This window comes from Papaver somniferum, chromosome 2 (genome assembly GCF_003573695.1).
Source record: "Papaver somniferum cultivar HN1 chromosome 2, ASM357369v1, whole genome shotgun sequence".
NCBI lineage: Eukaryota > Viridiplantae > Streptophyta > Magnoliopsida > Ranunculales > Papaveraceae > Papaver > Papaver somniferum.
In genome coordinates, this window is record NC_039359.1 from 124,316,261 (window position 1) to 124,388,349 (window position 72,089).

Here is a 72,089-nt window from a genome sequence, read left to right on the forward strand (position 1 = left end):
ATAAATCCGTATCCTACGAATATACCTACGAGTTTTGTTCCGTCTTTTGATAAATCAAGGTGAACAGGAACCAATTGATAAATCGGACTTATATTCCCGAAGAACAGCCTAGTATTATCAATCACCTCACAATAATCCTAATCGACGCAGCGAAAAAAGATATTGTGGAATCACAAACGATGAGACGAAGTGTTTGTGATTACTTTTCTATCTTGCCTAACGGAGATATAAATATCAAGCCAATTATTACAATTGTACTCTTAATGATAGAAGATGCAAGATCAGATCACACAACTACAAGAAAAGTAGTATCGGTCTGGCTTCACAATCCCAATGAAGTCTTTAAGTCGTTAACCTGGTTTTAGAAGAAGAAACCAAAGGTTACAGGAGAATCGACTCTAGCTATGCAACTAGTATCACACGTAAGTTGTGGAGATTAGGTTTCCCAGTTGCTAGAGTTCTCCTTTATATAGTCTTTCAAATCAGGGTTTGCAATCAATGTTAGCTTGGTAACAAAGCATTCAATATTCACCATTAGATGAAAACCTGATTAGATTCAAGCTAATATTTCTCAACCGTTGGATCGAAAACTTAGCTTGTTACACACAAACGAAATGTCCAATTTTGGGTTTATGTAGCCGTTCCCAAACATTAACATTTGTTGGTTCAACAATAGTTAACCAAATGGTTAGCCATATGATCATTTTCATATCCACCATATTCTTCTTCACCATAACTAGGTCAAATGACTCAAATGAACTAGTTAGAGAGTTTTTCAATTGCTTAGATCTTATGTAACTACACAAGACACAATCGAAGCAAAAACGGTTTGATTCACTCGAATCGGTTCATGAACTTTATAGCCACGGTTTGCAAAAGCATTCCTTACTTTATATAAACATTAGTTCAAGAACAACCGATTTTAGATATAACCTGCTCAACTTCGCGGACTGGGTTCGCGGACTTAAGCTCACAGAAGGAGTTCACAAACTCCAGCAGAAATTCTCGGGTCGAGAATTGCGGACTGAGTTCGCGGACTTGGCTCACGCCACATTACGTTTCTCTTGATCAACAAAGTTCGCAAACTTTGGTTCAAGGAATAAGGACTTATACATATATGTGTTTCCACAACAATGCTTATATCCTACCAATGGTTGTGTAATCTAAACTCTCATTTCAATCATTGAAACATTCTCAGAGGACATTATATAACCGTTATTCAAAGACCATTTTTCGTCAGAGCAATTTCCAAAGTGATTGAAACATAACATGACATTCGTCACTAGGTAAAGATGAATTTGGCTAAAATGAAAGCTTACCAACACATATTTCGAGAAATAGATAGGCGAGTTACACTCGGCTCGAAATAGCAAATGTGTATAATGAAAGTCTATATATCAAAACGACTTTTATCTCAAGAATAGGAGATATAGTAGATAGACTTTTGAGTGACAGATAAGTTCAAGTCTCCACATACCTTTTAGTCGATGAAGATCCACCAGTTCCTTGAGTGGTCCTTCGTCTTGTATGATGATTTCCATGGAGTCTTGAGATCAACTACACTTTCTATCCTAGTCCGAGACCTTTAGCTATATAGGCTAGAAATCAAGACTTATAGTTTTGATCACTAACATTGAGAAACATGCTTGAGATAGCAACGCATGCGAGTTCGACCGAGCAATGCTTTAATACTTTTCATTTTTCTTGCTCAGATTTGGTCCTTTTGGACCAGATCTGAGCAAGGATTTCCTTTTCATTTCTAGTTTTTGGTAATATTTTATCGAATAAGATGTTTTTACATCATTTTTTGTGTCTTTTGACATGTTTCTTCGCCGTTTCGGGGTGATTTTTCTTCGTCGTTGTGGGGCGAGTTCTTCGATCTTTGATGGCTGGTTCGTGGCTTGCTATTCTTGATTCAAAAACATCAACGTTTTGATCTACAAGTTTATCGGCAAAATACTCCTTCCTTCCAGGAGCAACTCTTTTCAAGGATGAATACAATCAAATCAAATGGTCGGAATTATTTACGGAATATACCATCATTTCTCCCTTATACATAATCAAACATTGGGTATCTCTGCGGTTTATTTCTCTTTCTCTTCGTGATCTACCTGTAGTTGATATCCTTATTTGTATTAGGGTATTGATTATCTTGATATTTTTTTATGTATTTGATGTTTTTGTTAATCTCGTAAGGAACATGTATTCATTATTTTGATTTGAATGAATTGAAATTTGTCGATTGACCCAAAAGAAAAGACATTGTGGACAAATTATTGTATCTCAAAATTGCATCCAACACTTTCATAAAAAAAGTATAGTAATAAATAACATAAAGATCACCCAAAATAATTGGCAGACTAATAGATTCACAAATGCTAAACATTATGGACAAATTATTGTATCGCAAAATTGCATCCAACACTTTCATAAAAAAAAAAGTAGTAATAAATAAAATAAAGATCACCCAAAATAATTGGCAGACTAATAGATTCACAAATAATATGTCTTTGCCCAAGTCAGCAAATTACTTTTAAACACCCATCAGCAAATAATGTACATCTGAAAACATCGGTGATATGCATGATTCCTGATTGTTTAAACAAATATTAGAAAAGACGAATTAAAATTAAGAACCTAGAATGAGTAAATTCTGACTTCCTTGGGTTCTCCACGAACAAGTTTTTCAATACTAACAGTAACCAAACCCTTCCAGTTAGACGCTATGATTTCCTCCGCGTTCGCGTTGGAGGGTAACTGATACCTCGCATGAATAACCCCAACTGATCTCCTACTGTCCTCCATCAAATATGTCCCCCTGACTCCACTTTTCTTACTACGCTTTCCCGTTATCACAAGCATATTATTTTCCTCCACCTCTACTTCAACAGAGCTAAATCCTGCCATGTTTACTACGCATTCGTACTTACCACTGTTTTGTTTGAAATCTGTTGGCGGATTATCTGTATGCGCCATATTAATTTTGTTTCGAGGAGGAGTTGAAGTATCAGAATCGTTATTCGGAGAAACATCTTGACATTCTTTCCAAGTTGATAATAGATGACATAGCATTGCCTTCTGTTTGGAATCTAAGATCTCTTTTGTTCCTGATGTAGATTCATGACTTGGTGGTGTTACCTTCTGCTTGGAATCTAAGAGCGGATCTAAGAGCGGAGTATTGGCTGTTTGTGTTGTAGATACTTTAGCATCTTCTTTTTCCTTCGAATCGTTTGAGCCGAAAAACCACTTGGAAGCGCTTGAACCAAAAATCCACTTTGAAGCGTCCATGGTTTTTTTTTTACTAATAACTTGCTTTCTCTATGAGTAGAAGATAATAAAAGCACGTCCATGTACATATACAAACGCGTATGTATGTTTCTTGGTAAACAAGAATTAACGTAATACTTGACAAACAAGAATTAACGTAATACTTGACAAACAAGACCTGCCGATAAAGTCATTACGGGGGGTGAAGTACTTAGATTTTCTCGTGGGCTCTGGCAGTCGCAGACTTTGAGGAATTCTCTTAGTATAATAATATCATGGTTAACTGGAAGAAAGTCTATATTTCAAGCCTCCTGAAGTGTTTTTTGTTTTTATTTTTTCGCTGTTTGGTCAGTGCTTGTACAGTCTTCTCTCTTTTGGGTGGTTCTTTTGTTTGTAACGTTTATTTTGATCAATGAATCCTCTTAGGTCTTAGCCAACAAGAGATATTAAGATACAAAAAAACTGTCCCCGACGAGATTTCACCATGTCAAGAGATATACCATTAAGAGGATCAGTGTTTGCACCAGAAATAAACTTGCTTCACTTTAACTTTGAAAAAGAAAGGGTGATGCTAAACATCGATAATTCATGCTATACTGCAAACCGTAGTTGCTCTTGCTCAAGTTAAATCCTTTTGAGGGTTGGTATTTGCAAGTTATACCCGGATAAGATCATCAAGGCATTTGTTTAGCTCAAGTGTAACTGTTTGAGGCGTCCCGTTGTATTTTTTTTGGCAAATTTCAATGACAATCAAGAAGTCACAATGAAGTGACAACAAGATACAAGAGGAAAAGAAAAAACCATCTGTTTAGCTGTGTAATTATTTCTGCATTAATTCTCAAAATAAGTAAAAAATAAATAAATTCTGATTAGAAAAAACAGTGCTCAATAAAACAGAAAAGAGAACAGCTAACAGTACAAGGTCACCAATAAAAAAAAAATTATAATGAAGGAACATATATAGGAAACAGAGCCTAGCTGTAAATATCTAGTTAACATATAAACTGAATTAATAATTCTGCCTACATAGCTAGTAAATTTCAGCAAGTATCTTAGGTTTGTTCGCTTCAATTCTATGAGGGAACCTCTTAACAGTAATAATAAGTTCACCATAATTACTAATTCAGTTTCAATCGCATTAAAGTTTGCATCAGGGAGTTCAACTCTTGCCTCAAACAACATAACCTTATCCAGCTCTTTCGTCAAATACGTCACATCTTCCGGAACTCCCACAGGCCCGTCATGGTTTCTCGATCTACTAATTACAAGCTCGTTATGATTCTCTTTCCGGATTTTGATATTATCATAATCGTAGTTGATTTTTCTGGGGACGTCGAGTATGACTTCGTACTTATCGTCATACCTTCCAACTTCCATCGGAGGCTGATATGTTGAATCCTTTCGGATGTTTTTAGCATTGTTATAAACTGTTCTTGAATTATTATACAATCCTGTTAAAGGGGCGGGTGGTTTCATTGGAGTGGCGGCATGGGTGATAGCAATATCCCTATTATTGGTTAGAGGTATCTTATAGGGGTTATTAATTGACTAGATTACCCTTTTCACCTCAAATGGACTAATTTATCCTTGCTTTTTTGGTTGAAAAGACTGAATTATCCTTCCCATTATTAACCCAATTGAATCTGAAAATCAAAACAGTTTTTTTTTCAACTTTACTTCTTCTCTTCTCCTCCTCTCCACCATTAAAGCTGATTTTTCATCGTCCTCTTCGATTACTCGGCGATTTGAAAAATTGATAGTCGTTGATTTGAAACTATATTAGAGATGCCGAAGAAGAAGGTTGACGAAGATTGTAGCCGTTCTAATGAACCAAATCCTCCATTAGGTCAAGAACATCAATTTGAAACTCCTCAACCGTCAAAATCAAGCTCAATGACTTATTTGAGGTATGTTTCGAAAAACCCAGTTAAGGTTTAGTCTATTGTTTGATTTAACTTAGTTTTGTATAAAAAAATAGGATTTTGGGTCGAAATTGAAACTGAAATTCGTGTATTGGATGTGAGTTACGGTTGATAATTACTCCAATTTCAACCGTAACTATGGTTTTTGTTGATGATACGGTTCGTAATAACTGAAATACCAACCGTAAGTTCTTGAATTTATGAGAAATTGTTCAGTTACGTTTTTTTTTTTTTGCAACCGTAAGTAGCTTACGGTTGGTCTCGTGTGTTGAGTTACGAACCGTACATTGTTCTGTAAGTTCATTTGGTTTCTACGGTTTGTAATTCCATCAATGTTATCAACCGTATTTGAGTTACGACTTGTAACTCAACATCCATTACCAACCGTAGAACTTTCTGTATGTTAGTATCTGGCCAAAGAAAACTTACGGTTGAAAACTAAGATAAAATACAAACCGTATTTTAGTTACGGTTGTTCTCGATACATCAGTTACCAACCGTATCGTTGATACTGTTGGTCTCGATTCACTATTTACCAACCGTGTGAGTGGTATGGTTGGTCTTTGTTCATTGGTTACAAACCGTAACTATGCAGGCTCACCATTTTGTTTTGTTTTTTGTTGTCTATATTATTTGTTTTACCCTTAGTGTAGGAAGAAAAAGAGAGGAAATGACTTAACCCCGATTGATCATACGCCTACCCCTCGCGGTGACAAGCATTTAGGTGAAGATAATAGAGGCATCCACAAGAATGAGAGAAGAAGAAGAATAGGTTTGAAATTAAGTTGAGGGAACAACCTGTGGCTGAATCTGGAGTTGAGCTAGAAGGAGTGGAACATAATGATCAAGAAGAGGTCGGAGTCGAAACTAACCGTGAAGGCAACGAAAATGAAATTGTGGAGGAAGAAACTAATAATGATGAAGATGAAGAAGAATTTAAAGGAACCGATGATGATGGAGGGGAGGAAGAGGAAGCAAATGATGAAGAGGAGGAAGATGAAGAAAATGATGAAGAGGAGGCCGATGAAGAAAAAGAAGAGGAAGAAAATGATGAAGAGGTAGAAAATGATGAAGAGGTAGAAAATACCAAGGGAAAATAGGTAGTTGTAGCTGCACCTCCAAGGCAAAAGAAAGAAAAGAAGCCGAGAAAGGAGCCCGCACCGAAAGGGATGCATATTCCTAAAGGAAAAGATTTGTTGTTGCCACCGAAGAAGAATAAAAGACCTTGAGGCGAGGCCCCAGATAAGTCTTCAATCTTATTTGGTTATACCGGTTCCTGGTCCGCAAAAGTCTGTCAGACAAGGGTATTATCTTGTTACTTTTCTTAAAACATTCATTATTTTGATACATTTTGTTTGTTTATTTCAGTTCACCATAATATGCTTATATTTTTGTATATTTGTTTTCTTAGGACCACGCAAGATCCATTAAATTGCTCATGCGTCAAAGGGGTAAACATTGGCCATTAAGTCAAGAATGTGCTTTGGTTCGCAATCTAGTGGCTAGTACAGGACTAGGGCCTCGAATTCTTCACCTTCAATCGGAGTATGATAGTGTTGTGGTCTCTTCCTTTAGGGAACGATATTGGCTTGAAACCGATATGTTTCATCTTCCATTTGGAGAGATGACAATAACACCGGACGATGTGAATCAAATTATTGACCTTGAAGTTGAAGGACAATCTGTGTTTGAAGGTTTCGACAACAACATGTCTTGGACTGACCTTTATATCCTTGTTCAAGAAACACTTGGGTGGGAGAAAGATGAAACTGAGATGGAGTTTCAGTTGGCTGGTGGTTATGACCCTGCTGAACCACATAAACCAAAAATCATCAAAAAGCTATTGTTGAAGAATCTGAGGACCAAGTTTGAAGGAACAGCATCAAAGGAAAGGGAAGGTCAGGTGATGGATGAAACAACAGTTAGGCGTACAGCCACAGCGTATTTGTTGTATTCTCTTGGGACCGTATTCTTTCCCGATAACTCGGGAAATAGGGTAAATGTTCATTACCTACAACTGTTGAAGAATTTGGACAACATCAAAAACTATTCGTGGGCCATTGCAACCCTTGCATATTTACTTGACAGCCTAAGAAAGGCCTCTAGGGTTGGAGCTACTGAAATTGCCGGGAATGTTGCGCTTCTAATGGTAAGTTTGGTTACATTTTTCTTTGTGTGTTATATTTTTAGTCATGTGTCAATTGTTTATACTTAATTTATTCTTTAGGCATGGTATGACCACTTTCCGAGCCTGAGACCTCCTACTGAGTGGGAAGAACATGATTATGGTCCTACGGGAAAGAAGTTCAAGTTCACTGGCATACAACTAAGGAACAAAGAGGAGAAGCTCATTCAAATGAGGGAGAAAATAGATGCTTTCTCTGTTGAAGATGTTATCTTTGACCCTTATTTGAGGATTGAAAATGGAGTTGATGTTCGTAGGTTCACAGAGACCGCAGGTTATAATGGACCATTGTATCATCCCACAAGTTACGTTATGACCAATCCTCGTCCAACTCTACGCCAAATTGCTCATATTAAACAAAGGGTTGTAGAGGAAAACTTCAAATTATCCAAGCAAGGATCCGAGACAAAAGTCCCCACCATTGTGCTCAACTACAGGCCAACTCCAACGGTTGATGCTTGGAACAACCGCCATGAAGAAAGATACCAACTCGCAGCGGGAGAGGCAATTCCTTGTAACAACACGAAAGAAGCCACTGCTGATTACATGGGTTGGTATTCTCGTTTTGGTCATCCATATGTGATCAATAATGATCCGGAGGCCCAACCATATATTCAAGAGGCTATGGCTCAAAGGAAGGCGGTCGACGAGACTAAAGAGAAAAAAGGTCTATTTGGTTTGACTTAGAAGAAGTTATATTTCATGTCGGTACATAATTTTTTTATCCTCATGACTTTGGATTTTAATATTAATGATTATTATGAAATAATCTCTTAACACTCTTTTTAATATTCATAGCGAATGTGATAGTTCCGTCTATATCGGCCATTTTCATCTCTAGGTGGTGGTTTAGGCACTCCTTTTATATATATCGTATCCTTATCCTTCTCACCGCTTGACCGATTTTTTTCAACCATCGGACTCTTTCCATTGTTCCTTGCTAATTGTTTAACACCAACTTTACCAACAAGTCTTTTTATTGAACTATCTTGGGAGGAAACCTCGGGACCGACATAGGAACCTTTACCTTTAACTCCATCATTTGTTTTCCCACTTTGTTGTTGTTTAGAGCGAAATACCGGACCTTTTTCTTTAACATCAATTTTGCTTGTTGCACTTTCTTGAGTAGGAATCTCGATACATTTTTGTTGTACATTTAGAAGGCTTGGTTCTCCTTTATCCGCTTGACCTCTTTTTCGTTTGTTTCTACCTTGAACATCATCTTCTTCCATCTCATCCTCCGCTTCATATTCCTTTCTCAACCATTCATAACCCGAAGGATCTCTTTTCTTTGATTCTTCCGCCAATTCCCTTGCTTTTTTATTTCCTACGTACCTCTTTTTTTTGGTAGGAGGCCTCCCCTTACTCTTCCCCTTTGGTGGTTCCTTGATATCATACCTAAATTGTGGATATACGAAATCTCTCAAGTTACTCAACCATATTTGCCTTTGTCCTTGGCTTAGTGTAGCATATTTCTCGGCTAGAGCTTGACCAATCTCGGTATCGGCAAACGTTCCTCCAAATTTTTGATCAAAAATTGTTTCACAGAATGATAATTGTTTCCAAAAGGGATCAACATCTTGAACCGGGATCACTTTGTCTTGGTATGTGGCTATAACATGCCGACATGGGAGTCCCAAACTTGTCATGTTTGGATAAACACACTCTTCTTCATAATCCCCCAATTCATAATGTTATACTTCATACATTATCTTATCAATAGCGCGGTGCGAAACTTGATGTGTAATTCCCCTTAGCCACTTATTGTCTAACCATTTGGTGTATTGTTTACTTCGGGTTTTTTCAAAAGACTCCGTAACTCTATCGTGATCACGGAGGAAATAAGAATCCATGGCTTCGAATAGCGTAACTAACCCACCATTATAACTATGAAGTTTCTTCTTCAACCGATTGTGAGATGACTCCGCCGTACTTGTAGCTTGGTTATCATAGTGTCTATATTGGTTAGTGAACGCCGATACGAACTTCTCTTTGTGCGGATCCAACAAATTATCCAACAAATACTTCACAACACTTGGATAACCTATTTTCCAATGAGCCACTAACATACGAGCTCTATTCTCATATTCATCCACGGTGATAGAATAGGTCAAGGCTCTCCACTCCGTTTTGAAACTTTCCCATTTTAGTTCCGCCAACTTGTCATTCTTCTTAAATTTCTCTTTGACATCCTTTTGTTGATGTAACGGTAGTTTCTTTATTCTATCAATTTCGCTTTTTTTGGTTGGACGGACAAGGCGCATGCACTTAGTTTCAATTCTTTTTCACAAGTGGAACGTGCAAAGAAGGTTATGAGCTTCCGGGAAAACCCTCCTTATTTCATTCAACAAAGCTTGTTCCTTGTCGGTAATAATCACCTTTGGAGTATATCCCTCTACGTAGAATAGCTTCACTTGGTTTAATGACCAAACATAGCTCTCTTCGAGCTTATCTTTCAAGAAGCAAAAACCAACACTAAAAGGAGCATTGGTAGAAGTTTGCCCGACAAAGTTCAACAACGGCATCTCAAACTTGTTGGTTTTGTATGTACAATCCATTAGAAGGATTTGATGAGAGCACCGTGCCAACTTCACAAACTTAGGATTAGCCAACAAAAGATGTCTTATTCGTCCTTTCTCATCATCATCGTGGAAAACCGAGTAATTATTCGCCTCCCCCAAATGCCTTAATTGTTGCATTTCGTTCCTTTGTTCTCATTTCTTAGCTTTCAATTTTTTTCTTGCGTTGTAGATGTTAGCCAAAGTAGAAGCATTTTGTGGGTTTCTTTCCTTTAAGTGAGCGAGGATATCAACGGGTTTCATACGAATTTGTGTCAGTGACTCTACAATCTTCTCTTCTTCTTCGGTAAGGCGTCCAGCATATGAATGTGATAGCAAACTCTCCGGTATAGGGTGGTTATGACTACCGCATACAACTTTCTCCAAAAACCACCTTTTTGTCGCGTTCCTTTTAAATTGAAGCTTGAAGGGGCATCGGGTCTTCTTAGTGAACGTAGTTTGCTTCCTCTTTTCCTTTGCTACTTGCACGGTACCCTTTTTTGCATGACTTCTATGTTGTCCACTACACTCGCAAACCATTTGAAAGTCACTTTCACTAGTGGTACCATTACAAACTATGATACACATAATCAACTTGCCTCGTTCTCTAGCCCAATACTTTGCATCATCTTTTTCCTCTCATGTCTCCTCGGTTAAATAGTGAGAGATAGAATCTTGCGTGAGAAGTTGATTTGCTAAAGGTTGTTCATCCATTAGGGGAGGTACACTCACGATCTGGACAACAATACACCCACATTAGTCTAAACAAGAACAAAACGAAAATATATATAAAGTTACGGTTGGACACGACAAGGAAATACAAACCGTAACAGAGATGCGGTTCGTAGTTACAATCACTTACAAATCGTAAAACAACCACGGTTGGTAGTGGTCCTCCCGTAACAAACCGTAAATAGGGTGAAATGAAAATGAAAACATACAGATCATTATACGATCGGTAAAAAACACAGATCACAAACCGTAACACAATTACGGCTGGTAGTTATTTACATATTACCAACCGTAAGAAGTGCAGTAAATACTGCCATGCACATGATGAGTTACGGTTGGTAACTACTGAAGAACGTAACCAACCATACTGAAATTACGGTTCGACTCGAAAATTTTATACTAACCGTAATTGGTATTACGATTGAGTTTTTCCCCAAATTGAACCAGTTACGGTTGGTATTGGAAACTTTACGAACCGTAACATTCAATTACGGTTGATAACTATCTAATTACCAACCGTAAGTTCTTCTGAAATTTTTTAAAATTTGATTTTTTTTACGTACTTTAGAGAATTTTAAGCAACAAAAAGCTAATGAGAACTAGTTTAGCAGTATACCTGGTCATTTTCAGTTGTTGGTTCTTCACTTTATTGGCTAATTTCTTCAATTGGTTGAGATTGACCTTCACTATGGGTTAAAACATCTCTACCATCTAAGAAATACTCCATATCAGGATCTCCATCAAGGGTACGTAGTATTTGTTTTCTCTATCGTATAGAGATTTACCCATCTCAAATTTGCCACTAGAATCATTCATTTTGGTTGAGGGAATCAAAATTTAGGGTTTCACAAATATCACATAAGTGTTCTTTTTCTTCTCCTCTAAATTTTTTTTTATAACTCTAAAAATCTGATTTTGGAGTTATTATAAGTGAAAATTAATTAACAACACCAATCTTGATTGTTAATAATAAGGGTTGATTGGTCATTTCCATATTTTTTTTGATAAGGGGCACTTGAATTACCACCTAATGATCCTTTTTGTCTTATTAGGTTTGCCGCCACTCCAATGGAGCCACCCGCACATTTAACAGGTGACTTATTATAAGCTGTTTTTGAAGATGATTCGGATGAAGATTTGAAAACATCACTACAATCTTTCCGGCTTGCAGCAAGTTTATCACAAAACGTCTTTATATGATCACTGTCGCCTTCCATGGTTTTTTTATATGAAACGAGAAAAGATGAGAGTGAATAATTACAAAGAACTCTTGTATGTGATTCATTGACTTGATAAACAAGCTAGAACAATTTATTGGGTAAAGTGGACGGATAACTTAATGGGCCTCGGAGAAGAAGGGCCTTTGCCACAATTTTCAGAATACAGCCTATTTGTTTGTATCTGACTCAACATCTGGATCTGACTCGGTACGAGTCAGATCGTTTTTTGACATATCTGACTCGTGGACACTGAACTAAGATCTGAGCATATAAGCTCATTGAACCCTCAAAACTCCATCTTGAGCTTCGAAATAGAAGCAACAAATATCACTTCATTTTATACACTTCATAAATACTGCTTACAATTTACAAAGAACCAATGATCAAATTAATTCACCTGGGAGAGGAAACTACTAACATTATTACTCCTAATCCAAACCAATTAATGCTTGGATGATATATATTGGTAAATAAATTTTGCCGAAGAAGAAACCAAAGAATTGATTGGCCTCCAAAATCTGTCTCACTAAATAGAAATCTAGCCGGCTAAGATGGGATTCCTTTCTTCATCAATATCGACCATAAGAACATGCTCAGGATTTGAACCACTAGGTCCTTCAGAGTAAAGAGTTGGGAGATATGCCCTGTATGCAGGAAGGTATCGCGAAACAAAATCCATAACCTGCAATGGAAGATAAAAACACTTAGTTTCGATAAACAAAAAATTTGAAGTTTGCAGCTATAACTTGATAAGTGTCCTTGCAACACTTCTTCATTCTGAACCAATTGTCACTGCCTTGCAAAGCCCAACAAGCACTGATTTATGTTTAAGGTAAATTTTTCCACGCGAATGAACAATATCCAAAAGTTAGGACATCCTCGCAACTAATCAGATTTCTTACAAGTTTATTAAGCTTACTGCTTCATTTCTCCTTAAAAACGATAAAATTATAACCAATATTGAAGATTCAGTTTTGCTACAATAGATTTCTGGCTTTAAGGGGTTCTAGAGTTATAAAACAACCCAAATTTCCAGTGAGCATCTCACATGTGAACACTGTATCAGAGTTGTGTCTTAGGCGGTGTCGAAAGAATGATGCCAAGGGGTCCTCCCTCTAAGCAAATTTTTTTTTTGGTAAGCATTCTTCACTATTCTTACCAATTGGGTTAAAGCTAGTTAAAGAAAAAGAGTTGTTGGAACCCCACCTCTTCGTCAGACATTCCAGCTTTGCCGTCCTCTAACATGGCATGCTCTGCCTGAAAACAGAACAAATAAGTTAAGATTAACTTATATAAAGAAGTATCTCAAACTCAAATTGAACTAATTTCCGTTATCTGGAGTATGTTAGAAACATGATAAATAACAAACCTGCAACCGCCATTGATAGACACAACTTGGTTCTTTAATCTTGATTACTATCCATGACTTAATGAACTTATCCCAAGCTTCATAATAAGCTTCTAGACGCTTGTTTACGATTTCCAACTGAAAAATAAAGTGAAGGCGCAATTTTAGTTAATCAAGCAACCCCTTCTCATGTAATAGACTATTGTAAAAATATATGTGATGAAAAGAAAATCATATGCCCTCAGATTACGGAAGTTAACTACGTTCTCAGAAATTGAGTCTATTTTGAGGAGGACTACAAACCTGTGGATCAACAGCTTTGACGACTTCAACTGGAAGAGGCTTGAAGCCAAGCATCCAGCCTTCAAATAAGACTACCTGTAATGGCCCTTCAACCTCTGGCCAGTTTGAGGGATCATCTCTGTCACCCTTTCCACCATATGCAGACTGCAAAAGAATCCTTGGCTCAGTAAGTTTGCCTCAGAAACATAGATGTATTTGAGGAAAACATGAATTATTACGGTAGTGATTCTTGTAAACACTTACTTTATCGTATCGCGGTAACTTCATCTTCATACCTGAATAGAGAACCAGAAAAAACATTAGAAATACTTTGATTTGAGCAAACTAGACCCGATGTACAGAAAAATACATGAACAAAAAAGGGAATTAATAATTGGAATTTTACCTTCTTTAGTCATTTGGGTTAGGGCTGTGAGTGTCTCAACTGAGAGCGGAAGATCATGACTTCCAGCGTTTCCACGAAGCTGAAATGGGAATCCATAAATTGTTCATAAGCACATCTATTCCAAAAAAGTTACAGGATTAATTATGCTCTAATAACTACCTCTAGTAATAGATTTCCAGGATTCTGCTCTCTTAGATTAGCCTGATCCTCGGCTGTCAAATAGAAGTCGTCGATCGATATTGTTGCAGATTTCCTGATATTCAAAGAAGTTAGAACTTCCATAGTTGTCATAATTGAACTAAACTTTCAGGTTAAACTCGACTTTGCTAATTACCTGCCACTTGCCCCGAAAAGAAAGTTGAGGGCCAAAACAAGTGTGGTCTTCCCACAACCTTGTGGTGCACTAAACCCAATCTGCACCCAAAAAAAGAAAGGAACTATAACAACTCCGAAAGCGTTGACAATAATCAAGATAAACGGATCGAACAGAACACATACCACTAATGGAGGAATCTCATCACCCTCTTTGTAGGATGCTCTATGTTCAATGATCTGATCTTCGCACCAAATGAAGACAGGAATATAGTAGTGGTAGACCCTGACCTTTTGAGGATGTGTCAGATTAAATTCATTGAGCTGAAACATTCTACAAATGTATCTACCACATTCTAACCACCTATCAATTGAACTTCCAATCTTTTCAGGGTCTAATTTCATTTTTTCAATAAGTGGACCTGAACATATAAAATCAAAAAGATCCTGCACCGATGCAACTTTAGCAGGTGATGTCGGCAACACCGAATGCAATGGACTGGGGCCAATTGGCCTGCATCCATTGCTGGATACAGGGTTGTAAGATGCTGAATTGGAATTATCTTGCATCCATGAACATCTACTAGTTAGAGAAGAACCTGCAAAAAAAAAAAAAAATCACCAAGGATAGTAAGCATCTGTTGAGACAATAGTACAGGTACCATAAATCAAAAAGGCCAAAATGATTGGTAGTGAGAAATAGGCCAAAAGGGCTTTAGAAGAAAATAAACAAAATTCCAAATTCTACTTTTGTCATGTTTCTTTTCTCCTTTTCCCCTAATAAAGAGACTTTGACATGACAGAAGATCACTAAACATGAACCACAAAGTTAGACATTCAAACTACTGGCCTACAAATTCTTCAACACAAAATCATGATAACAAAGAGAAATTCTCCAACACACATAAAAAAATTAAAAAAGTTAGGGCTTTTTTCAATTAAAATCAAAATAAAAAATTCAATTCAATTCAACTTTCCAGAAATTTCATGCAGAAATGATGAAATTAGAATTGTATGGAAATGAAACTAGCATACCTGAATTGTGGGTCGACATTGAATATAAATTTGGATTAACAGAACAAGAACAAGATGATAAAGAAGAAGAAGAGGAATTGAGCTTATAGAGATTCGTATTAATTGTTGTTGGAAAAGAGAATGAATTGAAAATGTTAACATGATGATGATGAGAAAAGTGGTGTGGGTATTTATAAGGAGATAAAACCAAAGAAGATGAAGAAACAGTCGGCGAAGATAAAGTCGAGGATGACTGAGATAAGATGTTCAACATTGCCATCGTCATTACCACCTCCTCCTCCTTTATCTCTAAGACACTAAACTTCGGACGAAGCTTCTCCTCTTCTCTTCCTTCTGACTCTCGCTGTGGAACTGACTGGACTATAACTAACTCTACTACTGTCTTCCACGAATTAAGCGATTCATTCAAATGAGACCTGCACGACACTTAACCGTTTTAGTCTTTGAGGTCTGGTTTGTAATTTGTAATAATATTATCTCCTCTCCTCCTCCTCATGTTTGTTGTTGTATTTGTTTTGTATTCAAGGACACATGTTTAGGTCAACCAAATCTTCTACCGGACTACCCTTATCCTTTCTATTTTTTTCAACGAAATGAGTGGGTGTTTTGTCATGTATGCACACGGTACACGTACACCGTACACATACTTATTATAAATCAGCGGTACTCATGGTTTGCCACATAGCCGTATCGGCCAAAACGTATCCCTAACTGTATCGGTTGATACACCTCATGGTTTACCACATAGCCGCATCGGCCAAAACGCATCTGTAAATGTATCGGTTGATACACCTCGTATCAGCGCGTATCGGCTGGCACCTATAGATACCATGATTTTCTGTATTTATCTTGTATATACTTATTCAAGATTTTCGGGTTATTAGTACTCCAAGATATCAGTTTTGAATCAGTTTAGTACTCCAAGATATGTTTCAAGAAAATAAATAAATAATAAAAATCAGTTTTGTATTTATAGATATCAACCGTATTTGTGCTGGAAAATTCTTATTATGTATCCGTAATATATCGGCCACACTTGTTATAAATCAGCCTGCTCATGGTTTGCCACATAGGCGCATCGGCCAATACGTATCCGTGAACAGATCAACCGTTACAAGGCGTATCGATCCATATAAGCTGGCACGTATATTGATTCAAGATCCTCGGTTTATTATTACTCCCAGATATCAGCTCTATATTTCAGCTCTGTATTTGCGAATACAAAGCGTATTTGTGCCTTGTCAATCCGTATATACTGATATTAACTGATGCGCAATACAAAAAGCATAGCATGCTCAAACTATTGCACCAATTTGAAAAAATAGATTTGATCAATCCTTTTTCAGAATGAAGAATCAATGGAGTTTTAATCATATATCTCATTATCTAATCCATGACAGACGAGAAGGATTCTTTGAAAATTTATGTACCTCATGCACTTATCCTTTACAAATGGAATATGCTAGAAGAGCAAAGTCAACTGTGTACTTATTATTCAAATTTCGAAGAAGAAGTTGTTAGAGCACTACTCGGTCGAACTCGCAAGCGTTGCTATCTCAAGCTTGTTTGTCAAGTTTAGGTGATCAAAACTATAAGTCTTGATTTCTAGTCTACTTATAGCTATGTCTCAGATTAGGATAGAATGTGTAGTTGAGATTTAGACTTTACGGCGTTCATCGATTGAATACGAAGATCTACTAAGGATAGCTTGGAGGAACTTCATCAACAAAAGGTATGTGGAGACTAAAACTTATCTATCACTCAGAAGTCTATTATATTTTATCTCCTTTTGGGACTAAATCGTATAGCTATATAGACTTCTACATTATACACATTTGATATTTTGAGCTGAGTTTAACTCGCTTATATCTTTCTCGAAATATGTGTTGGAAGCTTTTTAATTTAGCTACGTTCATCATTATTCATGACGAGTTTAGATGGAAAACAGTTTATTTGTTGGAATCTAAATAATGAGTCAAAAGATGATCATGTGAAAATTTCCTTGAAACATCTTACATGATTTGTGTGAGACAGTCATTTGATGTAGACTCGGAATGTTTCGTATTGATTATTCGATCACTTGAAAATTACTTATAAGCTAATAGTTTGTGTGAGACAACTATTGTGTGGGTAAAATACCCGACGGCCACGTGTCAACATCCTAAGGGGTGAATATATGATGAGATGATGAGGTTGGAACACCGAATCATCCGTTGAGAGAAGGATTTGTCTCAGTCGATGCAACTGCAGAAACGCCACATGAATGACGCGTGTGTGTAAAGGTCTAATCTGCTCAGACGGTCAAGTCTAAAAAGCAAGACTGCATTTAATGAAGGATAAGAACATGACTTGGGTAGTTGGGCATCGTGACAGAAGACTCGGACGATCTATAGTACGACCCAGAGGCGATGGAGCACGAGGTTCTCCAAAGAAGGGAAGCACGATCCAAGGGAGAGCAAGACAACTCGGAGGGAGAACCAAGTATGCCATCACGAGGGACGGTATAGAGTGAGTCCGAGGGAGCCAGGACGAAGGATGACGCTCACCCAACTCGGACGATCAAGCGACTACGAGTTTATTTTGTCTATAAATACCAATCCGTGTACCAGGAGATGGACAACTTATGTAATCTTAGATGGTTTTTCTACAGAGAATTCCTGAGAGAGATTTGGATAGAAAGAAAGTGAGAAATCTAGAAGAGATCTGTAACACTTTCAAGGGTAAGACCTTATAATCAATAAGAAAACATCTTCTTCTCTGTGGACGTAGGTCTTCATGGCCGAACCACATTATATGCTTGTGTCAATCTTTACACTTCATGTTATTTACATCTTGTTCATGATGAATCTTGTATGTTTAAGTAGTTTTTAGTCTTTAATCTTACTTGGGTGTAGTAGTCAGAAAATATGCAGCTACATTTTGGCGCTAGAAACAGGGAGGTATGAAGATCTAATCTACCTCGCTAACAACATCTCTAAATTGTTTTCATAATCTCTGTAAGAGAAGTGTTTTCACACTACAAAGTAGATTTCTCTTGAGATGAATGAGTAGAGCTCGGACTCAAAAATGATCTTCACGATCTAAGAAGTCTAGAAGAACCTCAAGATCAACAGATCTACGTTTTTTCACTATTTTTCTTTAAGATTTCTTGTTATTTTCAATATTTGTAGAGTCTTCCTCAAGTAGCTCAGGAGAGTTGTAGATCGGAGTAAATATGAAGTTTTAAACATTTCAGTACTCAAACGATCTCCTCCATGAAAGAGCTGGGAAGAGATGCTAGTCAGTAAGCTACATAAGGAAGAAATCACCTTATGAGAGTTGAAAAAGACGAACTTTTCATGATGTTCTTCAACAAACTCACCATAATCTCGGAATCTTCTTCTTAAAAATTTAAATTTAAATCAAGGGGAGGAATTAATGAGTAGATAATCAGTCATCAAACTCAAAATTTTGTTTAAAATCATAAGTTAAAAGATGATGAGATATATTTCCTAAAATGGGAAAACGTACTCAATCGTCATAATTAGATTCTTTCCCTATAGGGTTATGACGTGTGGAAGGAGATATTTCCTCGAAAAGAGGGGACTGGAAAAATACCTTTTTTCCATCATCAACACCTCATGCAAACAGGGATGTTTTGACATTTTCACATTCTCCAAAATCTACTGCAAAGTCTTCCTGTACTAAACTGTCCAGTCTGAACTATGACTTAGTAATTGCATGTGACCTGCAAATATAGGGTCCCACTTTTCTAAAAGAAAAGACAAATAAAGTATTATTGCATATGTTACAGGGAAGGTAATGGTAACGAGACGATCTACTCGTGCGAGCCAAGGAGAAAATGGTGGAGCCCAAACAGAAGGACTCGACGATATGGAGCCAGGCGAGCCTCTGATCCCAAGCGAGGGACAACCCGATGACCAATATCGGGAAGGACTAACTGATAATTCCAGCTCCGAAGGAGAGGGAAACCCCTTCGAGAAGCGTGACGATATTCGTCTTACTCAGCCAGGAGGGTTGAGCTGCTTGCCGAGACAAGCAGCTAATGGTGAGGTCAAGAAGGACAACCCTTCAGACCTCGCCGATGCTAATGCTGTTATTGCAGCCATCCTGAAAACCCAAGAGGCACAGGATAAGAGAATGATGAACTTAGAGAGGCGCAATAGAAAACTGGAACGGAGAAACCGCAGGCTAAAACACAAAGTAACAAAGAAGGTACCACTCACCACTATTGAAGAAGTCCCGGAGGAGGAAAACCCTTTCGAGCATCTGCAAGACGACGAACGAATTAACATCCCTGACACCTCGAACGAGAAAACAGCGGATCGATTTCCTAAGGGAAGTAGAGGTGTGACCGACCACAAGGGTAGCCTATCCGAAGGGTCATCAGGTGTTGATCCCAAACACAGACGAAACAAGAACCGAATCGACGAAGTAAATATTGACTACGAGACCGAGAATCTCGCAGCCACAAACCCAAAGCGAGGGGAGAACTCGAGGTCAACTCGCTCTAAGATTGTGTCGTAAGTTGAATAATCAAACGATGATTCAGGGGGATCAAGGCATCGCCCCCATGAACCATCTTTCTCGCCCGGAAGAGCTCTGAGAAGAAGAAAGAAGGCCAAAACCAGGCGAGATGAGGACGAACTCCAAGCCCGAGTCAACCGACTCGAGGCAATGTATAGTGGCAGTGGTCATGCAAGAAGCAGGACAATCTCCCTTATCTGAAAATCTATTAAGATTGTCATTCCCAAGGAAGTGCTCCCTACCGGTGTTCACACCCCCATTCACAGGAACAGGAGATGCAATTGAGCACCTTAGGACTTATCGTATGACACTGACCAAATGGGACCACTACGATGTGGTGTTGTGTAAATTTTTCCCGGCTAGTCTAAGAGATGAAGCCCTATTATGGTATAATAATCTACCCAAAGGCTCAGTCAAGTCGTTTTCTCATCTATCCGAGCTGTTTTTAGAAACATATATTCATAATAGTCGAATCCGACCAGAAGTTGATGCGTTGTTTCAAATATCTAGAGGACCGAACGAATCGCTTCGTTCCCTGGTGACACGATGGAGAAAACTTTATGCTGATATCGGAAAGGTCCCTGAAGACTATGTGATCTTAGGTTTCAAGAATAATCTTAGAAAGACAGACCCTCTTTTTGTCCGCATGTATGAAGCCATGCCAAAAAGCTTGGGCAAATTAAGAGAAATCCAAGAGGACTACATAGCCTTGGAGGAACTCCAGGATGGAACTTATGATAAGGTGGTAAGAGGAACTAGTAGAGGAGCAAACGTGGTAGAACCACAGAACCCTCCAGTGCTAGCCCAAGGAGCAGGGAGATCCAACAATGGGTTAACCTAGTTCGACAAACATCGGGCTGGAGGATGGAAAGGAAGAGACCAGTCCCAACAGAAGAAGGGAAAGTTCATTGACCCAGTCTATACAAAATTGAATACCCCCATATCCGAGATCCTCAAGAAGATCGACAGAAAGCATAAAATCACTTATCCATGGAATAAAGGTCATTAACCAGAACGAACTAAATATAGGACTGACTTCTGTGAATTCCACTAATTTCACATCCACACGACAGACTCGTGTGGGTACTTAAAGAAGGTATTGCAAGACATGATTAATGAGGGAAAACTCCAAGAATACATTGCACAACCAACAGCCCCACCCACCACTGGGGCACCCGTACATCGTGTGGAGATCCCTCACGAGGCACAGTACTTAGGCTGCAATACCATTTCACACTCGGCGATAACCACCCCGTACGAGAAGGAAATATTACCGGAAGAATTCACAAACGAAACTTCAAAAAAGATGAAGTTTTCAGTGTAACCAGAGAACCCCCAATCGAAGATTGGATGAAGCTACCCATCAGCTTTTCAGCCTCGGAGGCACCAGAAGGAGGACAAAACCATAACGACCCACTAGTGGTCACGATGACCATCGCACTCCCCGAGCACGAGGGTGAGGAAGCGAAGACTAAAACACTACCCTGGGCAATGCCCAAGATTTTGATCACAACAAGCCTAATTTATCTAGCAAACAAAAAGCATGATGGCTCCACTTAGATTGTTTCTAGACCAACTTCTAATCCTTCGAAAGGGAATTCGTTACAATTTAAGAAAAACCCTCTAGAATCAATCCGAGTCAAAGTAAGTTGAATAGAGGCGAGGGAAGCTGCGTAGAGCTTTGATACCCAAGGCCTCACCGCATTACAAGGCGGCGCAGTCACGCATTCAACTCACAGAAACCATCATGAACTTCGAAGTATGCTTAAAAGAATAACCAATATTTTTCTAATGACTTTCATATTAAGCTCGTTACCCTATCGGTCTCGGTCTAGTCCAAATTTTAAGGATTAGTTTCGCGTAGGTTACGTGTTCCTAAGGCAGGCAAGAAGGAAACGACGATGAAATCCGATTCCTTATCTTGATTTTGCCAGGCCTTGCCCTTTACTAGAAAATTAAATCCGATTTCAGGTCCTCAACATATAAGCATACAAAATCATCCAGTAAACCCGCTGACAGGGGATTCACAGGTGTTTAGAATTCTTACCTCCCGTTCCAGACGGGGGATGAACCGTTGAAGTCGACTCGAGCCACAACTCCAATGTCGTGTACGAACCCGAGGGGCCGAGACGATATCGTAATCGTCGTCCTTCTCTGCACACAGTTTATATTTAAAACTACCCTTCCGTAGGGTTTAAAAATAAAGTCCCAAAGTTCAATGTCCGAAAAAAAAAATTACAAAAATAGAAACCTTAATTACAGTTTCTAAAAAATAAATAAAATAAAATAGAATATCTATATACAAAAATTTTCTTCTTCACTCCTTTTGGATTCCTCCTTTCTTTTCTTCTTTGGCTTCGCTTTTGTTTTCAGCACTTTCTCCCCTTTTCTTTAGCTCAGTTCCAAATCTGAAAGCAAACAAGAATTACCAAAAGGCGTAAAAAGGAACAAATAAAAAAAAACCTAAAAACAAATTTATAAACAAATCCGCGTTGGCGGCGCCAAAAATTGATATAATTTTCAATTGAGTTGTAGTAAGATGATTCGTTCACTCAGACTTGTTGAAATTGTTTTTAGGATTAATAAAGGAAAAACACTAAAAATATACAAATTATGTCACAAGATGAAGAGATGCTGAGACACGGGATTCCACTACTTTTCATATTGTTATGGTTCAGTCGTTAACTTTAGACAATATAGCTCAAACAAAAGAAGTTGTGACTCTAGTTCTTTGCCAAAAATAGATTTCATAAAATATTATTTGTAAGTTAAAAGCATGACGCATCTAAAGTATTTAGAACTAAGCATGCGGCATCTAACAAAATAACAAATAATTAATAGAAATCATAAAACAATTAAATCTATGCAAAAAGTCAATAAAAGAATTAATTCATTTACCACAATCATGAAAAGTTGCTTCCTCCGTTTTCCCAGTGATGGGGTCTAGCTCATCATGTTGTTGGAAACACGCTCAAAAATCATTATTATTGCTCAAAGGGTGTTTACAAATGATGAAAAGGGAGAAATAATTCAAAACCGGGTTTGTAACAATCATATTTGTTACAAACCAGAGAACTACGACCCTCGGCTGTGGGTCGTTACCACTATAGCATATAAGACTGTCTTGCGACTGTCGTATTCACTGTAGCATAAACGACTGCTTGTGTGGGTTAATGTTCTTCGTCTTCTAGGGTTTCTGCAGCAGCAGAACCAACTCTGCAACTCGATCAAACTCCTCTCTTTTCTTCCCCTAACTCTCCATAACCTCTCTATGGTTCCCCAGGACTCTATATATACTCGACAGGACCCCTAATTACTCCTCATAACTCCAATATATCCGGCAGTTAATCAGAATATATCCATGCAAGATTCGGGAATATTTCTTCCCTGATTTAATTCTTCACGCGTATACATCTGCAAAACTCTCTTTGTTTATCTCTGACACGGCCTAACTGGTGGCTGGATCCTTCTAAGCACACGCAAAGAACAACAAAGCTTGGGAAAATCCGTGAAATACTTCTCTCGGATACGTGTTCCTCTGTTTCACTCCATGACATGATTGAGCCAATTCTGATTCAAACGAACACCCATACCAGCTTTCTATTGTCATATCACGTCTACCCATGAAGTTTCAGCGATTGAGTTAACCTCTAACCCCTCCAAATTCCGATCGAAAAATCCACAGTTTGAGAATGAACATTTCCCGCCAAAACAAATTTAAACGAAGAAGAAAGGGTTGCCCCTTATCCAACAACTGGGGTGCGAATAGCAAAGAAGGTGCCCCTTAGTAATTGAGGTACCCCTTAACCAACGGTGAGAGTCCGAATAAGACGTGTCCTCCAAGGGTGTCCCGGGCAACTTTTCAAGCCGAAATTTCCAAAAATATTTATTTCCAAAAAATACCTACAAACACACAAAACACCATAATAAGGACGAAAACGAGTACTAACAATACGAAACATTGAGGACTAATTAGACATATAAATGTGTCTATCAAATACCCCCAAACTTATTATTTGCTAGTCCTCGAGCAAAACTAAAAAATAAATAAAAACGAGTTAATCTCGGGAGGGTTTACCAGAGGTGTACCCACAAAACCATGACTTCTACTTGGTCACAAGTATCCAAAGAGCTATGAGGACATACATATTCTCAACCTATCTCCAAGTAACTAGAATGCTAGAGAAATTAAAGGTGCCAGCTGTAAAGCTGACTAAAGAAAAGGGGAGACACATCCGCAACACTGCTAGATAAAGAGATATCCGCTACACAGCTAGATAAACATTGTAAGATGCGTCCGCTGATTTACAGCTGGATAAGATTAGGAGAGAGATAAAGATGAGAGGGACATCTGCTACACAGCTGGAATAATTACGTGTGATGAGTTAAACCAGTGCTAGAAAGATCTTGTGCCAGATTGAAAGCGGACTAACAAAGCAACCAATATGCATCTCTCTCTCATAGTACTCAGTAGAAACAACGTCTTCTTCGGCTTCAACTGTTGATGATAAACTCTCGAACCTCGTAGAACCTTGAAAATTTAACTTTTCTCCTTAATTTCATGCTTGAAACTTCCTTATAGATTTCTGCTTTCCTTATGGCCTTATTGAACAAAACGTAACGATGATTTTTTCATTTTTTTTTTCTTTCATTTTTTTTTTCTTTTTTTTTTTTTCAACACAAAAATAACAAGACAAAAATTTAAATGACCATGAGAGAAGGACTTTAGAGCTTGGATCTTCGCAACTTGGTATCATGAACTTCAACAACTTATATCATTTGCTCTTATAACTTCTTGTAACTAAGTCTTCAACTTTGATTTTTGAACTATTCTTTTCTATTGTTGCTTCTAAACCTTAAACATCTTCAACTTTCTTCATAGATTTTGATGTCGCTCCGCTTGTTGATGATGATAAGTTTCTACTGAAAGAGAGTCGTAATGCAGTAACTAAGACTACATTGTGAGGTTGCTTTGTCTTTCTGGCATTTCCTTCTGAACTACTTGCCTTTCTATCATGGATGGTTAGGTCCAACACAGTTACCCTCTAAAAGGAACAACTTCTCTCCTGAATTTCAAATATCTCAATGTCTTTTTCTCTAATGTCTCAAAAGATTGTTATCTCTAACATTCCAATTTCTATCTTTTCGGTGAGAAACAATATGTAAACTTAGCTAACCGGATACTATGTGACGCTAGAAGTTTCTCCCTTACCCCCAAACTTAAATCTAACATTGTCCTCAATGTTCTAAAGATAAAATTAAAAACATGAACAAGGAGAAACTATTACCACTTGAGGGAAAAGAAATAAGGAAGAATATTATCGTGTCGCATGAAAATGGGTTACCTCCCAAGAAGTGCTAAGTTTAAAGTCTTCAGCCAGACATTGGAAGAATTAGTCACCTCGTAGAATCGTATAGCAATAGCCGAAATAATTGTGGGTCATCTGGATCAAAAAGTGTTACCCACAAGAAGAGGAAACTGCAACAGACCAAGAAGATATCGAACATACCCTTGCTTAAGACAACTACATCTAGTTGTGGTTCAGGTTCAGGCTCTATAAAACGGTCTAAATAAAATGTTTTTATCGGTTGGATTTCCTCGAAGCTAAGATCCGGTTCAGGTATTAGAGTCTGGAAAAACTCAACTAAGAACTTAAAAACACATAACAACAACCTGGATAATTGGGGATCCTCTAAGTCAATTAGATTTGACTCACAAAGTTGACCATAATAATGGTCATTCTTAAGAAAATGTGTCAACCCTAATATCCTAAAGTAATTAGGTTTAGTCTCAAAACTTAATAACCGACACATCTGAAAATCATATGTTCCCACAATTGGAAGAAAAGTTTTTGGTGGGAAAACAAAGTCAATTTTGGTATCATAGCCTGGGTTAACCACATCAACCAGAGGATGGGTTTCTAACGACTGCGCTTCTTTCTGGACATCATTAGGTTCGGGAAAACATGTATGAAGATAATCTTGTAAGATGGTTGAGGCATAAATGTCAAGTCCTACACGAGGGAACTTTCTAAGAGTTAAAGAACATGGAGAATGATAATCACCCCCAAACTTAGAGTTTTCTGTGTCTCTAGAAAGACTAGTCACAACTTCCCTAATTTCTAGGTCATCAGATTTCTGGAAATGGTCAATTGATTCTTCTAAGTTGGGTTCATCCTCACTCATTTCTGCGAGTTTATCATCTCCTAAGACTAGTGTTTTTAAATCGCTAGATTCTAAAACAGTATTCTCAGGGTAAACTCTTTCCTCTAAACCATCATCACAATCATATAAAGGATTATCAACGGAATTTTCTAGTAAAGTCTCATTAACTAAGGTGTTAATCATAATAACTTCCTCTGATTCACTGATAGGCACATCAAATAATGGATTATCCAACACACAGCAGGCTAAAGGATCATGTATTGCATCGTCTAAAACAGTGGTATCTCTAGTCAAATCCTCATCCTTTTGAATAGGTGAATAATTATTAATATTATTTGGATTTGAACTAGAAACAACACTATCATTATAAAGTTCAATTGGAGTAATAAATTCCTGATCACTATGCCTACATATTTCATGTTCTTCATCAATACTATCCTCATCATAGTCATCATTATTATAACATGAAAATGATCGAACCTCATATAAACAAGTTGTGTTACCAATTCTAACCTCTTCATCTTCATTATTATAAAAATTATCCTCATTTTCACGGGTGAGATAGGAAAGAATATATTGGCAATCACGAGTAATTCGAGCAGTTCTTTCTTCCGTCTCTAATTTATGCATACGTGTTAACTCAGCAAACTCACGTGTTGACTCAGTTAACTTACATGTTGACTCAGCTAACTTCCTGGGGTTATCTTCTAAAGAAGGTTCACTTACCGTTAAAGTTCTTTCGTCCATAACTAAGTCATCTGTGTCCGCTAACTTATGTGTCGACTCAAGTAACTTACGCGTTGAATCAAGTATCTTACGTGCTTCATCTAGAGGAGAGGAATTATAAGAATCTTGCTCGCATGACTGGTATGCATGTGGATAGTAATTTGGCTCACCATGGTATGACCCATATCCTTCAAAAGGATGGCATTCCCAACCACTATTCACACTCTGGTCATAATAGGAATAATGTTAATACTGCTCAGTCGGATACTCATTGTATTGTCTATTATAATGCCAGTTCGACATCCTAACTGCAAGGGAATTCTAAACAAACACAAAGAAGGCTGACTCGACCACAACAAGCCTAATTTATCTAGCAAACAAAAAGCATGATGGCTCCACTTAGATTGTTTCTAGACCAGCTTCTAATCCTTCGAAAGGGAATTCGTTACAATTTAAGAAAACCTCTCTGGAATCAATCTGAGTCAAAGTAAGTTGAATAGAGGCGAGGGAAGCTGCGTAGATCTTTGATACCCAAGGCCTCACCGCATTACAAGGCGGCGCAGTCACGCATTCAACTCACAGAAACCATCATTAGCTTCGAAGTATGCTTAAAAGAATAACCAATATTTTTCGAATGACTTTCCTATTAAGCTCGTTACCCTATCGGTCTCGTTCTAGTCCAAATTTTAAGGATTAGGTTCGTGTAGGTTACGTGTTCCTAAGGCGGGCAAGAAGGAAACGATGATGAAATCCGAGTCCTTATCTTGATTTGGCCAGGACTTGCTCTTTACTAGAAAATTAAATCCGATTTCAGGTCCTCAACATATAAGCATACAAAATCATCCAGTAAACCCGCTGACAGGGGATTCACAGGTGTTTAGAATTCTTACCTCCCGTTCCAGACGGCGGATGAACCGTTGAAGTCGACTCGGGCCACAACTCCAATGTCGTTACGAACCCGAGGGGACGAGACGATATCGTAATCGTCGTCCTTCTCTGCACACAGTTTATATTTAAAACTACCCTTCCGTAGGGTTTAAAAATAAAGTCCCAAAGTTCAATGTCCGAAAAAAAAAATTACAAAAATAGAAACCTTAATTACAGTTTCTAAAAAATAAATAAAATAAAATAGAATATCTATATACAAAAATTTTCTTCTTCACTCCTTTTGGATTCCTCCTTTCTTTTCTTCTTTGGCTTCGCTTTTTTTTTCAGCACTTTATCCCCTTTTCTTTAGCTCAGTTCCAAATCTGAAAGCAAACAAGAAATACCAAAAGGCGTAAGGAACAAATAAAAAAAAACCTAAAAACAAATTTATAAACAAATCCGCGTCGGCGGCGCCAAAAATTGATGTAATTTTCAATTGAGTTGTAGTAAGATGATTCGTTCACTCAAACTTGTTGAAATTGTTTTTAGGATTAATAAAGGAAAAACACTAAAAATATACAAATTATGTCACAAGATGAAGAGACGCTGAGACGCGGGATTCCACTACTTTTCATATTGTTATGGTTCAGTCATTAACTCTAGACAATATAGCTCAAACAAAAGAAGTTGTGACTCTAGTTCTTTGCCAAAAATAGATTTCGTAAAATATTATTTGTAGGTTAAAAGCATGACGCATCTAAAGTATTTAGAACTAAGCATGCGGCATCTAACAAAATAACAAATAATTAATAGAAATCATAAAGCAATTAAATCTATGCAAAAAGTCAATAAAGGAATTAATTCATTTACCACAATCATGAAAAGTTGCTTCCTCCATTGTCCCAGTGATGGGGTCTAGCTCATCATGTTGTTGGAAACACGCTCAAAAATCATTATTATTGCTCAAAGGGTGTTTACAAATGATGAAAAGGGAGATATAATTCAAAACCGGGTTTGTAACAATTATATTTGTTACAAACCAGAGAACTACGACCCTCGGCTGTGGGTCGTTACCACTGTAGCATATAAGACTGTCTTGCGACTGTCATATTCACTGTAGCATAAACGACTGCTTGTGTGGGTCAATGTTCTTCGTCTTCTAGGGTTTCTGCAGCAGCGGAACCAACTCTGCAACTCGATCAAACTCCTCTCTTTTCTTCCCCTAACTCTCCATAACCTCTCTGTGGTTCCCCAGGACTCTATATATACTCGACAGGACCCCGAAACTAGTAGAAAAGTGACATTTAGTAACAGTTCAAGCTTTCATAAGGTAACAGTTCGTAAATTACCAGTTACTAAATATTATGTTGTTAAATAATGGTAACAGTTTTTGTAAAAACTGTTACATAATGTTTTCTAGGTTGTATATGGTAACAGTTTTTATAATAAGTGTTACTATATACCCATGATAGTGTAACAAATTTAATATGTTACCATAGTTGACATTATCGTGACATTTATTTAGACAAATTATTACTATATACCCATGATACAAGTAACACATTTAATATGTCACCGTAGTTGAAATTATCGTAACATTTTTTATACCAACCGTTACCATATACCAATGTTATTGTAATAGATTTAATATGTCACTATAGTTGACCTTATCATGACATTTCTATAAAACAACTGTTACTATTTATCTACATAACTAGTTATCTGGAATCCATTTCAAAAGGATTACCTACCTCTAGACCGACACAAGTTACTTGTTGATTCAATTTCGTGCACTAGATCATGGATGGTTATCTCAGGTTTAATAGAAACTCAAATCTAATAAAAATAATAAACAAGTGGTATGATATGTAGAAATACTACAATATAATGTGTTGTAGGTGGGCGGTGACAACGAAGGTGGTGGTAACGAAGGTTGTGGTGGAGGTCGATAGTTTATTGTTTAATGAGGATAAATATTTTATATGGATAACATTAACCAAAAATAAATCATGGAATAGCGGTTCAAGAGTTATAGTCAGGTGTAATAGGTCTCAAGGTCGAATCCTGTGAAGAGTAATTTTATAAAATTTATACTTCAAGCTCAAGAAGCCCAACTTATGGTTGTGGAATTGTGTCCCGATGGTGGCGGGCATGGTGGTGATGGTTGCAGCGGTGCTGGTGTTGGAGGTGGTGGCGTCGCTAGTGGTGGAGGTGGTGGTAGTTTCACTATAAATTTTTATCTTTATGCTGTTTTTTATGACAGTTTTCATAAAAACTGTTACAGTTACTCAAACAATAGCAACAATTTTATGAAAAACAGTTACCGCAACAATTATTCAGTAACACATATTGAATAAACTGTTACCAAAAACTACTAACAGTGACAGTTTTAGAATTTATGAGTCATTTTTCCATAGTCATTCCGTAACAGGTTTTGTAAACTTTCTGTAACAGGGGCTTTAGTAACACCGCAGAAAAAACTAAAACTGTTACAAAAATAATACAGTAACAGTTTTTTAACTGTTACCGAACATCATTTTTTTACTAGGAATTACTCCTCATAACTCCAATATATCCGGCAGTTAATCAAGAATATATCTATGCAATATTCGAGAATATTTCTTCCCTGATTTAATTCTTCACGCGTATACAGCTGCAAAACTCTCTTTGTTTATCTTTGACACGGCCTAACTGGTGGTTGGATCCTTCTAAGCACACGCAAAGAACAACAAAACTTGGGAAAATCCGTGAAATACTTCTCTCGGATACGTGTTGCTCTGTTTCACTCCATGACACGATTGAGCCAATTCTGATTCAAACAAACACCCATACCAGCTTTCTATTGTCATATCACGTCTACCCATGAATTTTCGACGATTGAGTTAACCTCTAACCCCTCCAAATTTCGATCGAAAAATCCACAGTTTGAGAATGAAAATTTCCCGCCAAAACAAATTTAAACGAAGAAGAAAGGGTTGCCCCTTATCCAACAGCTGGGGTGCGAATAGCAAAGAAGGTGCCCCTTAGTAATTGAGGTGCCCCTTAACCAACGGTGAGAGTCCGAATAACACGTGTCCTCCAAGGGTGCCCCGGGCAACTTTTCGAGCCGAAATTTCCAAAAATATTTATTTCCAAAAAATACCTACAAACACACAAAACACCATAATAAGGACGAAAACGAGTACTAACAATACGAAACATTGAGTACTAATTAGACACATAAATGTGTCTATCAAAACACAGGCGAGGAGGGCTAGAAGTATTGATAACTCGATTGAAGCCCATGACTACATTACAATAAGCGATGCACCAACACGCTTGTCTGACGCCTCAACCTCATGCAACACCATAACCTCGGGACCGACCATACGACCCTTATAGCAATCACAGAACCTCCCCTATGAGGGAGAAATCGAACCTCGTCCTTATAACAAGGTCAGAGGCATACCTAAGAAAAGTCATGGAGAGTATCACACATGAATCAACCTGGAATGGAGAATGTTGTTACACAACCAACAAGCAACTTTTAAGGAGCTAACTCAACCAAGATCGTGGCACATCATGCTACATCCACCATCATCTGGCAACAACAAGCCATCAACAGGACCCATGGGAAACTCTTCCCAAAAATTGGTTATTGATTGGATTATAGATGTTGCGTCCACGGGCGCCTTACTATCCTTATTGGACAGTTACTCGGGTTACAACCCTTGCCTCGAACAAAGATGTCCACCTCAGTCAGGCACAACATACACAAGGAGAGAGCACACCCTCTCCAAAGTCCTCGGCGATACATTAAGTCCTTGGCCATCCGTCAAGACATCACAAATGTTGCCAAGCCCAATTAGGCTATTAAGAAAGCTTACCTCACAAAATAGGTTGGAAGCAAAGCCCAAAATGTTGTTTCAAACTAATGAGAAGCATTAACGCAATTATAGCTTATCTCTCATTAAGTACAATATACAGCTTATGAAGGTTGATATCTAGAAGTAAGGGCTTCGAGCCCCTCCTTCTAAGCAGGTCACGCGACCTCCCTCGAAATGTACTAAGGGATCACACCCTCTTTTGAAATTAATAAAACTACTCCTTTTGTGTATTGCTTGTTTACATCATGTAGATTTAAATTCTTATCATCGCATGTGTTTACTTTTCCTTTCTGATTTATATATGCATATAAGATAGTTGCATCATACTTGCATTTCCAACAAACACACAAGTACACTCAACAACCATGGCACGGTGCTGGCCACACCTCCCATTCTACAACAAAACAGTGCGGGTAAAATCACCCCAAGTTACCTTACACGGACAACAGACCTAAGGTAACGTCGTCCCTATCATGATATCGGACGATGTCCTGATATGACAGGAGATACCCAGATCTGACAACTCTATCTTACGACATAGTAAGGATTGATCAACCAAGGTATCACCCTTGACAATATGCTCCAACAGCAAGCTCAAGGAACAAGTGCTCCTACAATTCGCATTAAACAAAACATACAAGGCTAAACGAAAGTTGTTATAATCCTAGTCTAACACCATAAGAGATAGCATGTCTAATAAAGGAATTGATCACTCCTTGGATATGTTACCCGAGGTTGGACCAACAATGTACAATCTAAACTCTTTCACAACCAAATCATGATAAAAATATCATACGATTAAAATGAAGGTAGTCGCCAAACGGCACTGTCAAAAACCAATTAGTAACAATATTAAAGGTGCCTCCCACAACTGAGGACTTTACAATAAAGACGAAAATGTTTCCACAAAGGTGCATATGAACCTACAGACTTATGTTCAACATGAGAAACTAGGAGAAAGAGGATAAAATGAGCAAGCTTAAGTATGTTCACTATCAGGAGCTCCTTGATCGTCGTCCCCTTCCTCCTCGACGTCAGTGAAAATCTTCACAGGCTCGGACTCGATAACCGGGGGAGGGACCACGATGTTCGCAGCAGCAGCAGCGGCAGCTCGTTGACGCTCTCGAAGGACAGCAACCTTACAAGCTTTTGTCATCAGCACCTTATACTCAGCATGAAGGTTATTCAACTTCTCATTCTTCTCCGCTTGAGCAGCAGCTAATTCTTCCTCATGACTGCTCACCAACTCATTAAGCTCCTGATCAAGGCCCCGCCTAGCCACCCCCTCTTCCTCCAATTGACGCTCCAACTCAGCCTTTTGCTTACAAACCTCTGCAAGAACAAAGCAAAAAGATTAACTCATTCCAAATATCATGGCGGAATAATACACAAACTGATGTATAAGTGACCTTCGTTTTCAAGCAAAACGGCGGCTGAATTCTGTTTTAATCGAATCTTTTCGGCATCTAGAGCACTAAGCCGGGCTTCTACAGGAGTTACGACCATGTCACCATGAGGACACGATCGCATATGCCTATCACGCTCCTTCTCCAGGGCTACAAAATCCCGCTTAAGCATTCTCAGTGCTTCCCTATCACCTTCAGCTTGTGCTATGATGGTCATATGATCTCATTGCCAATTAATAAGCCCATATTTCTGCGCTCGAAGCACCTTGATTTCATCTGAACGCTCCACAGCTGTTCTCTTAGCTTTCCCAAGCAAGTCCCGTAGCTCCACAGTGCGTCTCCGATGTACCTCAACATCCTCACGCAACTTCACATTCTCTTGCTCTAAGGAGTCAATCTTACATTGACGCGCACTGACGTCGAGTCTAAGACCACTGCGGTCTGTAGCATGTCTATGACCAACATTATTTAACTGCTCCTCCAATCTTTTGACCATAACTACCAATACAGGGACTATTTCAGAAGTCTCATCCCTATCAAGAAGGTGCAATATTAAGGATATGGAACGGGTAAATACCTTCTAACTCCTTCTTATCCCGATGAAAGGTTGATGCTTCATCCCTCACCAATGCCAATGCAGTACGAAGTAGTTGAACCTCTTGCTTAGCAGCTTTGGCCTTCCTCATAGCAACACGATCCTTGGATAGCATACCAATCCTCAAATTGTTGCTCTAAAAATACAACAATACCATTCAAGACTAGGGAAAAAAAAACGACAAATCATACAATGATGAAAAACTGAAACAAGTTAAATACCACATACCGATAGAACCAGCTGTTGCTGTGCAGACCTGTCCAAAAACGCCAGAATACGAGCTTGCTCGTCACCGCTCAGCTGAGCATACCTATCCGAGTATATGATCTTCATCCACTCGGATCCGCCACTAAACCAGGGCGTAGAAGAAGAAGCACCAGACGGACCCGCTGGAGCAGAAGGAAAACCACCAACAAAGTTTCTTGGTACACTCGGGGTACCACCACCAACACTCGGAGTCACAATAATACCGTCGCCTACCTCGTCACTAACACCTGCACCCCTGCCAGCGATATCCCTCGCCTGGGGAAGAGTTATCTCCGATCCAAAGGCAGCACCAGGATCGGAAGGGTCAGCCAACAGAGTTGATCAAGGTCCTCTAAGAATGAATCGAAGACATCCAACATTTCATTCTCACCAAACAAAGCATCCACATCCACTTACATGGCATGTTCAATAGCAGCAGCAGGAACATTCGATGGCCCAACACCATCAGCTAATCTTCTCCTCTGCCAAACCACACAAATACATTGGCTGCTAAGGAAAAAAACGGGGGAAAGGTATGTATATATATATATACGTCAAAAAATCAGGACAAGTATTTTTTACCTTAGCATCCTCACTAGCTCGGGCTGACTGAGATAAACGCATACGAGGGATAACCCACTTAAGATCCCATGGCCTATAGGCAGGCAGATGGGCGTGCATCTCAGGAATACAAGGAAGAACATTACCAAGCTCATCCCAACCATAAATGTAAGGGATCACAATTCGGATAGGAGCAACAGGCCACTTGAGATCGTGAGTCTTGCGAATAGTACGCTGAGTAGCAACAAGAGGATCCAAATCGGACAGATACTGAGAATCTCGGGCGCTCTTCCGAGACCTAGAAATCCCAACTCCAAAGCCATCATAAGTATCGGATTGGTGACACAAGTAGTTCTCCACAAAAGTATCAGAGTTATATAGATCCTTCTGATCGGGAGTAAATCGATGCAACTCGTGCTGAGTAACCTTGCCTTGACTTCGGCGATTACACTCTCGGGCGATCCGATAGAAATTACCATTGGGCTGATAAATGGCTCATTGGGGGTTAAAGCTTACATAGTACCTCGTACTGGAAGGGATTCAACGGACAGTACAGAGGAAGACGAAGGCCGGCGTCAAGTTGACCCACCGAAACTATGATCTCGTTCGGACCACAGGGGTTCTTCGCGAAGAGATCCTTGGAAACAACACCAAACTTCCCCTCAGGAGTGGAAAAATAAATATTGAACCGCTGGAGATGGTGTATAACCCTCACCGAGTCCAAAAACGCCTCATCAGACAGGCCGGAGGAACGCTCAGAACTGGGGGCTCTCATCGGAGCTTTTCCAGGACTGATAAGAAAGCAAACGGAAGCAAAGAAGTGAGAACAATGGCTAACATGGCAAAGAAAAATCAGACTAAAACAAACATACACCGGCAAGAACTGCCAAAAATAATGGCGGCAAAAGCTTCACAGCCGGAGCAAAAGAGGGAGGTTACCAGTCAAAATGACTGTAATAACCACATAACCCAAAAAAGGGAAGGAAGAAATGACAAGAATCATTGATACTAACAAAACCGGATGATTACAGACAAAAAGAGATCGACGATAATCATCGGAGAAAACAAAAGTAAAGAAAAAGAGAAGAGACCATACCGTCTTGAGGAGCGAGATGGGGAGTTCCTCCCATACATTATAAATCTCTTTATAGGAGACAAGCAGTTAAGAAGAAACAACAAGAGACAGAGGAAAGAAAGAATAAAAAAGCTCTGAACTCTGAAAAGAGATATTAAAGGAGACATTCTCTCCTCCCAATAGATTTTATAAGAAACCAAAGGACCACCAACCGGCGCCTCAATTCCAACGGGTAAAAGCGCATTAAAAATGCAGACGTGACGTAAACCAGGGACGTGGCGGAAAATTTGCGACGGTTACATAGTTTTCTTCCCATCATGCCCTCGGCAAGTTGCAAAGAAAATGAGCAAAATGTGTGGGTAAAATACCCGACGGCCACGTGTCAACATCCCAAGGGGTGAATATATGATGAAATGATGAGGTTGGAACACCGAATCATCCGTTGAGAGAAGGATTTGTCTTAGTCGAGGCAACTGCACAAACGCCACATGAATGACGCGTGTGTGTAAAGGTCTAATCTGCTCAGACGGTCAAGTCTAAAAAGCAAGACCGCATTTAATGAAGGATAAGAACATGACTTGGGTAGTTGGGCATCGTGACAGAAGACTCGGATGATCTATACTACGACCCAGAGGCGATGGAGCACGAGGTTCTCCACAGAAGGGCAGCACGATCCAAGGGAGAGCAAGACAACTCGGAGGGAGAACCAAGTATGCCATCACGAGGGACGGTGAAGAGCGAGTCCAAGGGAGCCAGGACGAAGGATGACATCTCACCCAACTCGGACGATCAAGCGACTACGAGTTTATTCTGTCTATAAATACCAATCCGTGTACCAGGAGATGGACAACTTATGTAATCTTAGATGGTTTTTCTACAGAGAATTCCTGAGAGAGATTTAGATAGAGCGAAAGTGAGAAATCTAGAAGAGATATGTAACACTTTCAAGGGTAAGACCTTACAATCAATAAGAAAATATCTTCTTCTCCGTGGACGTAGGTCTTCATGGCCGAACCACGTTATATGCTCGTGTCAATCTTTACATTTCATGTTATTTACATCTTGTTCATGATGAATCTTGTATGTTTAAGTAGTTTTTAGTCTTTAATCTTACTTGGGTGTAGTAGTCAGAAAATATGCAGCTACAACTATTGTTGTTTTCTAAGGATGTTTCAATGATTGAAATGGGAGTTTAGAACAAATAACCATTGTCTGGATATAACATAGTATGCATACAGTTAGAGCACTGCTCGGTCGAACTCGCAAGCGTTGCTATCTCAAGCTTGTTTGTCAAGTTTAGTTGCCAAAACTATAAGTCTTGATTTCTAATCTACTTATAGATAAGTCTCGGACACGGCGTTCATCATACAAAGACGAAGAACTACTCAAGGAACTGGTGGAACTTCATCGACTAAAAGGTATGTGGAGACTTGAACTTATCTATCACTCAAAAGTCTATCTACTCTATCTCCTATCTTGAGACAAAAGTCGTATTGTTATATAGACTTCGATTATATACATTTTCTATTTCGAGTCGAGTTTATCTCGCTTATCTGTTTCTCAAAATATGTGTTGGTAAGATTTCGCTTTGGCCAAGTTCATCTTTACTAGTGACGAAAGTCAGATTAGTTTCAATCACTTGAAAATCGCTTTGATGAAAAATAGTTTGTGAACAACAACTATATAACGTTCTCTAAGAATGTTTCAATGATTGAAATGAGAATTTAGAATATGTAACCATCTTTGGATATAGGCATATAGTGTGTTCGCACATTAGTGTATAATTCCAAAACCGGGAACCAAATGTATGCATACTTGTGTGTGTACTAAATGGTTGATGGAGACTGGGTAAGTATACGTACCCATACGCATACTAGCGGAAAGTTCATGTCCGTTAATTTCTGCTGAGTTTGAAAACCAAAACAAACTTAAATCCATACTTAAGTATGCATACCCATACGCATACTTAAGTGTGTTACTTTCTAAAATTGGTTTGTTCATGAACTAAAACATTTATATATTAAGGGATGCAATTTGCAAACCGTGGCTATAATGTTCATGAATCGATTCGAGTGAATCAAAACCAATTTTGATTCGATTGTGTCTTGTATACTTCTATAAGATCTAAGCAATTGAACAACTCTCTAACTAGTTCTTTTAAGTCATTTGAACTAGTTATGGTGAAGATGAATATGGTTGATATGAAAGTGCTCATATGGATAACCATTTGGTTAACTATTGTTGAACCAACTAGGTGTACACGTTTAGGTACGGTTACACAAACCTAAATGAACGTGCATTTCATTTGTGTATAACAAGATAAGTTCGATCTAATGGTTGAAAGATATTAGCTTGAATCTAATCAGTTTTTCATCTAACGGTGAATATTGAATGCTTTGTTACTAAGGTAGCATTGATTGCAAACCCTGATTTGAAGACTATATAAATGAGAACTCTAGCAACTTGGAAACCTAATCCCCACACCTCCTGTGTGATACTAGTTGTATAAGATAGAGTCGATTCTCCTTTAACCTTAGGTTTCTTCTCGAGACCCTGTAGGTTAACGACTTGAAGACTTCATTGGGATTGTGAAGACAAACCCAACTATCTTCTCTGTAGTTTCGTGATCTGATCTTGTTGTTTTTATCGTATTGAGTACAATTGTAAGATTGGCTCGAGATTAATTTCTCCGATATGCAAGATAGAAAAGTAGTCACAAACATCTTCGTCTCATCGTTTGTGATTCCACAATATCTAGTTTCTCCATCATACGATTTAGATTATTGTGAGGTGATTGATAATTCTAGGTTGTTCTTCGGGAATATAAAGGTTATCAATTGGTTCATGTTCACCTTGATTTATCAAAATACGGAACAAAACTCATAAGTATTTCTGTGAGAGACAGATTTATCTATTACTGTAGACTTTTCTGTGTGATACAAATTTGTTTATTAAATTCTTCGACTTTGGGTCATAGCAACTCTTAGTTGTGGGTGAGATCAACTAAGGGAATCAAGTGTGTAGTATCCTGCTGGGAACAGAGACGTAAGGAGCGCAACTGTACCTTGGATCAGTATGAGATTGATTGGGGTTCAACTACAGTCCAGACCGAAGTTAGTTTCTAGTAGGCTAGTGTCTGTAGCGGCTTAATACAGTGTGTGTTCAATCTGGACTAGGTCCCGGGTTTTTTATGCATTTGCGGTTTCCTCGTTAACAAAACTTCTGGTGCCTGTGTTATTTCTTTTCCGCATTATATTTTGTTATATAATTGAAATATCACAGGTTGTGTGTTGAATCAATCAATTGGTAAATCCAACCTTTGGTTGTTGATTGAAATTGATTGATACTTGAACATTGGTATTTGGTACCTTTCAAGTTAATTTCTCTTATATTCAATTAGACTCGCAGATTTCTATTTGCTTAAGTAAAGTATTGAATTGAGAAATTAGACTCGCAGATTTCTATTTGCTTGATATACTTTTTATAAGATTGAGTCTGACTGTCTAGTTGATTCTCTTAAAAGTATATTGGAGTTTGTCCATACAGATTGCTAAGGGAAATATTGGGTGTGGTTGTTAGACCCCCGCATTTTCACATACCAGTATGCAAACTGTTGTGGTATGATTCAGATTCGGGAACCAAGTTTGCATACCAGTATGCGAACGGTTTTAACTGTCAAAGTCCGGAAACCAAGTTTGCATACCGGTATGAGAACGGTTTCACCTGAGTTAGGTCCGGGACGACAGTATACATACTGGTTTGCGAACTATCGCGACGTGACCAAAGTCTAGAACTTAAGTTTGCGTACCCGTTTCCAAACTGAGTTGGTTTAAGTTCTAAAATCGGTTAAGTATGATTTCATACTCATGAACAAATACATTTATATATTAATGAATGTAATCTTTGCAAACCGTGGCTTAATGTTCATGAATTGATTCTTTCGAATCAATCTGATTTTGCTTCTATTCGTTCATGTATTTTACTATAAGATAATGAACAATTGAACAACTCTATGAGTAACACAATTAGATCCTTTGATTATCATTTGATCTAGAAGTGTTAGACGAATGTGGTTGATACAAAAGTGTTCATATGGCTAACTTCGGTTAACTATTGTTGAGCCAACTCAATATACACGTTGAGGTAAGGTTATCCATATCTAAATGAATGTATATTTCATTTGTGTGTAACAAGCTAAGATCATCTAACGGTGGAAAGATATTTCTTTGGTTTTAAGCAAATTTAGCTTGAATCTTAAATCAGGTTTTCATCTAACGGTGAATATTGATTTCTTTGTTTCAAATCTATCAAACCCGGATTTGAAGACTATATAAGGGAGAACTCTAGCAACTGGAAAACCTAATCCCCACACCTCCTGTGTGATACTAGTTGCGTACTAGAGTCGATTCTCATTTAACCTGGGTTTTTTTCCTAAAACTATTATAGGTTAACGACTTAAAGACTTCATTGGGATTCTAAAGCCAGACCCAACTATTTTTTCTGCAGTTGCGTGTTCTGATCTTACTTGTGCTATCGTGTTGAGTACTATCTTCTCTAAGATTTTCTCTAGATTTATCTCCGATATGTAAGATATAAAAAGTAATCACAAAGCTCTTTGTCTCATTCTTTGTGATTCCATAACTTGTTCTACTACCGGATTATCAATTGGTTCATGTTCACCTTGATTAATCAAAAGACGAACAAAAACTTCGTAGGTATTTCTGTGGGAAACAGATTTATCTATCAGAATAGACTTTTTTGTGGGAGACAGATTTGTTTATAAAGTCTCCGACTTTGGGTCGTAGCAACTCTTAGTTGTGGGTGAGATCAGCTAAGGGAATCAAGTGCGTAGAGTCCTGCTGGGATTCAGAGGCGTAAGGAACGTGACTGTACCTTAATCAGTGTGAGACTTGGTTAGGGCTCAAATACATTCCAGTCCGAAGTTAACTTGTAGTAGGCTAGTGTCTGTAGCGGTTTAATACAGTGCGGTGTTCAAATCTGGACTAGGTCCCGGGGTTTTTCTGCATTTGCGGTTTCCTCGTTAACAAAACTTCTGGTGTCTGTGTTATTTCTTTTCCGCATTATATTTGTTTATATAATTAAAATATCACAGATTATGCGTAGTTCAATAAATTGGTAAATCGAACCTTTGGTTGTTGATATATATTGATTGACACTTGGTCATTGGTCTTTGGTACTATCCTCATATAAATCAGGCTCACAGATTTCTATCTGTTCGATTGCAGATTGTATTGAGAAATTGAGATATAACTCTTGGATATTTTTCTTTGATTGAGTCTGAATGTTGTTAGAGCATAGCTCGGTCGACCTCGCATGCTTTGCTATCTCAAGCATGTTTGTCAATGTTAGTGATAAAACTATGAGTCTTGATTTCTACCGTACATAGCTAAGTCTCGGACTAGGATAGAAAAGTGTAGTTGAGCTCAAGGAGTTCATGGTGATTCATCATACAACGACGAAGATCTATACAAGGAATCGTGCAACTTCATCAACAAAAAGGTATGTGGAGACTTGAACTTATCTATCACTCAAAATTCTATCTATTCTATCTCCTACTTCTTATGAGACAAAAGTCGTATGCTATATAGACTAGATCATACACATTTGACATTTCGAGCTGAGCATTCATTGCTTATCTTTTATCTCGAAATCGTGTGTTGGTAAAGCGTTTCGCTTTGATCAAGTTTATCTTCACCTAGTGACGAAAGTCATGAAAAGTTTCAATCACTTTGAGAATTGCTCTGACTTTAATCGGTTTGTGAATAACGGCTACATAGCGTCCTATGAGAATGTCTTAATGATTGAAATTAAAGTTTAGATTACATAGCCATGTATTCCTTGAACCGAAGTTTTCGAACTTTGTTGATCAAGAGATATCGGGAGGATTGTGGAATTGGCTTGCCAAGTCCGCGAACCCAGTCCGCAGACTCAGTCCGCGAACTGTCGGAAGTTCTCGACCGAGAATTTCAGCTGGATTTTCCAAAACTCGGTTGTGTGCTAAGTCCGCGAACCCAGTCCGTGAACTGGTAGAAGTTCTCTTTCCGAGAATTTCTGCCGAGTTTGGAAAACTCAACCGATTAACTTAAGTCCGCGAACTTTTTTGTGAACTTAAGAGGTTATGATCTAAAGATGTTCTCTGAACATGAAACATTAAATTACTAAGGAATGTTTTATGCAAACCGTGGCTATAATGTTCATGAGCCGATTCAATCGAATCGAACCATATTTGTTTCAATTGTGTCTTGTGTAGTTACATAAGATCTCATAGCAATTGAACAACTCTTTAACTAGTTCATTTGAGTCAATTGAACTAGTTATGGTGAGAAGAACAAGGTTAATATCAAATGCTCATATGGTTAACCTTTTGGGTTACTATGTTGAACCAACATACACGTACACGTTTGGGCACGATTTTCACAACCCAGTAAACATATATCTAAAGTGTGTGTGACAAGCTAAGTTTTCGATCTAACGGTTGAGAAATATTAGTTTGAATCTAAATCAGGTTTTCATCTAACGGTGAATAAGGATTGCTTTGTAACTAAGGCAAACCCTGATTTGAAGGCTATATAATGGAGACATCTAGATCTGAGCAAAACTAATCCCCACACGTCTATGTGATACTAGTGCGCTCGCTAGAGTCGGTTCTACTTTAACCTTTGGTTTTCTTCTCTAAAGCCAGGTTAACGACTTAAAGACTTCATTGGGATTGTGAAGCCAGACCGATACTAATTTTATCGTAGTTGTGTGATCTGATCTTGCATCTTCTATCGTACGAGTATAATCGAGTGATTGGCTTGAGATAGTGAGAGTTCTCTGATAGGCAAGATAAAGAAGTCACAAACATCTTCGTCTCACTATTTGTAATTCCTCGACAAACCGTCTGTGTAGTCAGGAAGGATTTTAGAGAGGTGATTGATTAATCTAGGCTGTTCTTCGGGAATATAAGACCGGATTATCAATTGGTTCCTGTTCACCTTGATTTTATATCTTAAGACAGAACAAAACCTAGGGTTTATCTGTGGGAGACATATTTATCCTTTGATAGACTTTTCTGTGTGAGACAGATTTGTTTATTATCAAGTCTGTGATTTTGGGTTGGAGCAACTCTTGGTTGTGGGTGAGATAAGCTAAGGGAATCAAGTGCGTAGTATCTTGCTGGGATCAGAGGCGTAGGAGTACAACTGTACCTTGGATCGGTGGGAGACTGATTGGGGTTCAACTATAGTCCAGTCCGAAGTTAGCTTGGAGTAGGCTAATGTCTGTAGCGGCTTAATACAGTGTGTATTCAATCCGGACTAGGTCCCGGGATTTTTCTGCATTTGCGGTTTCCTCGTTAACAAAATTTCTGGTGTCTGTATTATTTCTTTTCCGCATTATATTTTATATAATTGAAATAATATAGGTTGTGCGTTCGTGATCATCAATTGGAAATCCAACCTTTGGTTGTTGATTGATATTGATTGATCCTTGGATATTGGTCTTTGGTACCGTCCAAGTTATTCCTTGTATTTGATAAAGACTCGCTATTGTTTTTATCTTGAGTAAAAATCAAATCGAGAGATTGAGATATAAACTCTTTGATATATCTTTTTATTGATTGAGTCTGACAGTGTAGTTGATTTCATAAAAAGTATATTAGAGTTTGTCCATACAGATTGCTAATCGAATTATTGGGTGGTGTTGTTAGACACCCCGCTTTTTCAATTGGTATCAGAGCAGGCAAACACATTAAAGACCTAATAAGTCTGTGTTTGTGGCAATATGAGTCTGTGGACAGAATCTCATACGCATACCAAAATGCCTCCTAAAGCTGTCAACCTTGTCAAGCGTCTCGGAAATACCTCAAAGGGTCACTCCTTAGATGATTCTTCCGAATCCCGAGGTAGGAAGAGTGTTCCATCATGTGTTGGTCATTGTTTCTCCAATGAGACTTTGGACATAATGGAAAAGCTGAAATGGATCTCACCAGAATTTCAAAAAATTCTACAGAGTTTGTTGATCTCAAGGATCATGTACAGCTCATGGATGAATTCGAAAAGTCTATTGATCGTGAACAAGTACTCTACAACATTATAGGGTCATTCTCTAAGGAAATTGAGAAACTTATTCAAAAAAACAATATATAGCGTGAAAAGATTTATGATCTTGAAAAGCTGGTCAAAGAAGGCTCAATTAAAGAAAATTGTTTGATCAAGACGCATTCATCCGATCTAGACAGACTTCGTGTTGAGAAGGAGAAACTTGAAGCATCGCTTGTCTTAGCCCATGGACAGTACAAACCTTTTGAAAAGGAAAACTCTGTTTTAAAGAAAAATTCTTCTGCACAAATTGATTCTCATGAGTTACTGTACAGAATGAAATTTTCTCCAGAAGAAGATTGTGTCAAGAAAAGTTCTCAAAACTTACAATCTTCTCCGGTGGCTATGAAGTTTAAACAAGTACCAGTTGTTGCTTCTCCTCCACGAATATGTACCTTCTGTGGAAAAGGAATTCACTATGCTATCCATTATTTTTCTAGAAAGAAACGTGTTTCTGAACTTCACAAGTTGCTTCTTTCTACTGTCAATGGAGTAAATAGTCGGACGACTACTACAGTGAAGGTCCCTTTCACAGGAAACCAGGCATCTTATAAAAATGATCTCTCTCCTACAAATCATTACAGGACATTTGTAAATTCTCGTGCTACCAATGAAAGTATGTCCTGTACTTATAAGAACGAATCTGATAAATCTAAGTCTAGTGTGTGGAGACGAGTTTCGGAAAATCCCATAGAACCTATTTCTAGAGGTCCTAGACTTTGTCATCAGAAAGGTTTCTCTCCTGTGATTCCCAGAAAGACTGCGAGACACACCGTTTTTCCTGGAAGCTACGTTAAAAGGATAAGAATTGCTGAGATGAGATATCATAGAGGGAATTACAGCTATTCTCTCATAACCTATGGTGAGACTATGTCTCCCTCTGCTATCTAGCAGCAGAATGTTCTATCCTTGTGTCTAACTTGAGAGATACAAGGATGAGGATTTGAGAGATGCTCAAGTATTGTGCTATATTTTCTCTAGGTTATATATCCCTTGTTGTAATGATCTTCCCTAATCTCTTTTTCTTTTTGTCACTTTTGATCTTTTGGGATGGTGAACGTTTTGGAAGCTGCACAGTATCTCTCTTTAGAGCCATTTTGTCGGCCCGCGAACGCTCATATATCCTCAAGGAAATCTAAGGTTTCTATCCAGGACATTCACGAACATATATAAATCTTATATGTGTTTCATTTTTCTTCAGAAAGGAGCTCCATGGAAACTGTTCCCAAAGAAGAAGTTAACCCTATGGTTGAGATGATCTCAAAGGATGTGATTCTGGTCAAGAGTTAATACATAAGAAGATGCTTGAAAGAAAAGAGTATAACACTTGGATTTGTGAATCTGTCAAGGATCTGATTTTATCCTTGACTGTGCAAAGGATCCTCATTATGCTCGCACTATCGATCGAAAAGTCAATGTTCTAACTTTTGAACATGGTGTATCTACGGCCAACAGGGTCAAGGATATCAGTGACTCCTACTTTGATGGACCATTTCTGAGGTATGAAATCATCAAGGAAAACTAAGTTTTGTTTCCTAGTATGTCTTCTTTTTGGATTAGTTGGAAGAATAACTAGTGCTTTGAATAACGATGTTGTGACTACACATAGCTATTTTTGTTTTCATCTTCTTATGTTTATTTTTTAGGTTTATTGGTATTAAATTCTAAAAATATTTGGAGGATGATGTTATTGCAGTATTGATCTTTATGATTTTGTGATATTGTAATTTGCTTATGGGATATGTATTTTTTACGTCCGTGAACTTGAAGGTCCCATATTACGGTCAAAAGTAAAGTCGTTCATGAATTAGTATTCGTATTGATGAAAGGACGAATGGACTTTTGACAATTAAAAAAGTTATGCCTATGCAATCATGTATTTGATGGAAAATAGGATGATATCTTTTGTTTGACAAGGATAAAGTCTATTATATCGTTATGATGGAAAATAGAATAGATCCTTGTATGTTATCCACGGTATTGATCTTCATTGATCCATCTTGTTATGTTTTACCGTGAAGGCCCAATTGTGTGCATTATGTTAAGCACGATACAACTAAGTCGATTATTCTAATTTCTTGTTGGTTGTTAAATAAGATGCTATATGTCGAGCATTAAGAACTAAATTAATTAACCAGTTTGGTTATTTAGTTTGTACTCTATAAGTTTTCTTTCTTATGTCGAGTACATGTACGGTTAAGGTTGTCATATTCTATGATGAATTTAGTCGGGGTTCCATAAGTTCTCTTATGTTGAGCCCAAAATAATTAAATTTATTACTTCGGTGATTAGTTTGGTTGTTTGTATTCCAATTAGATTAATTATAGGTTCGATTGTAATTAATCTAGTTGATTTTTCATATATTCCACAAATTCTTGTGTTGAGTATATGAACGGCTATACTAATCATGTTCTATTGGTTAATGTAGTCGTATATTCCGTAAGGTTTTCCTTATGTTGAGTATGTGAACGATTAAGTTAGTCATCTCCGTATGATTACCTTAGTCGTAGCTCCGTAAGTTTACTTATGTTGAGCACTTTCAATTAAATTGATCACTTTTGTGGTTTTATTTACTTGCGTTTTCAATTGAATTAATCATGGGTTTACTTGTGATTAATTTGGTTGAGCTTTGGATATAGAAAATCATTCCTATGGTTTTTGGTGTCCAATTTAAAAATCCTTCTTTTCCTTCGAAATTAAGGTCGCTCTTGTTGTTCTTTCGGGAATGACATCAAATGGGGGAGAGTTCTTTTGAACTTGTGCTTAATGGTAATATCTTGCGGGGTGTGCAGTTATAGGGGTTATCTTGTATCTTAAAACTCCTTGATTAATGCATTTAGCTTCGGCTTTATGATTGCATCTAAATTAAGTTGGTATGTATTTTTCCTTTAGTATATGAAATGTCTCTTGTGGAAATTCCATTATGATCCCGTTCTTGTACCTTTGCCAATTTTATTGACAAAAAGGGGGAGAAGTAAAGTAGTTCACACTACAAATACATATGGTTTTCAAATCATTGTGTAAGGGGGAGTGGTTTCCATGATCGAGATGGAGTATTGACTAAGGGGGAGTGATACATATCACCGTAGTATTATTGTTAAAGTCGTGATACAATTGGACTTTGATATTACATAATAATACTATGACACTGTATAATAATGATCGAGAATCTCGATTTCTCTCATTGTTATAGCTACGGATCTTCAACAACGGTGATGCTAAACTTACAACCTTTGGGATCATTGGAGTACTTGGAAGGACGAAGATTTCAGGGAACATTGAAGATTAGACTATGGAATAGGAGCCACTAAATTTTATCTTTTTTGTATTCCATGTGTATTAATAGTTTTATCACTAAAATTGACAAAGGGGGAGATTGTTAGAGCATAGCTCGGTCGACCTCGCATGCGTTGCTTTCTCAAGCATGTTTATCAATGCTAGTGATCAAAACTATGAGTCTTGATTTCTAGCCTACATAGATAAGTCTTGGACTAGGATAGAAAAGTGAAGTTGAGCTCAAGGACTTCATGGAGATTCATCATACAACGACAAAGATCTATACAAGGAACCGTTGAACTTCATCAACAAAAAGGTATGTAGAGACTTGAACTTATCTATCACTCAAAAGTCTATCTATTCTATCTCCTACTTCTTATGAGACAAAAGTCGTATGCTATATAGACTATATCATACACATTTGACATTTCGAGCTGAGCATTCATTGCTTATCTTTTATCTCGAAATCGTGTGTTGGTAAAGCGTTTCACTTTGATCAAGTTTATCTTCACCTAGTGACGAAACTCATGAAAAGTTTCAATCACTTTGAGAATTGCTCTGACGTGAATCAGTCTGCGAATAACGGCTACATAGCGTCCTCTGAGAATGTCTCAATGATTGAAACGAGAGTTTAGATTACATAACCATGTATTCCTTGAACCGAAGTTTTCGAACTTTGTTGATCAAAAGAAATCGGGAGGATTGTGGAATTGGCTTGCCAAGTCCGCGAACCCAGTCCGCGAACTGTCGGAAGTTCTCGACCGAGAATTTCTGCTGGATTTTCCAAAACTCGGTTGTGTGCTAAGTCCGCGAACCGAGTCCGCGAACTGGTAGAAGTTCTCTTTCCGAGAATTTCTGCCGAGTTTGGAAAACTCAACCGATTAACTTAAGTCCGCGAACTTGTTTGTGAACTTAAGAGGTTATGATCTAAAGATGTGCTCTGAACATGAAATATTAAATTACTAAGAAATGCTTTATGAAAATCGTGGCTATAATGTTCATGAGACGATTCAATCGAATCGAATCATCTTTGTTTCAATTGTGTCTTGTGTAGTTACATAAGATCTCATAGCAATTGAACAACTCTTGAACTAGTTCATTTGAGTCAATTGAACTAGTAATGGTGAAGAAGAGCAAGGTTAATATGAAATGCTCATATGGTTAACCTTTTGGGTTACTATGTTGAACCAACATACGCATACACGTTTGGGCACGATTTTCACGAACCCAGTAAACGTATATCTCAAGTATGTGTGACAAGCTAAGTTTTCGATCTAACGGTTGAGAAATATTTGCTTGAATCTAAATCAAGTTTTCATCTAACGGTGAATAAGGATTGCTTTGTAACTAAGGCAAAACCCTGATTTAAAGGCTATATAAAGGAGACATCTAGCTTTGAGCAAAACTAATCCCCACACGTCTGTGTGATACTAGTGCGCTTGCTAGAGTCGATTCTCCTATAACCTTTGGTTTTCTTCTCTAAAACCAGGTTAACGATTTAAAGACTTCATTGGGATTGTGATGCCAGACTGATACTACTTTTATCGTAGTTGTGTGATCTGATCTTGCATATTCTATCGTACGAGTACAATCGATTGATTGGCTTGAGATCGTGAGAGTTCTCCGATAGGCAAGATAAAGAAGTCACAAACATCTTCGTCTCATTGTTTGTGATTCCTCGACAAACCGCCTGTGTAGTCAGGAAGGATTGTAGAGAGTGATTGATTAATCTAGGCTGTTCTTCGGGAATATAAGACCGGATTATCAATTGGTTCATGTTCACCTTGATTTTATATCTTAAGACGGAACAAAACCTAGGGTTTATCTGTGGGAGACAGATTTATCCTTTGATAGACTTTTCTGTGTAAGACAGATTTGTTTATTATCAAGTCTGTGATTTTGGGTTGCAGCAACTCATGGTTGTGGGTGAGATCAACTAAGGGAATCAAGTGCGTAGTATCCTGCTGGTATCAGAGGCGTAGGAGTACAACTGTACCTTGGATCGGTGGGAGACTGATTGGGGTTCAACTATAGTCCAGTCCGAAGTTAGCTTGGAGTAGGCTAGTATCTGTAGCGGCTTAATACAGTGTGTATTCAATCTGGACTAGGTCCCGGGGTTTTTCTGCATTTGCGGTTTCCTCGTTAACAAAAATTTCTGGTGTCTGTGTTATTTCTTTTCCGCATTATATTTTATATAATTGAAATAATACAGGTTGTGCGTTCGTGATCATCAATTGGAGATCCAACCTTTGGTTGTTGATTGATATTGATTGATCCTTGGACATTGGTTTTTGGCACCGTCCAAGTTATTCCTTGTATTTGATAAAGACTCGCTATTGTTTTTAGCTTGAGTAAAAATCAAATCGAGAGATTGAGATATAAACTCTTTGATATATCTTTTTATTGATTGAGTCTGACTGTCTAGTTGATTCTCATAAAAAGTATATTAGAGTTTGTCCATACAGATTGCTAATCGAATTATTGGGTGGTGTTTTTAGACCCCTGCTTTTTCAACTGTCTAGTTGATTCTTTTGGAATTAAATTGGAGTTAGTCCATACAGATTGTCGAACGAAATATTGGGTGTGGTTGTTAGACCCCCGCTTTTTCAGAAGTTAACTCAAATTTTCACATTATTGTTACTACTAGTGGAGACAACAATATATGATCAGTCATATCTATAGTAATAATTTATTTGGATTTCAGTAGTTTTTGGATTCAAATAATGGTTCGATTGGTTTTATTTAGCTTATTTATTGTACATGAAAGTGATTTAAACATATAATATACGTAATTCTATATATGTGTCGACTATATTACTAGTCGAAAATCTCTTGTTTCATCGATTTTGATCATTGTCAGTTAGTACCACTGACACTAACGAATCATATCTATATTTGTGAGGACCAGTATGATATTGATACCTGATATTGCATGATCATGGATGGACTCGGTGCAACTAATGTTTTTTTATTTTTACTTGGGCTAACTCTATTAGAAAGCCCAAAAGTAAAAGATTTAATTTTAGTTCATTTGTAAAGAGTTGGAGCAGGGTGTTAACCGGGCTAAAGTAGCCCTCTCATAGGTTCGTCCCGGATCATGGCAGAAAAAAGTCAATACTGACTGATACGGACTAAAAAGACATGCTAATATTAGGGATCGCACAAAATTTTCACAATAATCTGAAGATATCATGTTTTGTTGTTTATTGCAAACATTCATGTTAGGTTTTTCTTTAAAAAGAAAAAAAAAACATATCAACTTGAAATATAAAAAGTCGTAACACATAGTTTTGTATATATGTACTGGAATAATCAATATAATTTTGATATACATTCTCAGTATTTAACTGATGAGCGTCACTATAATCAATAAGAATCGTTTAGAGATTCATATAGTTTCGAGGCATATCCACTACAAAGGGGGAAACAATATTAATTTTTAATTTCAAATGTTGAAGAAGAAGTTAATTTAATTTCCATATTTGATATTACTAATGGCGACAATGAAATATGGTCGGCCAATTTATTTGAATTTGTACAATATTATTTGGGTTGGGTAGTTCATTTTTCTCTTACTTATCTATTACACATGAAAGCGCTTTCATACATCTAGCATATACAAATTCAATATGATAAAGGAAGACATTAATATAACAAAAACCTTAGTTTCATTAATATTAATCAGGATTAGTTAGAATCACTCTTAGCGTCTTATCACATTTGCATCGGTAAAGACTTATTTAATAACGATACGATACGGTGAGCTGTGATGGTGCTACACCAACAAGAGAAAAATCTAAAAGAATTTTTGTGACCCTTTTGATCACGTGCATTGATCTAATATGAAAGCTATGGGAATGAGCCAAGTTTTTGTCTTTAAACTCTTGGATCTAGCCATGCATTTCTTATTATCAATCTAAAATTGTTGCTTATAAACACTCGTGTGCACAACATTATTCAAATAAAGAAGTTTTTTCTGCATCACCGTCAATGTTACACATATAAAAATTTCAAGCTCAAAATACTTCTTCTATCGGAAATTTATTTGATCTAATTCCTAAAGAGGTTACTGCGGAAGACAATGTCTCACATGAGAAAGTATATACTTATTATGAAGCGATAATTGTTGTATTTGACTTGAATCCGGATGGCGTACCTGGTCCTGATGGATTATCTGGATAGTTTCATTGAAGTGGATGGGAGATAATCAATAAATATCCGGTGGAGGCTATTACTTACTGCTGAAAGCATAAGTTCTGTAATGACCCGTCCCTCCAGCGATAATGTCCCCACTTAGCCACTGCAGTCATCCGAAAGTGTAAGGTTTTCAACGGGAACCGCTGCGTTTATCCATCAGAAGCTTTCTGGAAGGTTACCTATTCCTGGATTACTCCTGCCCGATCATGCTTAACTGTAGAGTTTTCCGTCAACTCTGGAGCCAATTGCGCTAAAAAGTACTCGGCGTTAGCAAAAGACAAACCATTATTTTAATTCCATTCGGCTAACCACTGCCGAATATCGGGGTATTACAATACCATCACTTTAAATTGGAGTCGTCCTCAACTACGGAATATATCCAATCCCAGATCTCCAACGTTCCCTGCCCTTCATGAGACATTACCCGACTCAGTTCATCCAGCGTACTCTCTCACCCTCGGCAGGTGACCTGTTGTGGGCTCTAATACTATTTGTAATGACCCGTACCTCCACCGATATTATCCCCACTTAGCCACTTCGGCCACCCTGCAGTGTGGAGTTTTCAACGGGCACTGCTATGATTATCCAACAACAGCTTCCCGTGAGGTCACCTATTCCTGGATTACTCCTGCCCGATCCCACTTAACTGCAATTTTCTGCCAGCTCTGGAGCCAATTGTGCTAAAAAGACCTCGTTGTTAGGAAAGGACAGTGTTGTAATAATTCGATTTGCGGTAAATACGAATTCGATGCTCGGTCTTGAATAGATTTATAAACAAAAATATATACAAAATTGTCACAGGATCAAGAGATACCGGGACTCAGGATTTCACCAATTCTTATACTCATGCGATTCAATTATTAATTCTAGACAATTAAAGCTTATATTGATAACAAATATCAACTCTTACTTTGCCAAAAATAGATTTTGTAAGTATTATATGTAAATCATAAGCATGATGCATCAAGAATCTCATGGATTAAGCATACATCATCAGACAAAATCACAAATAATCAATAAAATTCATAATTCCATTCATAATAGTGCAAATAGTCATAAAAGAATTAAATAAAATTACTCATGCATAAAGAATGGTTTGCTCCATCATCCCAGTATTGGGGTTTAGCTACTCATAATAATCATGTTCTCAAAATACATACTTGATGCTCAAAATATGATTAAAAGAGTGAAAAATATAAAACAGTGGTTCTGACCCACAAAATTCGTCCAGAAAGAAACGATACCAGTGAGCTGCAGTAAAAAAACGACACCCATCTGCTGCTGTTGACGCTGCAGAAAATAAGACTGCTCTGAACAATCCGTTCTTCGTGTTCTTCAAGGTTTGTTAATGGCAGCAGCAGCAGCAGGTACAATTCCTGCAACTCCTCCTGCGCCTCTCTGCTGGCCTCCCAATCGACCCCTAACTCTTCATCCCCCTTCTCTGACATAAAACCAACTATTTATAGGCTTTAAATCCCCTTGAAACTCGATCAAACCCCTTGGAAATCTCCATTATTCTTTACGGGTTGTTTGAAGAATAATCTTCTTCTTGTTGCGTTACAGGCTGTTTCTAGCTATTCTCTCGTCTCAAATATCTTCTAGGACTTTTACCCAACTGTTTTGATGTATATCCCACGCAAGATATCCCATAAATCTCAGAAACTAATCTCAAACCCTAAATAGAAACCGTGTGCACTGTCTTGACTTTGTGTGGATTTTCTGACTTATCCAGCCCAATTAGATGGGTCTAATCGCTTCTAACAGGTCCCTTATGTCTTGTAGAGTCCGTGGGTACCAAATTTGCCCATTTAATCGCCTCCTAGGTCGCTCAAATCATTGATCCAAAACTGTTGACGTTGCTGCCTTTTTTCCCGCCAAAATCCAGTTTTGAAACTTTGAAGATGACCTCCCCCTATCCAGTTCCGGTGTCCCTTTAGTACATGCCCTGAAATGGGGTGCCCCTTAGTAATTAGGTTACCCCTTATCCAAAGTGAGTCCGTATAGTAATTTTCTCCCACGAGCGCAAAAACCACTTTTTAGCCAATTTCGCCGCAAAAGCTTATTTCTCCAAAAACACCTACAAAGACATAAAATAACCAAATAAGTACAAAATAGAGTACTAACAATATAAACAATTGGGACAAATTAGACACATAAATGCGTCTATCAAATACCCCCAAACTTATTATTTGCTAGTCCTCGAGCAAATCTAATCTAAAATAAAATGACTACACTTAGCACGTGCAGTAAGCCGTTAAACCACTAGGTGGCCCTAGTGGCGGAGTGTTGTCTCCGGGGGGTTTACCAGAGGTGTACCCACAAAACCTTAATATTGCAGAGCTTAGCTATCTACGCAGAACCTTGGAAGGCACTAAAGAATCTCCTTGGTTGGCATACTTATTGACTACAGGAAGAAGTACCCTGATGCGAAATTCCAATTGCTGTACACGAGTTTGCACTCAAGCATACTAAAATTCATATAAAGTGACAGAGCTCTACTCAGATAGTTGCACTATGGACATCATATTCGGAGTCTAAACTAATCACATGGATAGATCAAGAAGATGGATATAGAAAACATAGATGGTTTTGATGTTTACTAAGTGAACGACGTTTCCCATATCTGTCTGAAGGCCTCCGCCAAAATGAACCTATCCTAATGGATTGAGATACTAGTCTGACTAATATCAACACACTGGCATATACAAGGGTACCAGTGGTCGATAACCTAACTCTAGGTCAACACAACTGGCATATACAAGGGTACTAGTGGTCGACTTTATTGAATTTATTCCTTTTGGTCAAATGGTCTGGTCTCAATTTTTTTTTTTTTTTTTTTTTTTTTTTTACTTTTTGGTAACTACCATTTTTTTTCATCTTTTTTTTTCATCTTTTTTTTTTTCCTTTTTTTTTCAACTTTTTTTTTTTTTTCATGGTATCTCAATCACTCTAATTCACCCTAGCATTGGTAACAACTTGAATCGTGGGCCCCACCTATCACTTAGAGAAACATAGTTTAAAAACAAAATAAAATAAAAATAGAAGTGAAAAGGACTCAACGAGATATGGTGAAACTATCATGTTATTTCTAACACCTGAGCTTGTGCTTTTATGAATAGACTCTTTAGATGTTTCCATCTAATCAGATTGGTTCCTCAAACTCCTACAATCAAAATGCTTCCATCCACTTAGATTAGTTAGTGCAATCCTCAATAGGCATAAATTTCTAAGCTCTGGAGTTTATTTATTCATACTAAAAAGTTTCTCCCATACCCCCAAACTTAAACCTAACATTGTCCTCAATGTTCTAAAGATGAAATTAAAAGCATGAACAAGGAGAAACTGTTACCATTTGAAATGAAAGAGTTACGGAAGGATATTACCTGGTTGCATGAGATTGGGTTACCTCCCAAGAAGTGCTAAGTTTAAAGTCTTCAGCCAGACTAAGAAAAGTATTAGTCAACTCGAACCGTATAACAGTAGCCGGAATAACTGTGGGTCTTTAACACCAAAAAGAGCTGACAAAAGGAAACTGCAGTGAACCAAGAAAATGTACAAGACTAGCATGCCCTTACCTAGTTTCCTGATTAAGATATCTATATCTAATTGTGGTTCAGGTTCAGGTTCTATAAAAGGGTCTAAATATATTTCTTTAGGCTGCAACTCCTCAAAATTGAGATCCGAATTATTAGGTCCTAGAGTCTGTAAGTACTTAAATAAGAACTTAGAAGCACAAAATAATAACCTAAATAATTGAGGATCCTCTAAGTCAATCAGGTTTGACTTACATAATTGACCACAGTGAGAGTAGTGGTCATTCTTAAGAAAATGTGTCGATTCTAATATCCTAAAGTAATTAGGTTTAGTCTCAGAACTTAATAATTGACACATTTGAAATTTATACGTTCCCACAATTGTTTGAAAAATATTTGGTGGGAAAACAAAGTCGATCTTAGTATCATAGCCTGGTCTAACCTCATCAACCAGAGGATGGGTTTCTAACAACTGAACTTCCTTATGGACATCACTAGGTTCAGGAAAACGAGTATGAAAGTAATCTTGTAAAATGGTTGAGGCATTGATGTCAAGTCCTAAGTGTGGGGACTTTCTGAGAGTTAAAGGTAAGGCACTAGGGAAGTGATAATCACCCCCAAACTTAGAGTTTTCAGTTTCTCTAGATAGACCTCTAATTTCCGTATTCTTTTCAGAGTCCTTAAAATATTCAAGAGATTCTTCTAAGTTATTATCAGGTAGTGCATTTACTCATCTCTACGGGTCTATCTTCTTCTTCCAAGACTATTGTTTCTAAGTCGCTAGACTCTAAAACAGTATTTTCGAAATGAACCCGTTCCTCTAAACCACTATCGGCTTCGTAATCAAAAGGAAAAACTACATCGTCTAAAACGGTGGTATCCCTAATCAAATCCTCGTCCTTTTGAATAGGTGAATAATCATAAAAATTATTTGGATTTGAAGTAGAAATAATATAATCACTATAAAGCTCAATTGGATTACTAGATTCCTGATTACTATGCCTACATGTTTCAGATTCTTCATCACTACTATCCTCATCATCATAATAGTACGAAGATGATTGAACCTTATCTAAATAAGTAGTGTTACCAATTATAACCTCGTTATCTTGATTATGTGAAAAAGTATCTTCATTCTCAAGGGTATTATTGGATACACTATATTGGCAATTCAAGTTATTTCGAGCAATACTTTCATTCGTCTAACTCAAGTCTACGTGTCGACTCAGCTATCCTCTCAAGGGTCTCTTCCAAAGAAAGTTCCCTTAGTGTAGGATCTAAGTTTTGAGTTAATCTATTGAGGATATCTTCTACAGATTCAGTTGTTGTTGCAGTTCTTTCGTCCATAACTACATTATTCACCTCATCTAATTTATACGTCGATTCAGCTAACTGACGTGATGACTTAGCTAAATTCCTGAGAGTCTCTTCTAGAGAAGGAATAGGAACTGAAGGATCATAATAAGGACTACTTTTCAAAAGTTTGATTGTATCCTCTAAAGACGAAGAACTAGTATTATAATCTTCTTGCTCGTATGATGATGGTGCGCGTGCGGATAGTAATTGGGCTCACCATGGTATGAACCATAACCTTGAAAAGGTTGGCGTCCCCAGTCACTATTCTCACTATGGTCATAATACTGATGATGTCCATATTCAAATTCAGGTCGATATTCATTGTATTGGCTTCTATCATACCAGTTCGACATTCTTAATTGCAGGGGAATTCTACGCAATCACAAACAAGTCCGACTCGACCAAATCAAACCTATAGAATCTAGCAAACAAAAAGCATGATGGCTCCACTTAGATTGTTTTCTAGACCAGCTTCTATTCCTTCGAAAAGGAATTCGTTACAATTTGAGCACACCCCTCTGGAATCAATCCGAGCTAATGTAAGTTGAATCGAGGCGAGGGAAGCTCAGTGGAGCTTTGATACCCAAGGCCTCACCGCTATCACAAGGCGGCGCAGTCACGCATTCAACTCACAGAAACCATCATGAACTTTGAAATGTGCTTAAAGAGCAACCAATATTTTTCGAACGAGTTTCCTATTAAGCTCGTTACCCTATTGGTCTCGTTCTATTCAAAATTTTAGGCTTAGGTTCGCGTTTGGTTTCGTTTTCCTAAGGCGGGCAAGAAGGAAACGGTGATGAAATCCGAGTCCTTATCTTGTTTAGGCCAGGCCTTGCCCTTTACTAGGAAAATAAAGACAGTCCGGTTCGTCCTCAAACAATTATCACCTTAAGGCAGACAGTAACCCGCTTGCAGGAGATTCGCGGGTGTTTCGATTGGACTTACCTCCCGTACCAGACGGGCGATGAACCGTTGTCGTCGACTCGGGCCACGACTCCTATGACGTGTGCGAACCCGAGGGGCCGAGACGATATAGTAATCGTCGTCCTTCCCTGCAAACAGTTTGTATTTAATTTTTTTTTTTAATTTATAACCCTTCCGTAGGGTTTTAAAAATAATGTCCAAAGTCCAGAATAAAGTCCAAATAAAAAGTCCAAAATTACAAAAATTATGAAAAATAAAGCCTATTTACAAATTCTAAAAATAAATAAATAAAAGCTATATACAAAAAAATAATAATAAAAATTAAATCCTAAAAAAAAATTATGTCTTTTTCTTCTTCTCTTTTAGCTTTTAACTTTTAGCTTTAAGCTTTTTGTTCCCAAGTCCTTAGTATTCCACTTCGAACCTGTAAATCAAAGACACAAAAAGAAACGTAAAAAGGAACAAATAATAGTAAAAAAATAAAATAAATAAACCTAAAAACAAATCTATATACAAGTCGCGTCGGCGGCGCCATTTTGTTGTAGTAATTCGATTTGCGGTAAATACGGATTCGATGCTCGGTCTTGAATAGATTTATAAACAAAAATTATACAAAATTGTCACAGGATCAAGAGATACCGGGACTCAGGATTTCACCAATTCTTATACTCATGCGATTCAATTATTAATTCTAGACAATTAAAGCTTATTTGATAACAAATATCGACTCTTACTTTGCCAAAAATAGATTTTGTAAGTATTATATGTAAATCATAAGCATGATGCATCAAGAATCTCATGGATTAAGCATACATCATCAGACAAAATCACAAATAATCAATAAAATTCATAATTCCATTCATAATAGTGCAAATAGTCATAAAAGAATTAAATAAAATTACTCATGCATAAAGAATGGTTTCCTCCATCATCCCAGTATTGGGGTTTAGCTACTCATAATAATCATGTTCTCAAAATACATACTTGATGCTCAAAATATGATTAAAAGAGTGAAAAATATAAAACAGTGGTTCTGTGACCCACAAAATTCGTCCAGAAAGAAACGATACCAGTGAGCTGCAGTAAAAAAATGACACCCAGCTGCTGCTGTTGACGCTGCAGAAAATAAGACTGCTCTGAGCAGTCCGTTCTTCGTGTTCTTCAAGGTTTGTTAATGGCAGCAGCAGCAGCAGGTACAATTCCTGCAACTCCTCCTGCGCCTCTCTGCTGGCCTCCCAACCGACCCCTAACTCTTCATCCCCCTTCTCTGACATAAAACCAACTATTTATAGGCTTTAAATCCCCTTGAAACTCGATCAAACCCCTTGGAAATCTCCATTATTCTTTACGGGTTGTTTGAAGAATAATCTTCTTCTTATTGCGTTACAGGCTGTTTCTAGCTATTCTCTCGTCTCAAACATCTTCTAGGACTTTTACCCAACTGTTTTGATGTATATCCCACGCAAGATATCCCATAAATCTCTCAAACTAATCTCAAACCCTAAACAGAAACCGTGTGCACTGTCTTGACTTTGTGTGGATTTTCTGACTTATCCAGCCCAATTAGATGGGTCTAATCGCTTCTAACAGGTCCTTTATGTCTTGTAGAGTCCGTGGGTACCAAATTTGCCCATTTAATCGCCTCCTAGGTCGCTCAAATCATTGATCCAAAACTGTTGACGCTGCTGCCTTTTTTCCCGCCAAAATCCAGTTTTGAAACTTTGAAGATGACCTCCCCCTATCCAGTTCCGGTGTCCCTTTAGTACATGCCCTGAAATGGGGTGCCCCTTAGTAATTAGGTTACCCCTTATCCAAAGTGAGAGTCCGTATAGTAATTTTCTCCCACGAGCGCAAAAACCACTTTTTAGCCAATTTCGCCGCAAAAGCTTATTTCTCCAAAAACACCTACAAAGACATAAAATAACCAAATAAGTACAAAATAGAGTACTAACAATATAAACAATTGGGACAAATTAGACACATAAATGCGTCTATCAGACAGAGCATTACTCACATTCCATTCGGCCAACCACTCTCGAATATCTGGGTATTACAAGTTTATCCCAAGTGGTCTCAATGCACATTTTCCTGGTTCTGACTCCTAAACCAAAAGGTACCAAGAAAGCTAAGCAGTTCAGGCATATTGGCTTAAGTAACTTTTGCTTTAAAATATTTACAAAAATCATAAATTTGAGATTGAATTCCTTGATAGAGAAAGTTGATTCTAGCCAACAGGGGGCATTCATTGAAAAAAGAATTTTGCTTGGTTCTGAAATGATAAATGAGATGAAGACGAAGAGAAGAGGTGGGAATGTTGGTCTAAAACTAGACATTTCACAAACTTATGATACTTTAAACTGGGATTCCTTGGTAAATTTTTTGTATCAATATGGTTTTCTAACAATTTCAGCGATTGGGTTATGGTCCTTCTAAAACTGCCAAAATTTCCATTATGTTAAATGGAGGGCCAATATGACATTTTGGAGTTGGTAATGGTTTTAAACAAGGTGACATTTTTTCCAAGTTTTATTTGTAATTGATGAGGTATATTGGGTAAACAATTATCCCAAACTATTGAGGTTAAAAAAAGAATCCCATGGTGATAAGAAATGGTATTTATCCTTCCCGTTTATTCTTTGCAGATGATAACTTTATCTTCTGTAATGGTTATAATTTTTTTAGAGAACCTTATGAGAATTCTAATGGAATAGCAGTTAGCTTCTGGTCAACTTATAAGTAAAGAAAAGAGCAAATGCTTTGTAGACGGTACTAGTGAAGAAAGAAAAAGATATGTAGCTGAGCAAATGCAAATGGAATTGCCTGAATTTCCATATAAATATCTTGGTGTGTAGCTCACTCATAGTAAGATAAAATCTTCTCATATATGGAATTTTATGGAAAACATGCGAAATAAATTAGCCAGTTGGATTGGCAAACTTCTTGCCCTCAAAGCTAGAATAGTTCTTATCAAAATTGTTTTTGCAGTATTCTTGTGTAGTCAATGACAGTGTATATGTAGAGGGCCTGGGAGTGTGATTTTGGCTTGTGCAAAAATCATCAGAAATTTCTTATGGACTGGAAATTCAGATGAAAAAAAACTAATAACTTTTGCTTGGGAAAAGGTATGTAGGGTGGTTTTGGAATAAGAAAATTGGAGGATAAATAAGGCTATGCTTATGAAACTACTCTTGGATATTCAAACAACGAATTTAAAATGAGATAAATTTAGGTTAGCTAAATAAAAAGAACAAAAATAATAAATGGATATCCTACCATAGAAATCATCTATTTGGACTGGACTTAAATGGCTTATGAGTGTCTTGCACAATGACTACAAATGCGTGGTAGACAATGGTATGAAGATAAATGTGTGGGAGGATAAAATGCTTAGCTGATACTTCCATAAGTGAGCAGTTTTCGGGTAACACTTTTATAAAACAGCATGCTGACATGAAAGTACATGAACTGATGGTGAATAAAAAATGGAATATCCTAGAAGAATTACTGTGTTTATCTGTATTGAAGATCTACCTGTATTGGATTACATTGAAGACAGATTTATTTTGGAAGGTCCTAACTCTTCCAAATTTTTAGTTTCTTAGGCAATTAATAGAGTATGATAGAAGCAACCTTCTATGTCTTGGTACAAAAAAATTTGGAACAAATACATTCATCCTACTACCTAAAGTAATGTATGGATAATTACTAGAGACATTTGTGCAACATGTGAGAAATTAAAATTTAAAGAATTCAGTCTCTGTTCTAAATTTTATTTATGCCATAATGACCAAGACATCATAAAACATATACTCTGGTATTGTGCTTATGGCCAGAATTTATGAAATTGGTTAGTTGATGTTTTTACATTCCTAAACCCCTTATCATTTGAAGATATTTTTAATTAGGCAAAATATATGAATCTTATGCATGGTACAAGAATTTTGGTATCTTACAATTTACAACACAATGGTTGAGATATGAAAAAAAGAATCAAAATATGTTTCAAATGTGTATTTACCAGGTGGGAAAGCACAAAAAATTAAGAATTCTTCATCTGGTACGTGAATGTGGAATAACTCTTATGATTTAGATATATTGAGATATTTTGATATTCCTTGCAGAAGGGTGAAGAATCTTTAAATAATGGAATGCTTTTTCATCTTACCTGAAGAGCATACTATACTACTATGTTTTGTCGGGGCATCCATAGGTAATTCTGGTTTGCATGATATGGGTTTATTGGGAGAATTCACATTGATAATTGTATAATTGCAGAAAGTTAAGGTACAAGAATTGCATCAAATTCATTATTGAATTGGTGGCAGTTATTAGATCACTGGAGTGGGCAAGTTAATTCTATTGGAGGAAAGCACTCACGCAATGTGACTTTATGTCCACAATTCAAGCTTTTACTAATGGACAAGGTGGAATTCAATCTACATGAGTAAAAGGAAGGTGATGTTATTACTATTTGTTAGAGCACTGCTCGGTCGAACTCGCAAGCGTTGATATCTCAAGCTTGTTTGTCAATGTTCATGATCAAAACTATAAGTCTTGATTTCTAGTATACTTATAGATGTCTCGGACTAGGATAGATTATGTAGTTGAGCATTATACTTCACGGCGTTCATCATTTGAAGACGAATAACTACTAAGGAGAGCTTGTGGAACTTCATCAACAAAAGGTATGTGGAGACTGAAACTCATCTATCACTTGGAAAGTCTATTTCTACTCTATCTCCTATATTGAGACATAAGTCGTGTTACAATATAGTTTTCTATTATACACATTTGAGATTTCGAGCTGAGTTTAACTCGCTTACATATTTCTCGGAATATGTGTTGGCAAGCTTTCTCTTCGACCAAGTTCATCTTAAATTCTTGACGAAAGTCAAAAGATGATCATGTGAAAATTTCCGAGTAACATCTTACATGGTTTGTGTGATACAATCATTTGGTGTAGACTTGGAATGTTTCGTTATGATTATTTCAATAACTTGAAAATTTCTTTGATGTTAATAGTGTGTGAAAACGTCTATTGTCATCCTTTAAGAAAGTTTCAATGATTGAAATAAGAGTTTAGAACACTTAACCATTATTGGATTATGACATGTTGTGTACTCTTGCACATATGTAATCCATGTCCGGGAACTATAGTATGCGTATCCGTATGCGTACCTATTGGTTTGAGAAGTCCGGGAACCTAAGTATGCACACCCGTATGCGTACTGGCGTAAGGTTCATGTTCGATATTTTCTGCTGTGATTAGTGGTATGCGTACCCGTTCGCGTACTGGCGAAACCCAATTTCAGTCCGGGTATTTCAATATGCGTACCTTTTCGCGTACTTGAAGGTTAAGTTATAAAATCGGTTAAGTACATGAACTAATACATTTATATAATAAGGAATGCATTCTTTGCAAACTGTGGCTATAATGTTCATGAATTGATTCAAGTGAATCAAACCGATTTTGCTTCAATTGTGTTCTTGTACACTTCTATGAGAATATAACAATTGAACAACTTTTTAACTAGTTTCATTTGAGTCATTTGAACTAGTTATGGTTAAGATGAATAAGGTTTATATGAGAGTGTTTATATAGATGACCTTGGTTAACTACGGTTGATCCAACATGGTGTACACGTTTAGGTACGGCTACATAAACCTAAATGAATGTACATTTCATTTGTGTGTAAAAAGTTAAGTTCGATCTAACGGTTGAAAGATATTATCATGAAACTAATCAGGTTTTAATCTAACGGTGAATTATATTGAATGCTTTGTTACCAAGGTAACTTAGATTGAAAAACCTGATTTGAAAACTATATAAAAGGAACTCTAGCAACTGGGAAACCTAATCCCCACACCTCCTATGTGACACTAGTTGGATAAGCTAGAGTCGGTTCTCCTTTAACCTTAGTTTTTTTACGAAACCCTGTACGTTAACGACTTGAAGACTTCATTGGGATTGTGAAGCCAGACCCAACTATTTTCTCTATAGTTGTGTGAACTGATCTTGTTGTTTCTACTGTATTGAGTACTATCTTCTTTACGATTGGCTCGAGATTTAATCTCCGATAGGTAAGATAAAAAGTAGTCACAAACATCTTCCTCTCATCATTTGTGATTCCACAATATCTTGTTTCGCTACCATACGATTAAGATTATTGTGAGGTGATTGATAATACCAGGCTTTTCTTCGGGAATATAAGTCCGGGTTATCAATTGGTTCATGTTCACCTTGATTTATCAAAAGACAGAACAAAACTCGTAGGTATTTCTGTGGGAGACAGATTTATCTATTCCTATAGACTTTTTTGTATGAGACAGATTTGTTTATCAAGTCTTCGACTTTGGGTCGTAACAACTCTTAGTTTTGGGTGAGATCAGCTAAGGGAATCAAGTGTGTAGTATACTGTTGGGATCAGAGACGCAAGGAGCGCAATTGTACCTTTAATCAGTGTGAGATTGATTAGGGTTCAACTACAGTCCATTCCGAAGTTCATTGGAAGTAGGCTAGTTTCTTTAGCGGCTTAATACAGCGTGGTGTTCAAATCTGGACTAGGTCCCGGGGTTTTCTGCATTTGTGGTTTTCCTCGTTAACAAAATTCTGGTGTCTGAGTTATTTCTTTTCCGCATTTTATTTTGTTATCTAATTGAAATATCACAGGTTGTGCGTTGAATCGATCAATTGGAAAGTCCAACCTTTGTTGATTGAAATTGATTGATCCTTGAACATTGGTCTTTGGTACCATTCAAGTTACTTCTCTTATATTCAATCGGGCTCGCAAATTCCTATTTGCTGATTGCAGATTGAATTTAGAAAGAGAGATATAAAACTCATTGATATACTTTTCTCTAGATTGAGTCTGACTGTCTAGTTGATTCTCTTGAGAATATATTGGTAGTTGTACCCCCGCTTTTTCACTATTCTCTTCAGACATATTGCAGTTGATAAGCTTGCCCAAAAGGGAGCTGGTCTAGGTAATGGGGAAAAATATGAACAAATTTGCAAACCTAACTTCTTGAGTAATATTAAAGGCTTGATAAGGTGTACTTTCGGTTTTTATTGAGTTTTAGCTTTTCTTTCTGAATCCAAAATGGATTCCCTAGTCCTTTGGACAGTTCTGTATGGCTTGGTTGTTTAATAAAATAGTTTTCTTAGATTATTTAAAAGAAAAATAGATACTCATTACAAAATAGCCTTTTATCTGATAAGATAAATAATATAAGATCTTAGAGGGAGGACTCGTGCACACTCTTATTCACATACTATTTTACAAGATTTCCAATAATTTTTCTATACAATTCAAGCAACAATGAATTTGAAACTAATATTTTGATGAGATACTGCTTTTAGAAAATGTTGCATTCTACCAAAATAACACAATCTGAAATATATAACACCACCGTCTACCATTTTAAAAACTAATACGTTAAAAATAAAATTAGTAGATGACAAGATTTAATATCTTAGATAGTGTTCATTTTTTGTTATAAGAATGTAGAGTTTCACTAAGAGAATAAAGGGACTTTCTCAGCAAAGAATTGAGATCCCACTTGGATTATTTCTCTCGATCCAAGGTGGCACAAAAAATTGATTGCAACTCGCTCGATATTTTATCAACCTTTCAGGCAATGGGTTTTTTTTTTCTTTTTTTTTTCTTGCATATCAGTTTACTACAAGTTTGGATTTAATTGTCTTTCACTAGAAATTCAAACCAATGAAGTTGTTAGCGTCGATTAAAACCCCAGATAAATACTCCTTCCGTCACAAATTAATTGAGCTATTTGGTTTTGAATTTTGTCGCATAAACAATTTAGCTATTTCACTAATTAAGGGGATATCTCTAAAACTATCCTTTTAATTATAAGAAATATGTATAATTTGATAGTCATGTTTATACTCGTGTAGGTGTTTTAAAATGTTTTTCAACGATATAAAGTTTACGAAAAACCGTGGTATAGTTTAAGAGATAAATCATTTCTAAGTTTTAATAATTATTATCCATAAGAGTATAGTTGTAAAAGAAATACTTGAACATTCTTCCTTTTCCTATTCGCCTTAAAAATTATGCAAACTACAATCAGCTCAATTAATTTGGGACGAAGGGAGTACAAAAAAATAGGTTGTATCTGTCTGTGCAGGCAACAACTAGGCCGAATTCGGAAGCCTGTGCACTTGTACATATTGGCGAGGATCGTAACTACCAACAAAATACAATACTTTATGTTTCAGAGATGAGTGACCACGACGCATTTCCAACACGAACTCAATGACGTAGCCTTTGCAAAATCACATTCCTGTCTGCCCACCGCACATGTCCAATAGATTGTTAACATGCATTATGTGGCTGTATAAATGAGGTTAGGCGCGACTAATTAAGGTCTTTTCCTTGGGATTGGTCTCCCATAACACCACGAACCTTCATATGCATGCAGCAGTTGGCACTCACAGCAACCAGCAAGTAGGTAATAGGAAGACTCATCCAAAGTGATTTGACCACTTTAATCCGACATTCAAATGTAGCTTTAAGCATGTGCAACTCCCATGCACGTCACATAACACACAAATTAAACATGTTTGAAACTTCGAATATACCGTGCTAGCACACTTTTTTTTATTTGTAAGCAATTTTGACGGTTTGTTGAGTCTGTTGGCTCCTTCATCTCATCGTAAGGTAACTAGGTTACTGAGTCAGATTTTTAGTCGGCACCACACGGAAATCGTACAATTTTGTATCTTTTTTGAAGGACGGAATCGACAATTAGAGACGTAAGCTATAATCTTACACAAAGATATGTAAAACATATAGGATACAACTTGCCGGTCAAAAAACCACAAAAGGAAATGCACTCACTTTGAAGAAATGGTGTTTATAACCTTTAAGTCAAGTACGAACTTAAACTAGTAGTGAAAGGGCTGCCTCTCTTTTTTGCCCTCTACCAACTGAGCTAGACGGGCATCAATCAGGCCCCTACCTGATTTCACAGCTCCATCTTCAAAATACGGCAAACGTTGTAATCAAATTGTCGCTTCAAGAATGGTAACAAAAACATTTTATTCAACTTGTCGCTTCAGAAGTGGCAACCGAAACCCATTAACGTCAATTCAACGTTACGTCCTTGAGAATTCTTTTCATCCACTTGAATAGTTGTTGCTCGCCACCGTCTTGCTGTTTTCACTCAAATTTACATTTTAAAATTAGATTAGCCCTGGAGTTGACTGTACAAAGGCCGCGTTTTAATTTTATACCTAGGGGTCACTACTCATTCTACTCCTGCCCCTTTCCTCCTAATTAAAACGATAGGCATAAATAGTCCACTTAATTAATCGATTAACTAATGGCAAAATTCAACTTGACTTAGTTAATAGTACATCGTACTACTCACCGACAGCTTCAAGTGTCTGTAAAACAACGATGTTTTCTACTTTGTACGTCATATCGGATAAAGCTTCCAGCGATAGCGCAATTGCCAGTTCCAACTAGCCATTTGTTTATACATATTCCTTCCGCTAATGGGATATCAAGGTGATGCACGCAAGTAGCATATACGGCATACATGGTCTTAGTGGCCTTGGATTCAAATTTGTTTTGGATTTATTATCTGTAATCTAGATTAGGAGACTTGATGGTGACATTAATGTCTATCTTCATTTTAATCTTAATGAAATCCAATGTTCAACGGCCTTAATTAATGCTTTTGTTTTGTATCTTTTTCTTTTGCGTGTTTCTGTTTTGGTCAGCTAATATTGACCAGAATATCATATTGGACAATCTTCCAAGGGTGCAGTATACATCCGGAAGCTGTTTTACGGCCTCTAAAACGGTTAGAACTTGGTAGAAGTTAGATTGGGAACAAAAATTTCACAACAACTTTTATAAGTAGAAACAAAAAAGATTGGATTTTTTTGTGAAGCAAAGTATATTTGTTTCCGACTTTTCAGATTGATTTCTGTTTTGGGTATCCAGATATCTCTTTACATCTATAGCCTAAAAATTAAAACAATTTACTAAAATACTAGGCAAGAATATAGATTAGTGAGTTAGGGTGATAAGTAATTAAATTTTCTTTTAATTTTATTAAACCTTCCACCAGATTCATTCAAGGGCGAATCCATGGGGGACCAGTGGGGTCATTACCCCCCCTAAAATTTCTGAAATTGTACAGACCCCCTATAAATTTAGATATTTTTAGTCCTAAGATTATTTTTGGCCCCCATAAAAATTAGAAATTATAAAGATATTCCTATAATTTCCATGTATTTTTTGTGTAGTTTTGAAACCGACTTTTTATATGCCATTATATTCGTGACAATTAAAAACTTACCTAATATTAAGGAGGTTTAATATATCACAAATCATATTTTATAGGATAGGTAAAAGAATTTTTCGTGGGTATGAAACTGTTACTGATTATGATATCTTGGGTATGATATCTAATGACCATGAATGCCCCAGGGAATAGTTGTTCTAGATTCACCACTGGATTAATTTATTAATAAAAGTTCAAAATTACATAGGTACCGAGTAAAAGTACATCCATGATCAAATTATAACTAAAACAACATACTTGTAACATTACATGATTGAAAATTCCAACGAGAGAAAAAAAAATGACCTAATAAAAAAGTGATGCGACCAATTAAATCGGAAAGAAGATAGTTTTCACAAGATGTACCAATTATCTAATAATTTTTCTTCTTGAGAAAGTGATGCTCCAAACGAAAGTGGAATAATCTTCCCAAAATCTTAATCCTGAAATTGAGAATTCTTGTATTGTACTTGAGAATCCACGTAATGAAAGACAAAAGCCATTAAAGCAAAGGAGAAGCACCATAAAAATCGGGGCTATAATTGTACCCTATTTTCCCAAATAGGTTGTGGATGAGGGGCCATGGTAAGATTTTGTAATGTTTTTTTATTCTCTTGAATTGACATGTACCCAATCCCTCTAGTAGGATAGGGATGGTGCCTCAAGAAAGGTTGGGATAGCTCGGTTGGTAAAGCAGAGGACTAAATATCCTCGTGTCACCAGTTCAAATCTGGTTCCTGCCATTGAGTATCTACTATTAAGTTTAAGCATCCATTATTAATTACATATTAATACTAGATACTCATACAAATTTGATATGAATCAGCATACATACATGCTATCGTCTGAATGTCTAGAGTGAGAAAATCTTACCCTTTTTCTTAAAGTATGTATATAAAAAGGAAAAGAATAAGGGAAAAAGAAATACAGATCGAGTCAGAAATTATGCTAAAGATAAAAAGTGGGCCTTTATTTTATGGATCTCATGGTTATTTTTTTGATTATATGGCACGGCGGGTTCCTCCTAACATTCTAAATATTCATAGTGAAAAAAAATTACCATTTGAAGTTAGTTGCTTCTAAAAGACGAAAGTCATTAAAGCAAAAGATAAGCACCGTAAAAGTCAGGGGCTATAATTGTACCCTATTTTCCCAAGTATGTTGTGGATGTGATTAACAATTTTAATCGAAATGCTATTAAAAGTATACGATTTGTTTTTCAAAATCCGAAAGATGGTCGGATAAGGACCATAATCAGATTGAAATAGATTTCACTTGTTAATTAATTTTTTTTTTCTTCTATTAGATTTACTTGAAGTAGAAGTAAAAGTGTTTATGCTTCTTTCAATTCACAAAAGTAGAAGTATTTCCCAGAAAAAAAAGCAAACACAACTTCTTTTGCTTTTCTAAAAGTATATTTTTTTGGTACAACCAAGTACCCACCATTCAGTGTCAATTCCAAGCTTAAAAGAGTCGAGAAACATCTCACTACTTTGAACAAAGAAGTGTTTTGAAAAATTTAGACTAATATAAAATGTCTTTAAAATCCATAAACTAACTTCATAGTTGTAACTTAGATGAGAGACGCGATGAAATCATACATTCCCAAATAAAGAAGTTAGAATATTTCTATGATCTCAAGGAGAAAATCTGGAAAGAAAATAGTAAGGAGAATAACCTACATTTGGGATGATAATACTAAGTTTTTTTACTCGTATATCCTGAATAATAGAAGGCGAAACCAGATCACATCCATTACTGACCAGAATGTAGTTACCCATACTAAACATACAGAAAATTCCGATACTCTCTCAGACTATTTCAAACCAATCGCTAATGACAATTCTTTTCTAAATCATGGCCGTGTTACTAATATTTTCAATATAAAGGTTACTCTAGAGGGAAATAATAGTTCATGCATTGTTATTCCTTTCTATGATGAAATCTCCAAAATAGTTAAATCAATGATCATTGATAAACCTCCTGGACCCAATGTTCTCAGTATGAAGTTCTTCTCTCTTGAAGCGGCCCATTATTGGCAATTGTATTGTGCAAATGGTCCATCACTTCTTTCACTCCGAACATATCCTATAAGAGATTAATACAACCTTTCTTGCGCTCATTTCTAAATTTAAAACCCGGCTACTGCGGCTGAATTCAGACCGATTAGTATGTGTAACACAACATACAAAATTATATATAAAAAAACTTCCCATAGACTTAAGCATATCCTCTTTGGAACCATTTTGCCTTTCCTATCTGCCTTTATGCCCAATTGAAGAATTAGTGACAACATTGTCATGGATCAGGAAGTACTGCAAACCATGAAAAAGTTCAAGGTAAAGGATAGTCTGATGGGTATCAAACTATATATGAGTAAAGCCTTCATTATAGTTAGCTGGACTTATCTCATTGAACTCATGAAAAAGCGAAGATTCTCCGATATTTGCATGCACCCTAACTCACCAATGTATTAGTACCCCATCTATTGCAGTCTTATGCAATGGATCACCCGGTAATTTTTTCCAATGGGGAATTCTTCAAGGGTATTTGCTATCCCCTTACCTATTCCTTTTGTGTAAGGAGGGTTAAATAGACTTCTTATAAAATAAGAAGCTAATTTCAATCTTCATGGAATTAGTGTAGGGAAAAATAACATACATATTTATTATCTCCTTTTTTCCGATGATTACAACATCTTCTCTAAAACCTTCTTGGATGTTTCCAAAAAAAATAGAAAAAAAATAGCAATTCGTTTAAGCTTGTGTTGGCTCAAACGATCAACTTTCAAAAATCAAGTATTTTCTTTAGCGCTAAGTTTCCAAACAAGTTTGGCAAAATGATCATCAAAATTCTCAAAGTTCCAAAAATAAATATAACTGATAACTACTTAGGATCTCCCTTATTCATTGGCGCTTTGATTTAATGATTTCCAGATATAAAAACAGTCTCCAAAACTGGAGATGAAGAAATCTAACCTCGGCTACAAAAATAGTAATGGTTAATAGAGTCCATAATGACATCGCTTTCAATAACTGGTGATATGTTATTAGATATTGTACTATTGTCCATAAATTCAGATCGCCACAAGCACATACTTATTAGGTCTAAAGATATTTGCATGCTCTGATAACAATTGAAAATAATGTAGAACTTATATGAAGAATGTATTATAGAGATTGCAGGAAATATGAAGAAAAGAAAGAGATACAAATAAGAAGAGTTTGAATAGAACGGGAAGGGAATGTTGTAGAGATTAGGTATATGTTTAATAACAGTTGATTAATAATAAATATAGTGTCCTCAATCAAACTACAATCCTCAACATAAATAGAGAAAACATAAAATTGAAATAGAACCAAGTTACCTAAACTAAATAAACTCTAAAGAGAGAAAGACTGGGAAAAGGAAGTAACTAGACTTGTAGAACAAGTCATAAATATTTGAGAGGAAAAGAAAAAATAGGAAAGACTTAATGGTGGTGCTTAACATCAGTCCCCCCTTCTTGAAAATAACTTGTCCTCAAGAGTTCCTGCATATTAAAAATATTGGAGATGATCCAATTAGAAGGAAGTCCAATCACGTAAGCATTATCAGTTATTTTCTTGAGAATTTTGAAAGATCCATATTTCTTCATCTTTTTTGTTATAAGTGCCAACATGAAACGTTATTTTCGTAGATGAATCACAACTAACTCTCCTTCTTGGAATACCTTCATCTTTGTTTTTTTATAAGTGCCAACAGAGAAACGTTCTTCAGAGTTTTGAAATATCCATATTTCTTCATCTGTGTTTATCAACTGCTTCTTTGTACCGAGCGTTAGAGTCTTCTAGTTTGTTTTTAACTTCTTTATGAAGCTGTGAAGCTTTATCTCAGCTTTCAGATTGGACTTTGAAGGTTTTGGAAGAACTACCAAATCAAGAATATGGTTAGGTACATTAGAATATAAAATCTCAAAAGGTGTTTTACTAGTAGAACAATTAACTGAAGCACTGAAAGCAAACTTCATATGAGAAACAAAGGTATCATATTGGTTTTTTTTTATTATGATGATCAATAATCTTTGCTCTTATCAGATTCCCCAAAGATCAATTGACCACCTCTGTTTGTCCATCAGTTTGAGGATGTGCAGTGATACTATATTGTAACTTAGTACCCGGTCTCATCCAAAGAGATTTCCAGAAATAACTTAGGAATAAATTAATGTCACAATTAGAAGTGATGGACTTAGGAATCCCATGCAAATGAACTATCTCTTTGAAAAATAAGTAAGAAATATTAGAAGCATATGTTGTCTTCTTACAAGCAACAAAATATGCCATCTTAGAGTATCTGTCAACAACCACCATTATAGTATAAAATCACTTCCCTTAGCAGTACGCGGTAAACCCAAGATAAAATCATATTCACATCAACCTAAGAAGCTTCAGGAACGGGTAATGGAGTGTAAAGGCATATATTTTGAATAATACCTTTGGAAGTTGACAAACCATGCCCTTTTGAACAAACTTTTGCACATGTATTTTCAAAGAAGGCCAATAATAATGCTCTTCAACTAAAGCAACAGTTTTATCATGGCCAAAATGTCCACCAAGACCCTTACCATGTATTTCATGAATTAAGGGGAGACGTAAAGATCCCTGTGGAATGCAAAGTCGATTTCCTTTGAAAAGAAAACCATCTTGAATCAAAAATTTACATTCTCCTCTAGTCATATGTCCACAAGTATCCAAAATAGTCTTAAAATCATCATTAAAAGCTATGCTTTCATTGCGAAGAGTGACAAAAAAATGTGCACGTCTACTCAAAGCATCAACAACTTGATTCAATTTTCCACTTTTATGTATAATAGAAAAAGTATATTGGTTGATAGTAGGTAACCATCTATATGCATTTTATTGACTTTAATTAGCTAAAGTTTGAAGAAATTTGAGAGCTTTATCATCAGTGTTGACTAAAAACTCTCGATAAACCAGATATGGGTGCCATTGTTTCAAATATTTAACAAGAGAAATCAACTCTAGTTCATATGCAGACCATTTATTTCTAGTCTCAGAATTCTTTTCACTAAGAAATGCTACTG

General features: G+C 37.1%; 2 protein-coding genes across 2 annotated transcripts; one reads left to right on the top strand and one right to left on the bottom strand.

Annotated features, from left to right (window-relative positions):
• Positions 1–12,177: 12,177 nt before the first annotated feature.
• LOC113349030 (D-glycerate 3-kinase, chloroplastic-like) lies at positions 12,178–15,733 on the bottom strand. The gene is made up of 10 exons (XM_026592947.1): positions 15,268–15,733; positions 14,419–14,831; positions 14,255–14,334; positions 14,080–14,173; positions 13,921–13,999; positions 13,779–13,810; positions 13,536–13,679; positions 13,254–13,370; positions 13,091–13,141; positions 12,178–12,566 (listed from the first exon to the last, which is right to left on the bottom strand). The coding sequence occupies exons 1-10, from the start codon at positions 15,530–15,532 to the stop codon at positions 12,423–12,425; spliced, it is 1,419 nt and encodes a 472-aa protein (XP_026448732.1). The 5' UTR covers positions 15,533–15,733; the 3' UTR covers positions 12,178–12,422.
• Positions 15,734–19,903: 4,170 nt separating this feature from the next.
• LOC113351884 lies at positions 19,904–20,635 on the top strand. Its single transcript, XM_026595793.1, has one exon. It carries the CDS (start codon positions 19,904–19,906, stop codon positions 20,633–20,635), a length of 732 nt encoding a protein of 243 aa, XP_026451578.1.
• The last annotated feature ends 51,454 nt before the right edge of the window (positions 20,636–72,089 follow it).

Bases quoted from the DNA above. Each gene is read 5' to 3' on its own strand.
- LOC113349030 (XM_026592947.1), bottom strand. From the start codon at position 15,532: ATGACGATGGCAATGTTGAACATCTTATCTCAGTCATCCTCGACTTTA. The intron at 14,832-15,267 runs GTATGCTAGTTT...TTTTTTTTGCAG, and splicing joins AATGTCGACCCACAATTCAG to GTTCTTCTCTAACTAGTAGA. The intron at 14,174-14,254 runs GTAATTAGCAAA...TTTGAATATCAG, and splicing joins CTTTTCGGGGCAAGTGGCAG to GAAATCTGCAACAATATCGA.
- LOC113351884 (XM_026595793.1), top strand. From the start codon at position 19,904: ATGAGGACGAACTCCAAGCCCGAGTCAACCGACTCGAGGCAATGTATA.